Genomic DNA, 56,198 nt, shown 5'->3' on the forward strand with positions numbered 1-56,198 from the left:
CTACACTGCTCTCTAACAGATCATTTCCCATGGGGAAAAAGGCTTTAAATGATGGTTGAACAAGCACAATCCCTAAGCAGCTCTAGGGTTGTGTTCGAGCTCTAAATAGCACCTCTGGGGCTCTTTTCCTTATTCTTTCCATCGAGGTAAGAAGATGCTGGCTAAGTTGCTTGTACAATAACACAAATGCCAAAATATATTCTTTCCACTCGTACAAATGGAACCTGAAGTGGTCCTATGGGCACTTTAAAATCAGTGCATATAAAGCAATGCACAATAAAAGAATGGTCCACAGACAGATGTGTGGCTGTAGGGTGGGAGGAACTGAAAAGCAGCTCCTGCAAGAGTTACCTACCAGAGGTATTTCTGCCACGACACGTTGGTTCCTCACTTGATTTCGTAGCCACAGCCTGGCACGTTTCTAAAAGCACCTACACTGATGCTAATAATAGCTCACCTCCCATCTGGATCCAGTCCTCAGGAAAGCACAATGTTCCCTCTGTATCAACGACCGCTTCGTCTTCTGACCAGCAGGGCTGCCAGGTTGTGAGGAACACGCGCTCCCTTGCCTGGGTGAGTCATTGCTGTCCACTAAAGCAGGTGATGTTCTGGGTGCTAATGTGGAGATGAGTGAAATCTGGAGAAGGGAAAGTGATGATTTTAAGAGCATAACGATCCATAATTATTCATAGGGATGTCTCTCTGTCTGCACTGTTAACTGAAAAAACAAATTGTTCAGAATTATTTTGAGCTGATTTGTTCTTGCTGAAGTTCCCAGCACAATTGTTTAGCCCGAGCTGGAGGGAGGGAGGAAGGGAAGGAGGAGGTGCTCTAAGCCAGAATCTGATCTCAAGCACCAGTTTATGAAGCTCATTCTAACTCTTTCCATGCCAAGCATGATTTGTACATCCTAACCTCAGCTCCAAACCCAGCGTGGATATGCAGGAGCACTGTGAAAACAGTAAAAGTCACAAGACTAACACTGGGATCGGAATCTGATACAACTCATGAGTAGCTCTGCAAAAAGAAAATAGAAGGATTTATACAGATTAAATAGATACCAACACATGCCTTTTGGCCAGGGCTTGTCACGATACAAAACTTTCCACATCTAAGCAGCTGCTCAAATCTATAGATCACCTAGTCTGTGCTGGTACAATCTAGTGATGGTCAGCAAATAAATGTCTTAATGACATCCCAAGGACTGGAGAATCTGTTACTAGCACTGTATTCACATTTTAAAAGGGAAAATAAGCCTGCTTTGGATTTGCCAGCAAGGGTGCTTCCTGAAATATTGATCCAAAGCTGAACCCTGAGCACAGGGTCAACATTTCCAAGCCCCAAGTGTCCAAGCAGCACACTGGCAAGGGGCAGGTCAGAATAAAGTATTTGCTTTAAAGGAGAGTTTCTGCACAGATGTTTTACACTCCCAGTAAGCAGCCTTGACAGGGTGTCTCCTAGAAAACACTGATTCTCTGTCATCTCTACCTACTACCTTCACTGAATGCTAAAGAGCCTCAGTATTTCTGCAATAGCATTCACACTAACCTGAATTAGCCCAGTGGGAGCTGTGGTTGCCCCATAGTGGCTAGGGCATGGCATATCCCATTAGCTGCAAATTAACAGGGTTAGACCTTTAATTGAAGTGTTGATCCAGGTGTCACTGAGCTCAAACCCTGCTCCAGACCTAAGCCCGAGCAATAAGACAACAAGAAAGCCAGCAAGGGAGTCGTGCAGGGCCAGCAGTCCTGACCCCAGGAGGCTGAGCTCTGCTAGAGGATGGCAATGGCAGCAGGACGCTGCCAGCATACGCTGCTTCCAAACACAGGGAACCAACTTGTGCTGAGACCAGGCAAGATAATTCAATATTTACACAGGATTTCAACAGTAAAAGAATGTTGTTATGCCTTAAAAGCTTTTAGAGGATGAGATCCAAGATGGCACAGCAGGGCTGTGGAACAGCTCCAATTTTTATTTCTTTGTGGTGAATTTGTAAAAATGAGGTGTTAACTCTGTAAATCACTCAGCAAGCAGACATTGCCCCATTCACAATGCCAAAGCTCCTGGTAGCCCTCCAACCCCAGGCTGCTGAACATGCCTTTGACCTTGTGGTTCAGTGATGCTCCAGGAGATGAGGTTAAGGACCAGGGTTGGGCTGAGGAGTCAGCCCTAAATGCTGCAGCAGCCACTTGACCTGGGATCTGCAGGCCAGCGCTGGGCTGGGATCACCAGATGGACTCATCTCAGAATCCCAGAATTGCCTCGATTGGGAAAGACTTTTAAGATCATCAACTCCAATCATTAACCTAATCTCCTGGTTCTGCCACAGGTTTCCTGCATAGCCTGGGATGACTCACTTCATCTCTCTGGACCTCTGTTCTCCAGCTCTAAAATGGAGAGTGTCACAGACAATAACACATCTCCTTTATTTCCCATATCAATGCTCACATGGACATACTTGCCTCAGACAATGCAGAGACCAAATTTTGGCTGCCTGCTCCTCTGCTACCACTGTGTCACAGTCACAATAGCAGGAATTTATAATAACCAAGTTGTGGTTCTTTTCCTACACAGACTGCAAGAGCCCCTTTCTTTATTCCAGTTTTTGAAGCCAGAGGCAGTTACACAAAATCTGCGTTAGAAGATGATGTATGATGGACCTTTGAAATCTGCCATGAAGCTGCTATTGTTCCTGCAAATGTGTTTACAGACTTAAAGAGACAAAAACCACCAAAGGGTTTTAATCAGCAGCCAAAACCATGGGGAGCAAAGCATCAGCCAGGAAAGCCCCTCTCTTTACCTGGCTCTGCAGGGGAGAGGGTTGGTGACATCTGGGGCAAAACACTCTGCCTTGTGCTTGTCATTCCTACGAGTGCTCCAAGTGCAAGTTCATCATGGCAGAGACTCTTCATCTGGACTTTGTGCTGGGCAAATGAGACAGTGGCTCTCATCCTAAATTGCAGCCATCAGAGTAACTAAGCCCAGCACCCTCTGTCTCTCTCTGAGAAGATGAACAGGTATGTTGCAGCCTCCCTCTTCTCCACCCTGCTTGGCTCATCAGCTGTGTTTGTCCCCTGGCTTTTCTTTCTCCATCCCTCTCCACTTGAATGTTAATCAGAAGCAGCAGCTGAACAGAAGGTGCTATTTCCATAGCTACGGAAGAGGCATCGACAGCGAGAGGTGATGGAGAGGCTTTACCCAGATGCAGTCATCATTAACATTCACCAGAATAACCTCGCCTGCAAGCACAGCCCTACTATGGCAATGAGACGCCTGGGCTGTAAATCCTTGGCCAGGCTCGTCTTTCATCACAGAGAACAATACCTTTTGGGGCCACATTTCTAATCTGCTAATTAATCATTTTTATACGTGGCATTGTTTACATGTAAGCAGAGGCCACTTTAAACCACATAGGACTACAGTAGTGGCTACCTTGGCTTGGGCACAGGTGGCCAATGATTGCCCTTTCTGAGGTATCAGGCATACAGACAGACGGACACAGCATCTACCATCTGTGTCTTGCTCCTCCCATTGGGCTGGTTTATGCCTCTTGAAATAAAACTGTTTAACAAAGACAGGCTCTCTGTATTTCTGGCTGTCCCACTGAGTTATTTTGGGATGCTGGGTAGGACTTTGCCACTCCATTGTCACTGTTTAACTTGAGTTTTGCATGTCTGAAACCTTCTGTCTGTCTTCCTCAAAAGGTTAAAGCAGAAATATTCCCTCTCTCCAGGATTTTCACAAACCAAATACATTGTTCAGGGGGAAAAAACCCCTTGTCATGCCATGGGTTTTCTCCTTGAAGTATGACTCAGGCCCATTATGGTTTGTATTTCATTTCAGGTACAAAACCTTGTCAGTGGGTGACCCGAGAGGCTGTGTAGGGTGTGTGGCATCTTTGGGGGACATAGCACAAGGGGACTGACCCTGACATTAGGTTGGGAGTCTCTCTGCAGCACTGGTTTGTGCCTGTTACAGTGGAAATCTCCCCTGCAGAGCTCCAGCCTTGTCCATTTAGAGATATCTACCAAAGCTTCCCACACAGCAGCACAGGGTGAGGAACCAGATGAATAAATTGAATTTGAACATGAGGGAAGGAATACTGGTGGGAGAAAATAACCCTTTGAGTAATTTATGAGGCACGTTCATAGCTGTTATTTATAGATCTCTATAGGGGATTCACATTGTTCTCGGCCATCTGACACTATTTGGCAGTTTAGTGGTGCCTGCAAAAGAAAAATAAATAAAAAATACCCCAAACTCAAAAAACCCCTCCTCCAATACCACTTTTTTGATTAATTATCTTGAAAGCTCAGGGTGTCAGCAAGTCCTCAGGAAGACTGTCCCTGTTCTCCTCTAATAACTTATGGCTTAAAGGTACAAGGGCTTGATTAAAACTTTCATCATTGTAAATCAATGGTAGCTCAGGGAAAAGGGGTCCTTTCCCTCCGTCTTTGCAGATAAAGTTGACTGGCTTGTGCTGTTCTGGCATTTGCTTTTCCCTGCGTGCAAACCCACTGAATCAATGCCACCAGTACAGCCCTGGCTGGGGGTGCTCAGTTCTATCCATGGCAAGCTGAAAGCTGACATGCTTTTTTGATGCATGTGCCTTCAATGTTATTTTGGGAGAGATTAATGAATTCAGGTGCAGTAAAAATAGTCTACTGCAAACAAACACATTCCTCCTTAGCATACTGGAGGGATAAAGAATGTCACCTCAGTCATACCCATGAATGGGGCAAAGCCATCCTGCCAGTGCTGGGGCTGTTTGGGGCAGTGGATGTCTTGAATGACCTTACCTGTTAGGAGCTGTTAATCCCAGTAGTTGCCTCAGCTGAGGCAGGAGAAACATCTGGAGATGAGCAGAAGAAGCCTTCCAGCCTCAGTTACGTCTCTACGTGGGCACAATATCTGGAATTATATGAGTGAGGTTTTCAGGAGGCTGGAGAATTAATGCTGATTCCAGGTTGGATGAGGTTTTGAGCAACCTGGTCTAGTGGAAGGTGTCCCTGCTGATGGCAGGGGGGTTGGAACTGGATGATCTTCAAGGTCCCTTCCAACCCAAACCATTCCATGATTCTATGATTCCTCGAGCCTCCATGCTAGCAGAGTCAGGAAGGGCTCAGTTCCATGTCTACTGTGATATCCTATGAGAAGGAGAGTTTTTTCACTGTGTTTCTTAAAACATAAAATCTCAGAAGACTTCAAACTGTCTGCTAAGCCCTGGTCATAGTGGAGTCTCCTTAGTCTCCTAGTAAGGTCAGTGCAGTGGCTGCAAGTTTGTTAGAGGAAAGGACAAAATACAAGAGGGTTAAAGCAAAGATGTGGGGTGGTAGTTCACTACAGAATTGGCCCAGAGCCCAGGAAAGCTTGGTCCTATCACTAGACAAACTTTAGAGAGGGCAGGAGAGCAAAGGGGAGCAAACTACAGGGTTTTCTGTAGAGCTTTGGACAATCCACAGATCTATTTGGATCTCAGCCTTGAAATGTCCTGCTGGGCTGAGTCCTCTGGGACTTCACGTTTCTCCCTGACCAAGGGGTAATATGAAAGGGCCTAGAAAGGAAGGCCACGTTAAACCTCACGATGTGCCTGCTCTTTAAAGCATCACACAAAGCAAGCCATCCCTGGGAATTGTTTAGCATTTGGAGCCAAAAGCCTGTGTGTAGCTGGTGAGCTGTGGCATTTGAATGTCACCTTGCTTGGCTTGGCAATGGACTTCACTTCCCTGTCCCAGAAATACGATGCTCCACCAAGGTGACATCCTCCTCCAAACCTCTCTGCCTCTCCAGTGCTAAGGGTGTCTCTGTCCTATAGGAGCAAAAAGCCACAAAGATGCTTAAATAAAACAGGACATTTCCCTGCTTAGTCGATGTCATTAAGGGAGAGTGATGCAGTGATTTTCATCATGCTTTGTCTGTCCTCTACCAAAAATCTTGTAAGAATCTGTAAAAAAATCCCAAGGGGTGACTCTGATGGGAGTCTCAGAAAATCACTAGTACAACTAGAGCTTTTCTGAAGAATTTTGTGTATGAATTAAAAAATGCAATGAAAAACAGATGAAAAAAACAATGAAAAATATCCAGGTTCATAATCTAAGGACAAAGTAAAATAAGGTAGGTTTTGGTGTTGAAAAAGTATACAAATGCCAAGGCCTGTGTACTTTGTATTTAAGCATATCCATTGTGGAGGAAGTAATCTGATTAGGAGGGAGAAATAGCTTCATGAAAGTCATAGAAATGCAGCTTCAACACGTGGATCTGGTGCCCTCCCGTGGAAACGCTCCACTTACAGGGGAGGTTTTAATGAGCAGAAAAGTCTCTGAATTGGGATTTTTCTTTTTGGACTTAGAATAAGACTAAAAATGATAGAAACTAGAGCTTAGTATTTTTAAAAAATACTACTGTGTGATTTTTCTGGGTTAACAACTGAGATAGTTTTACATATTATTGGAGTAGCTGTAATAATCACACCCCACTCCTGTATCACCTAACTGTTAGTAAGCAACAGGTTGTATTGAAATGCTGCACTCCGCTTCCTCATATTTGAGGGACTGGTGAAGGACAAGATGTGGCTGTTGCAATTGGAAGAAAATTTTGGCCTTATTTGCAACTTTTTTTTTTTTTTAAAAAATGACTGTTGAAAAAGGAGGCTTTTCATTTTCTATATGCACTTATATATACCAGCAACAGGCTGAGAGACTTGGGGCTGTTCAGCCTGGAGAAGAGAAGGCTCCGGGAGACCTTCTAGCAGCCTCCCAGTACCTGAAGGGGCTACAAGAAAGCTGGAGAGGGACTTTTTACAAAGGCAGAGAGTGACAGAATGAGAGGAAATGGCTTTAAACTCGCAGAGGGGAGGTTTAGATTAGATATTAGGAAGAAATTCTTTGGTGTGAGGGTGGTGAGACACTGGCCCAGGTTGCCCAGAGAAGCTGTGGCTGCTCCTCCCTGGAAGTGTTCAAGGCCAGGTTGGATGAGGCTTTGAGCAACCTGGTCTAGTGGAAGGTGTCCCTGCTGCTGGCAGGAGGGTTGGAACTGGATGAGCTTTAAGGTCCCTTCCCACCCAGAGCATTTTATGATTCTATGAATCCACATCCATACCAAAACCTGAAGAAGACAGGCTTGTCAGGTCAGATCTTCCTCAGTTCTAGATGGTGTTAGGAGTCCTCTACAGTAAGTCAGTTTTTCATCAGTTCGGGGTAGCTGGACTGTAACTCAGATGAATAAAAAAGGGTCAGTGAGAGGAAGGCACCACAACCTTCATCAGCACACATCAGCTGATAAATATTGAGTGTGATGTTGGTTGCAGATCTATGACTCTCATCAGTCCATGGGACACATCTCATCTCTGCAGCTGGACATGGGGTGGGAGACAGCCAGAGCCACACATTGAGCTCGGCAGCTGAGCCACCCAGCTCCTAACAGTGCTACCACCCCAGGGAATAGTCCCACACAAGTCTTGGAGGGATCTTTCTTCTGCTGTGGGAAGGAATAACAAGAATTACTGTTGAGAAATGAAAGGCAACCCAATTCAGATCAGAAACAGGGGAAAAAAATTAACCATGAAGATGATTAATCCATGGAATAAATAACCATGGGATTTTCTGCCATTTGAGGCTTCGCAAGTCAGCACTGAAAGGCTCCCCATAAGGCATCTGCCAAGTTTTATTGGTTAATGGCTGAAAAAAAAATGCTTGTGGAAAGAACACCACACTCAAGCCCACAGTGGTGAATCCACAGTGAGAGTGCCAAGGCAGCAAGTCAATCCCAAATTACTGGAGATCACAGAGGGCAACTTCTCTGGCCTGTGATATATGGGAGGAAAAAATAGATGATCTCCTCTAATTGTAGAGCAGACAGCTGGGAAAGTTTGTAGTTTTACAAGAAGAAAGAGGAATAGGAGGAGCAATAGCAAAGAAGGAAATTATTCTCTTGCAGATATCAGCCAGCAGTGAGCTCTTGGAAAGAGGTGGTGGCACAGCTTAGTGCTGAACAGAATGACTTTTGATTATTTTCAGAACAGAAAATTTTTTTTATTTCTCTGAGTGATTTTTTTTTTCTTTTAGTTTAGTTTGGGGTTTTTTTAAGGGCAAACATTTCCTGCTACTGATAGAAACAACACAGAGAAAAAATCTGCATATTTTCCAGGTTAGAGAGAAAAAAAGAATTGGGGGGGTTGGGGGGGTTGTACTTTTTTTTTTTACTATTTTCTCAATGAGAAATGAGTGAAACAACTAATCTGATACACTAAACAATGTTTCACTGTTTCCCCTCCACCACTAGTTTCTTACACAGGGAACAGCTACACAAAGCCAAAAACCAAAAAAATTTGTTAACCACAGAAAAGAGGCAGGAAAAGGCAGGGAAGAAGCAGAAGTGGTTCAGAGGAAGGGAAACCTAGACCATTTCTTCACATCTACCTTACCTCTGGTTTTGGACATCAGCTTTTGTGAAGAAAAGCCAAAATCTGATTTAAAAAAACAAAAAAAAAAAAGAATGTTTGGGTTTGGTTTTGTTTGGGTTTTTTTTTTTCCATAACTAAATTGATAGATAAATTTATGGCTTGCTCTGTATTTTATTATAGGAGGGTGTCTTGTTAGGCTTAAACTATAACAGAATACACTCGGGTGATTCATATCTTTTTAACATTGAAATACTATCTTGTACATTAATATAATGGAGAGGATATATGTGTATGTCATCTCTCTGTCACAGTAATCATAAGCCCTCTGCACGTTCTACATTTATTACACCCCACAGCATGCTGAGGATGATCCATGTGCCTCAAGGGAATGTGACATTTTCATTTTCGCATGTCCTGCTGCCATCTAATGGCATCGAGCTCAACCTTCACCTTCTCTGCTAAAAAAAAAGGGAAGAAAACCGGTTCTGAAGTTCGAACCTTAATCTGCATAAAGCAAACAGCTAAAAGTATTAAATGCTTTAATTTTTAGAGTCATAAAAACCTCGGGAAATTTAAGTTAATTAAACGTTGTACTAATTAATAGGCTTTTTGTCCTGCATAAGCTATCTAGAGTCACACATAGCACCTCAGTTAGGGGTGTGATACCATGTTCCCAGCCTGAAGGTGCCAGTCATGGTAACCCACACTAAGGGTTACCCAAGAGTGGGTTTTTTTAAAGTGCAAAGCAGCTAGGTCCATATTGCCAAGGAGCCTTGGGGGCTTATACACCCAGACACCCTCAAATTACTGTGGTGGAAGGTATTAAATTGCACAAACACTGGTTTTAGCTTGTAGGAAAAGAGTGTAAATTAACCTTGTCTGCTGCAAAACCAGTTGGGTTGGACAGAGGCACATACTTATGCCTGTATATATATATAAAAATATAGATATAGCTATAATATGAATGAGCTCCACGCTGGAGAAGCCTTTAGCTTTGAAAATCCTGTGCTAGGTCTTGGCACCCACTGAAGCAGGACAGCTGAAGATACAAGGACTATGGACAATTATTGCTCCTGACACTTTTCCACTAAGCAATAAATCAATCCACATTGTCCTCAGCTCTGACAACCCACCTCAGCTTGTGAGCTGACAGGTACAGTTCCAGGTCACTGAGTCAAATTCATCCTCTAATTTCTTTCTTCCCTTACCCACTAATTCTGTATCAATGTTAAGATCAGATTAGGTCTATATTGGGTCTTACATGCGTGGCCAGAGACTTGTCAGTGGGAGGTCTGCAGGGAACCAAATGAACACACACCAAACAAGCCATGAGCTGGGCCTCATTGCTGCCAGCGTAAGGAATAACCTGGATCGACTCACTGACAAAACATGGCTATTCCTGCTCCTCTGTAGCAGCAACCAGCATTGCCCCACTGACCTCAATATCTTCCCAACATCTCTCAGTGGCTTGGTTCCTCAGCACACATTAGCTTTAGATCTGCCTGTTGATGACTTCTTCCTGACCTCAAAAGCTTCTCTATGCTTCAGTTGATATTTTTTGGGCCTGTTCCCACATGGACCAGGTTCATGGAGTCCCTGGAATTGATTTCTTGGGGAAGAGGTTTCTTTCTTTCCAATTTAGGCACTGGAGAAAGAAATAATATTAAAATAAAAACAAATGGAAGTCCTGTAGATGTGTGTTGACTAAACATCAGTGTTTTAGGAGGAAGGTATCTTTCACTGGGATATTATTGTTGGGACAAGCTAATAAACCTGATACACAGCAACTCACTAGCTACAAGATTTGATTGCATATATGCTAATATCTAATATAAGCTGCCAGCAGTCAAATAACTGCATGTCACTGGTGACAGAGCCCCACATTAACCAGAAGTCTTTTTATTAGTGGATGACCATTGTCCCTTCTGAAGAGATAGAAAGGAAACTCTCTTAAAACTTCCCACTGGGTAGGGGTGTTGGGTTTAAAGCTGCGTGGAGAAAGCGAATTACATTTCATAGAGTGCTTAAACATTTGGTTTTGTTCAGATGAGGACCAAGAGCTGAACATCACTGCAAAGTCAGCTGCAAACTCCAGCTGGGCTGGGATTTGGGGGAAGACCACCAAGTGGGATGATCTTGCGGACATAGGGATGCAGCAACCAACGGTCTGAGCAGCCGACAGTGATGCTTGGTCCTTCCAAGCCCTTCCCACCATCCACTGTGATCTCTGCAACACAGTAAAACCCAACCACCACCACCACCAAGGTTTCACTGGAGTTTTCCAGCCAGCTCCAACACTCCCCACTCAGTTATCCGTGTGTGGCTCCTGTTTACAGCTGTATTTTCTCTCCCCTCTTCCATCACTGTTACAAGGGTCCAAGCAGAACCACACTGGGGGGCTGAGGGCTATGCCAACAGTTTTAACCTCTGCTCACATTTCATCAGAGATCTCTGCAAGGCAGAGTTTTCTGGTAAATGTCTCTGCTTTACCAAATACTGCCTTAAACAGACAACTGCTTTAAGAAGAGGCTTGCTCTGCTCTATGGCAGTGACACTGTGGACCATTGATTCTTCTTTACCATCACCATCTTCCAAGGAACATCTCACTCTTACACAGGACTACCACCAGCCCACATCAGCACCAACTTCAGAGCTCAGTCAGTTTTTAGCTGCTGAAGGCACCAGCCAAGGTAGGCAGTTACACAGGACACGTATCGCCTTGAGACACAGATGCACCTAGTGAAACAACAACATTTTGTCTTTATTAGGAGTTCCCATGGTAATATAACACAGAGTTCTTCAGGGAGAAAACACAAGACTTGGGGTTGGGGTGGGTTTTTTTTGCCATTGAGACAATGGTCAAATATCAGTACTTCTTTTTGTCTACACACGATCAGCTTTAGCACTTACAGCTCCTCCACTCATGGTTCACAATCACAAATCCAAGGGTTAAATCCAGCTAGTATTAAATCCTACTTTTTTTTTTATTATTATTTTTAGAGCTTCAAGTCACTGCGGTTAATTAATTAAGTCATCGTCTTTTTTTTCTTTAAGCATTTACATATGACATTCATTAAACAGACACAAAGCAGACGAGCTCTCACAGGAAAAAACATGCTTACATAGCCTGCAAAAATCTTTTTTTGTGATTTTTTTTTTTTTCCTTTTTTCCTTTCGAAGAACAAATTAAAACTAAAAAGTCATCATGAGTCAGTGAAGGAAAAAAAAAAAAGGAAGACTTAAGTGAATACTGAAGAGCCGCAAGTGTTTCGCAGAGTTGAAACTGATCTGCAATTCTTTTTTTCAAATTGATTTTAACATACAGGTGAAAAAAAAAAATGAAAATAGCTGCAATATATATTAAGTTCACGGATTACTTAACAAACAAAGTGCAAACTTTTTAATGCAAAACTAAAAGACCCAAGAGTTACAACTAAATGCAAAACACGTGGATGAATATGGCAATGTTGTTTTTCTTAACTTTTGTGTTCAAAGGGGTCTAAAGGAATGAGGTGCTGAAGCTGGGAGGGTTTTGGGTACCTACGTAACTTCCAGATCCTCTGCAAATCCCAGCGTTGACACTTCATAACAGATTTGGTAATTGTTTCTTAAAAGCCTTCATAGATATAGTTTTTCCCCTAAAAGATCCTGTAAACAGCATTTAAGAAAATACTCACAAATAGGGAAACAAGGTCAATGTACGTGGCAAAGCACGAGGAGAAGAGAAAGCAGAAGATGCAGCCAAGTGCCAGGGCACCCAGACAGCGGAGGGAACGCTGTGTTAACTGCAGGTGGAAAAGCTCTGTGCTAAGAGACAGGCCACGTCCTTGGGACCACCGAGCCCTCCAGCTAAATTTAAGTGAGAATCTAATGGTGCAGATTTATTCTCCATATCCTGAAAATAATGAGCTTCCAATCCTAGGGCTAAAGGACCTTCAATCCCAAAAGACACTGAAATGCTCAGATCCTGCTGACTGCCACAGAAGCTGGGGCTCCTAAATTCATTCAAGGACCACTCCTGGCCTCTGGTTTCTCAAATCTGAGGCATCTGAGGAAGGGTGGGGAACCACCAGGCTCTCTCATGAATACTTGCACCAAAGCAGACTCCTGAAGGAATGAGGGACTGTGCAATTCGCACCGTGTGTGAGAGATTCTCAGCTGCTGTTGACCCCATCGAGCTGCTCTGAGACTCCCAGTTACAACAGCTGGGCATCTGGACTCAAAACTGGAATGGCCACAGATGCTCAGGCAGACGCTCAACTGACCGGCCTTTTGGTGAAAGCTAAAGATACGTTCTCATAAAGTTTTAAATAACCACTGATCGATGGCCAGGAAGGGCGAACGCGGCTGCTACAGCAACACGATGCTCTATGCCCATGGCTCCCTGCTTATCCATTCCCAACTCCAGGATCAGAAGACAAACTAACTGCTAAAAAAAACTTCTCAAGAGGCATTGTCCCAGCTCCTCAGCTGGTACCCAGCCCCTTTGTTTGCACCAGCTCAAGACCTAGTACACTGAAGTGAAGATCATAGCTTATATGAACCTGCTCCGTGACCTCCTATTGCAGCTAAGTGGCAAGCGTTGGCTGGAATGATGCAACCTAGGAACACCTGAAGTACCAGGGTGGCAGTGGCAGTGACACCGGTGGGAGTCTGTAACTTGAATGTGGTTCAGGGAAGGACTGGGAAGAACTAGGAGATCCTCAGTTCTCAGATAAGGCTTCGTAAACACAATGATACAAACATATTAAAAACACACACATAAACAAACAAAAAAAATAAAGTTTCCTCAAGGACCTAATTTGCAGCAAAATCCAGGAAGGAAAAAGAAAAAAAATAATATAATGAGAAAACAAACCAACAGAACCAAAGTCCCCAACGATTCTAGCTCACCCGACGACTGGGTGCGATGCGCTTTGTCAATTCCTAGTGCTGGGTCCTGTTTCTCTCTCTTGGCAGCAGACATCTATTCAGTGACCTCAAAGGCAGTGCTGGGGAATGGTTACAGACAGGCTGGGATTCGTGTCCCTCTCTGCTTGTCTAGCTATCCTGCTGGAACACAGAACCTTATAGAATATCCAGTTTAAAACCCTTGAACTACTCTTCTGCTTGACATTTAAAAAAAAAAAAAAAAAAAAGAGCTATTTTTTACATTTATTGTTTATTTTTATTCCTTTTTTGTGTGTGTCTTAAAGGCAGCTCCCGGGAAATTCACTTTGTCCTTCCTTTATTAAAAGAAAGATGCTGAATGGGACAGAGGCCACATATCTCAAACATCCTCTTTACACTTACTTTTGCATGTCAGAGGTGTCAAAAACAGGGTTTATTTCCTTAAATGTGTAGGGACTGAGGGGGGGAAAGTGAGAAGGGTTGGTGAAGATGAGGAGGGAATCTGAGGGGACTGAAAGAGGCGCCTTACTTCAGCCCCCCCCTCACTGGTTGCCCGCAGTAACTGTCACAGGCTCTAAAAGAATCAAAAAGGGTCTCCAGGTGCCACCGTCCCCCGGTCCGCTGAGCGGGCACAGAAGGGCTCGGTCCTTAGCCCAAGCTGGTGATGTTGGCACGTCCGCCGGGCGGGGCCACGATGCGCTGAGTCGTGCGGCGTGGGATGTTGTCATCGATCTGTGCCCCTGTGGGAGAGAGAAGCAATGTCAGGTCCCCCGGGTCACAGAATCCCAGGCTGGTTTGGATTGGAAGGGACCTTAAAGCTCATCCAGTCCCAACCCCCCTGCCAGCAGCAGGGACACCTTCCACTAGACCACGTTGCTCAAAGCCTCATCCAGCCTGGCCTCCAACACTTCCAGGGAGGAGCAGCCACAGCTTCTCTGGCCAACCTGGGACACTGTCTCACCACCCTCACAGTGAAGAATTTCTTCCTAATATCTCATCTAAACCTCCCCTCTTCCACTTTAAAGCCATCACCCCTTGTTCTATCATTACCTGCCCTTGTCAAAAGGGGTAGTGATAGAAACTCTCAGTGAGAGTTTGAGATGAGCGAGTTGCAGGACAAGGGAGTCAGGAGAGTACAGCAGAGCCCTAGGCCAGGCTCCAATGGTGTGCACCAAAACACATCATTGTTGGAGGAAAAACCCCACCGGCCTCCTGTGCCTTAATTCCACTGAAACCTTTTCTGCATGAATATCTCCAAACCAAACACCTGAGCCACCCAGCCCTGCACAGATAAGAGCTGGTTAAATGGTTCTCCCTTAGCGAGCCTTTTTATCCCTTTTTCTCTTTTTCCCTTATTGCACTGAAACAGCACGCTGAGAAATCAAATCTGCCACATACCAGATCCACAGCTGCTCTCAGCTGGCAAAACTCCACTGAAGTTGGTGCCATCTGCCCTCTTCAGACACCCGGCTGAGGACCGAGCCCAGAACACAACGGGGTGCTCAGCATTCATGCCACGGAATGAAAATAAGCTTTATGATAGCTCCTATACTGCTGCTCTTCCTTTCTAAAGCAATAACCTCCAAGCTAAAAGTCTCCCTCATTGCCTTCCAATTTAACCACAATTAATTCAGAGTATAGGAGTATAAACAAGCTGTGATTTCACAGCAATAAATAATTTAGCCCCATAAAAGTACGTACCAGACAAGCTGAATCCAGACTGGTGCAGGTTCCTCACGGGTGGGGCCTGCTGTTTGGCAGGAGATGTCTTAGCTGAAGACGCTGGTGTGACGGTCTTCGGTGTCACGGACACTTCGCAGACGGGTCCGTCATAGAGGCCTCGAGGCACACCCCGCAGCTCAGCCAGCTGCAAGACACAGCAACAGCCAGCCTTCAGGGTCAACACAGCCTTCAAAACACAACTACACAGCTGGGCAGATGTTGCTAAGCCAAAGACACACGTTTCAAGATTTGGTTTTAGTAAGAGGATTTGAAACTGTACATCATCCCCTCTGTGCTGATCCTCGGGTGGCTGCTGCTCTCTGAAGCAACACGGATAAAAGGAAATGTGCTCTGGGCTGCTGGGGCTCCAGCAAGATGCCAGCTGGTGTGAGCAGCCTGGAGATGACAGCCAGCCTGGCCCTTGCACCCCAAGTTCTGTCCTTGATCTCAACCTACCTGTCGTCAACTCTTGACAACTCTCAAATAAAACTTGTTACTTATCCCCAAAAAGCAAAAGAACCCTGAGAGAGAGGTAGGGCTACATCAAGAAGAGTCGGGCTCCCTTCACATCACCAGCTCAGGAGCTTCAGACTGGGTTAAATGCAATTATTCCAGCTGAGTTGCTGCCCAATTGGATTTATAGGTCAGCGACATATTTCTGTGGGAGATCAGAACACAAGAGAAACCACAGATCTGTTCTCCGTGGTGCTAAATTATTTGAGGTTGTAATTTTGTTAACTTGCAATTTCTTCAAAAGAACAACTTCAGGGAAGATCATTTGCAAGGAATGTGAAGATGACCTACAGTCAGCAGAACTACTGGGTCTGGTTTTGTCCAGGAGAGGGCAACACTTCAAACATCAAAATACTTTTCTCCTCAGAAATCTGACTTCACCTAGAAATAAACTTCATAAATTCTCAGCAACTAAGCTGCAGCTGAGTTTAGTGTCGTCTTCTCTGTCAGATTTTACCAATTAAAGGCAAATCAAAAGGCAGTTTCTGTTCTGAATGGGTGTATTTTACAAAAACACTTTTCCAACCATTTCAGCCTCTTAAAAATAGAAAATCCTCACTTTTAAGCAGTCAGTAGGCTGTGCTTGTGACTCACCAGTCACCAGACAAGAGCATCTGATCGTATCTGACAGAAGGGAAAGTAGCATAATGTATCTATAAAAACAAATTAGAAATCTAAATTCTTACTGAAAGGTTCAAGATATAAATGCTACCTATAACTTCTCATAGTACTTCTGTGACAGGAGAAACCTGCCAGGTTATTTGCAGATTGACTCATGCCTGAAGTGGACAGTTCTTGGACACACGCTCTGTCTAGGCGTCCCAAGACAGAGAAGAACTAAAGAGCAGAGAAATAAAATTTGCAGCAAATCCAAGCTGAAGCCAAAGAATACTCCTGTAATGACTCGAGTGAATAGCAAAAATGAAAGAGGAATGAGATAAAGATGGCTCCTATCCAGGGAACATTTTCTGTTGCAGAAGTGTGTCTCTGCGAGCCAGGGGGATGGCATCTGTTTTCCACCCACTTGAACTCAGGAGTTGCAGTGAGAGAACAAATGTGCATCCAACCGTTTCTACTCACCCTGCTCCTTGCTTTGATGCGCTTGTAAACGAAGTCAGGGAAGGGTTTCCTGGGGATATACCGTCCAGATCCCTCGGTGACATGGAGATTCCCATCCTCCAGCACGATCTTCCCCTGGCTGATAACCACCAGGGGAGACCCACGGCACTCCATGCCTTCAAAGATATTGTACTCCAGAGACTAGAACAAACAAAAAGACACCATGAGGCAAACATACTTATCCAGCAAAGTCTGTGGTGCTTTAATTAGCAACCACCAGTCAGGCTAATTGCCAACATTTTAAGGACAGATAGACGCAAATCCAGCAGCATTTACCTGAGTCATATATCCTTCGTTTTAACAGAAAGTATGGTCTTTATTATCAATCTAAATTTGGTGACAAGTTACTCGTGCAAAATTTCCATTGCAACGAGATTCATAAAGAGGAAATGGCTGAGAGAGTTGGGGTTGTTCAGCCTGGAGAAGAGAAGGCTCCGGGGGGACCTTCTAGCAGCCTCCCAGTACCTGAAGGGGCTTCAGGAAGGCTGGGGAGGAACTCTGGCCAAGGGCAGGGAGTGACAGAACAAGGGGTGATGGCTTTAAACTGAAAGAGGTGGGATGGAGATGAGATGTGAGGAAAAAATTCTTCATTATGAGGGTGGTGAGACACTGGAACAGGTTGGCCAGAGAAGCTGTGGCTGCTCCTCCCTGGAAGTGTTGAAGGCCAGGCTGGATGAGGCTTTGAGCAACCTGGTCTAGTGGAAGGTGTCCCTGCTGATGGCAGGGGGGTTGGGACTGGATGAGCTTTAAGGTCCCTTCCAACCCAAACCAGCCTGGGATTCTATGAAATAGTTTCAAACAAAAACACCTCAAAGCCAGCGTGTTTAAATGCATTTTGGCACCTTTCTCTTCTGAATTGCAGGGGATTTAAGAGCCAAATAAAGTTTTAACTGAGTTTCATACTAAAAATAATGATAATTTTGAAAAGCTGTATTTCAAACCAGTGTTTTGGTTGATGGGTGAGAGACCAGGACAATCTTGTTTTACTCTAATGGGATTGCTCATCCTCAATTAACAAGATTGGAAACATCACACCAGGGAAAAAAGAAAAGGTTTAATGGAATCACTGGTAAATGTCCCACCCATAACGTATCCTGGAATGAGATGCACTACAACCATGTTATTTGGGGACTGTTACTCTAGTGATCATCTCTGAGAACAAATCCAGGTCTTTTTTACTGAGTTAATAGTGGAGTTTGTTCTTGAAGTGTGTTATAAGTACGGGTAGGCTTTACTGCAGGCTTACAATTAGCTAGAATGGCGGTTAAACCGACACTGAACTGGGTCCAGTCTGAAAAACAGTTGTGGTGGCAAAGGAGGAGGCTTGGTTAGAAGCTTATGAATTAGGTTGGTTCCAAGAACAACACCATGTCCCTCTCTAGCTCCTAAAGTTTCCTTGCCAGACAGTGGCAAGAGCAGTGTGAATTCTTGGAAAATGTCCGTATGTTGCTCTAGCATTTAAAAATGTAACAATCATCTGATGCCACATAATCACCACGTCTCCTTGTGTCACAGCAACCACTCCTGCCTGATTTTCAAAGGGGCTTTTGTTTTATACTTGACCAAATCAGGGTGCCTTGCTTCTGAAGGCGTCACTCATATCAATTTCTCCTCTAGCACAAAGCAGACATGCAGCGAGAGACACAAACACCCCAAAAGGTCTAATGCCAGGTGTAACAGGGGATGTAATGAGAGAGGGGAAGAGATTAGAGCTGGACACATAAGGAAAAATGCTCCCATTTCTTAGATAGCCCTTCAAGTTCTAAACAAACCACTTGAAAATGAGAAGCCTTCATCCTCCATCGTCTTGGCACACTGTTGGAACTTAAAGATGCAGCCTTTGGCAAGAGCTGATCAAGTGCCAAGGCCTCTTACACGGTGCAAGAGTTCCAGGGGGATGTGTAGTCCTTAGCTCATAAAGCATTGCTGAATGGTCACTCCATTCAACCAACTAGGCTGGTTCTCCTTCAGCCTAGCCCTTATCCAGGGCAAAATCATGGAGTCAATCCTGACCATACTGAAGCGTATCCACAAAAGATAAAGTCTTGTATTAGGAAACTTAAAGAGTTCAATTAATTTCCTAAAGAAAACAGCCATTAAATGGCAATGACTTTCAAATATTTCATCCAGCAAACTACTTCCAGCTCTCTGAGCTATCATAAGCACAAACCTGGGTTCAGGCCACTAAATTTGGCACCTAATAGAGGTATGACCCTGAGCTCCTTTCATTAAGTCATTCCTCTCCAGACTGGAGATATGATGAGTCTGGAAGCACCTTTAAAGTGACTGAAGTGACCAGACTTCTGTGTCTGGATGTCTCTGTGAGAAGTCTAAGTACAGGCAGGATGAATCCAGGCCATCTGTGACCAATTCTGTCACAGAGTTAAGTCACAGGGAAGTGAACCAAACCTTTAAAAATAAAGTTTCTTTGTGCATGTGCCCAAGGATCCAAGTGTGGAAGAAAATTTTGCTCCTTCAAGCCCAGAGTGAATGAAAGCATTCACGGAAAAAAGAACAAGGAGTTTTTTCCAGGGAAACATTCCATAGGTTCATCGCCAGCAGTGAAACAAGTCGTCAACAAATGCAAACAGTGGTTGCTTTCTCTGAGACAGTGCTCGAGTGTCAGAGGGACACTCCAACCAGCCCTGTGCTCTGGGACCATTCTGCAGTTTCCCACAGGGTAGGACAGCTCTTTCACTGTAGGAGCCAGGTACATGACATGGGAGACAGCTGTGGGTCACCAGCAAAGTGCCTCTAACAGTGCCAGTACAAAGCATAAAGCCACAAAAGAAACAGGGAGGAAAGGTCTGGTTAATGTGGGTGCTGCCTTTTGCCTCCCTGTGCCAACTAACATTGGGATGATCACCAGTAAAATCACGTCTAAGTACGACTCCACACACACGTGCCATATCGGCACGTGGTGTAAATCCACTCGGACTAATTGATCTGGATCAGATCTCCAGCTAAGGTGTCCACGAGCTGACAAGCTTCACTGACCCCAACTAGAAAAGGGGCAGTGCACATTGCCACTGCTAGCGAGCCAGAAGGTCATAAATGACACATTGTGGTAAGAGGCCTTTTGATATTTCAGAAGATTTAAAGAGCTTTCTGTGTGCTAAGATCCAAGCATCCAACACTCAGAAAGAGCAGGCAACCTCTTTGCTCTGAGGGGAATCTCTGGGTACTCATGTGATTTCAGATTTGGACTCATTCATCTTCCCTTCTGCTCACACAAGTGAGCAGTACTGGATATAAGACCAGGGAGGGCTTGAGGCATGGAGAAAACAAAGCCCTGAGTTGTCATGAGCTCTAGTTCTTGGCAGCACAGTCTGGGATTGAAGGAAGAGAGAAGGAAATGAGCAGCAGAGCTCATATTGTAGAAAATATCCTTACTATGTTATGAGTCTTGGCAGAGATTGTCTTGACACTGTCAGGATCCCAGATAACCAGATCAGCATCTGAGCCCACCGCAATACGGCCCTTCCGCGGGTACAGGTTAAAGATTTTGGCTGCATTTGTGCTGGTCACAGCAACAAACTGGTTCTCATCCATCTTGCCAGTCACCTGGGGAAAGACAAAAGGAGTCACTGCATTAGCCAGGTGGGGATCACTCCAAAAAGCAAAGAGCTGACAGCACAGCAGATTCCCAGTGCTCTCTACAGGGGCAAAAAACTCAAGCAAAGAACCATAACAAGCATCTGGGGGGAGATAATAACACACTGCTGCAGCTCTTTCAGCTCTGAATGTCTAGTTAGAGCCTACACCTAAGACACGTGTGACATACCACAGCTTTATCCCAGATGATGGACATCCTCTCTTCAGTCCCATTGGTTCCTTCAGGGATCAGGGTGAAGTTGTCCTTCCCAACAGCTTTCTGAGCAGTGTTGAAGGTGCAGTGGGCGCTGCCAGTAACTTGGAGGTCTCCACTGGAAAAGACAATGATAGGTATTTAAGGTATTTTATTATCACAGGTTTACTCCTAAAGGTAAAACAGCCTTTTGCTTGTTGGCAACAACAGCTGTTATTTTAATCACCCACTTATCTCATGACAAAGCACGTGCTGTATGAACACAGAGAGCTCTACTCACCAGGACAGTAGTGAGTTGAGAAAATCAGGAGTGGTTGGGTCAGGACTCAGTGGTGGGGAAGTAACAAAAGCTGCTGCCTTAGCCCAATTCTTGCTCCAATAATGAGATCCATCGGTACCCAAGCTGGCTGTGATGGGCTCTCCATACACCACAGTGCCTACAGGAGAGGAACAGAGGCAAATGCACTGTCAGAACCAAGCAACATCCAGCTCCAGCCTGGATTCCAGGCATAGAGCATCCTTCTGGAAAAGGACAGGTTGGGTAAGTCGTGCCAGCATCGCTCACTGCAGGGTTTCTTGGTACTTCCCCTTAAGTATGTGATGCCAGAGACACAACATTGGATTGAATTCACTGGCCTGCATAACCAGATGATCAGACATCATTAAACTCCTGTCCTGTTCAATTCAATGCTCCTCTGATACTCTGTTATGTCACTAAGGACGTGTTTTCACAGGCAAGCTCTTAATTTTATATGCCCATCTTGAGATCTCTAAAGAAACACTGAGCGTTTTCCAAAGATCAGTCCCTCACAATAAGTATCCAAACATCTAAATACCTGAGTTAATAATAAAGACACTTATACTGACAAGAGCATGGAGCAGCAAAACATGCACAATGCCTTGACACAATGGCTAAGGTCAGTGCTGATTAATTGTGCTTGCAAGGGTTACTGTAAAGAGTCATTGTATGGTATCCTGGGCCAAGAACCTGATGGAAGAGGCTGAGGGGAACTGTAAGTGTGAGGAGATTCAGTCTGATCCAAAAGAATAAGAATCAAGAAAAAAGCACCTACAATATTTAATATTTCTATAAATGTGTATGTATTAAAGATCTAACAATCTTTAATCGGAGATTTATTGGAGTAGGCTCTGTGCCTAGATCAGGTAAGAGAAAACTCCTATCAGGGAAGTTCACTGGCTACAGAGAAAGCCCATCACAAAGGAATTATTGGTGGTTTTGCTTCACAAATACAGCTCAGGGAAACTGAGTGATTCCCCCAAGGGTACACGGTAAATCTTTGGCAGAACTAGGAAACTACATTGACTTCTGACTCTCTGTCCAGTACACTAACCACCAGTGCACTAACCACCAGTGCATCCTTCCTCTTCATTAACATTTTTGGAACCACATGAAGGAACAGTGGATCCTTAAGGCCACGATACTTTGCAAGCTGGAAAGCACCAGTGGCATCTGCACATCGAGCCGATGCAAGATGCTGCAACTTCAAAAGCTGGTAGCTCCACAGATCTGCTCAGCAAATGAAACCTTCCTGAAATCTCTATAAAGTGCCTTTCCATCTGGGCTCCTGAGCCCAGACACTTCATGTATTTGTATCTGTCTGCAAAAGAGGTGGGTAATTAAAACACTAACCTGAAATACTTCAATCAGAAAAGACTGGCAAAGGAAACCCCAGAATTGGTCAGCAGGGTCTTATCCACCTCACCAGGCAGAGTATAAAAATATGGTTTTTCACATATAGTTTGAGCTACTGTTATGTCTACAGGCTCCCAAGCTAGCTGGGAAAAAGTGTGTTAGCAGAGGCAGAACGATGCATTAACTGGCTTCATGCTGCTTCCAGGACCACACTGAGACAGGAGGTGCAGGACCAGCCTTTGTCAGAGGGGATCCACCAGCAGAGGAAGAGGCTGTCTGATGTCACTTGCCACAAACAGGGTTCTGAAATCAGAACAAGGCAAAACACACGCTGGATATTAATGGGAGGCCTGTTGTGGGCCAATACATTGGGAGGATTGTTCTGCAGGGAGCAAGGTTTTGAGCTTCCAGATCTGCCAACGGACAGAGTCTGCAGGGAATCTCCTCCATACAAATGCCACTGGGAACATCTGGCTCTCAACAACATGCGTTCTTTTCCATTTAGCAAATCAATTCTGGTTTGTTTTCGCCTTGGATAGTCTTCAGTTATGTTTCCTCTGTTGCTTGGGAGGGCAAGACTAGTGTGTGTGGCCCTTCTGGGTTACCCAGTTGGGTAACTGCGCACCATTTAAATTGAATTATTTAAATAAAGGAACAGAAAATGGCATGCCATTTATACCCCAAATTCTCCTTATAAGGAGAAAATGCAATCTGAATAAAAACTTCATATGTTAGTTCACTGTGCCGGCTAAGTAAAGTGAGTTCTGTGGATCATTTATCTGGGACAATCCCAGCACCTTTCAGAGGCAGGGTAACATCCAGCCACGTCAGGTTGTGTTTTATGGCTTCTGAGATGTAACTCTATGGTCCCTCATCCCAATGCTCCTACCTGCTTGCCAGCTAGTGGTTACAGGGGACAGTGAGCACAGTGAGAGGGTGTTTTTGTTGATGCTGCATCTCTGTGGTGTGTATGTCTCCAGTACTTTACCTAGAAAAAGGAAGGGAGGCTTCCCAGGCTTATAAAATGGAGTTGTGCAGCCACATCAAGCTGTTTTCTGGGGTAATGCAACACGCAGCCACTTTTGCATGTCGACACATCCTCTCATTCCAGCATGATCTCCACTAATCGGAGAGGAAGGTTCATCCCCAACAGCTTGAGCTGCTTCCATGACATGAAGAAAAAGAGACGCCTTGGAAATCAGTCCTCCTCCTCACCAATTCTGAACTCATTTAACAGGAATCATGGGACCAAAATCCTTCTGAGCCAATACACAAACACAAATCAGTTTGCTGCGGTAAGAAATCAGCTCTTCTCGCACCAAACACCCAGATGGAAAGTGATGTCATTTGTATATCCATTCAGGCTTATTTAGACTGCATAAAATTAAATCCAACCCTTCTGAGGAAAGAAGGGAGAAAATCATCCCTCCTGCTTACTCACCCACCCAGAGCTGCTTTAAATAGAAATGAAGGGTTTAGTCACAGAATAAAGCAAGGAGACAGACACTCACTGTGCTTTGTAACCCTTGCTCCTTGGGGGCAAGACAGCAGGGTCCAGACTTGGGAGAAGCTACTGCATCACTTGGAGCAGCTCAGCTCCCTCACAGACTTTGGTCAGAGAGAGAGGAGACTCAAGGCAGCAGCATCCACAGCAGCTTCAAGTCTTGCTTCTCTCAGCATCCTCAGGCAGAGTTATCAGAGGCGATTGTAATGCCCAGTTTAAACCAGATTACTGATCCCAGTTCCTGTTTGGATCCCAGGCTGTGAGTTACAGCACATGAGGAGTATCTGCTTCCCAAGTAAGGAGCACAGTGGATAGCTGGAATCAGTAACCTCTTTGGCTACTCCAACTAAATCCAACAGGGCTTGTGAGTCAAGACCTCTGTCAGGACTCTTGGACTCATTTCTGACCCCAGGAAGCAGCTCCACAGAAAGCACCAAGGAAAGACCAGAGCAGCTGGAAGAAGGGCACAGCTTGCCATCTCCAGAGGGATTAATTAAACGGAGACAGCATGGAATTACTCTGTGATAACATGAAGGCTCATGGCTCGATGTGGTAGGATGAGTGTGGAGAGAGAGGCTCTAAGCTGAAGAGAAGAAACAGATCCTGGCACTGATATGATGCCTGAACGCCTGTCTATTGGAGATGAGACAAAAGCAGTTGTTGGGACCTTTTTAAAAAGAGCCTGGACAGTAACACTGGAAAAAGAAACCTTTCCTGTTGGGATGAAGCTTATGTTGGCAAGGAGTTGAACTGCATGAGCTAATGGGGTGCTTGCATCCAAGGGAAATAACTTACCCTTTTTCCTGGCCTGAGCAATGACTTCAGCTGCACTTTTGCTCATCACCTTGGTGATATAAAGGGGGCAGTTGGTTTGGTTGGCAATGGTTATCGCCCGGTTCACAGCCTCCGCCTCCACCTGAGAAACAAAGTCAGCAGCAGGTTAGTAGTGTCCCCACATGTCAGCACATCCCATTCACCTTTGGAGGGTCACAGCCTCTGCTTTCATGGGAAAACAGGGTGTACAGGGCCAAGATGAGACTTCTCACCTCTCCAATTCTGAGCCAGTAAAATGTACAGTGTAATCAGGATAACTAAAATGACATCCAGCTGTAGTACCCCCTCATTACCACCTTTTCTCCAAGGCTACTTCAAAGTTTCTCTGCAAGCAGAACAAGTCCTACAATAACACTCCAGGTGCTTAAGGTCAGAATGATTAAGCCCTTTCTTTAACCTAGACAAAAATAAGCAACTAAATGTCGACACAACCAAACTATTCATGTTCCAGCCCACGCGGAAGAGAGATGCTGCAGCCACATACTCTGGTTAGCCACGTTTGCAAACAAGCCTCCTAAATTGTACCCTCTGCTACAGTATCTGGCTTGGGATCTGACAGAGTGTGAACCACCCCATAAATCAACTACTTCTTCTTGCATGTGTAGAGAGATAACCTCAGCAAGACTGAGGGTCACTTTTTAACTACAGCCTTACAATGAACATCATCACGCTGCAGAATTTTACGGATCACACATCCTCATCAAAGCAGCCCAGATGACAGATTTAACAGCAGGATAATGCTCATAGTGCCTAATGCCATGGAGAACTGAGCCTGCAATACCACGGACGTTTTACAAGCAAACAATAGAGGAAACTGAAACCCAGAGCAATGAGACACCTGATTCTCAAATGTAAGAGGCTACCAGCATCTCCCATGGACTCCAGTGGGATTGGCACACACTCAGCACTTTTGAACATCTGCTCTACAGTGACTTCTCGCTGGCTAAGCCCCGTAAACCATCATCAGTCCCAGAACCAGAATGCATTGGCTGCTGGCTCCACCAAAATACCTGAGATTAGGGACCCATCAGCTTAGGAAAGTGTGTATTGACCAGACTGATGTCCCAGTGCCCAGAACAGCTCTGCTCACACTGACAAAGCCACTGCTCTGTTTGCAGCTGGACTGCTCCAAGAAAACCAACAGGACAACAACTGAGGGTTATTAAAAGGAACCCAGCCTCCCTAGACTCAGCAGGTTGGTCTTTAGTGCCAAAAGGGTTAAAGCTCCAGCCTGTCACCACGCCAGGGCTTGTGACTAATCCTCCCCAAGCAGGGTGATGTACAGAAGGGGACATTTTCTGGCCCAGCTGCCCCATGCAAATGGAAAAGGCTGCGAGGAAGGGTGTTTATTCCAGGACATTTGACTCGAGTATGTCACAGCCAGCAGCACTCGCAGGGAAGATGGAGACTGAAAAGAAGAGCCAAGAAAAGCAGATCTATCCCTCCTGAGAGATGGGGAGAGAACTCAGACAGGCCAATGCTTCCAAGGGCTGAAGCACCTCTCCTACAATGATCCAAGGGCTGGAGCACCTCTCCTACAAGGACAGGCTGAGAAAGTTGGGGCTGTTCAGCCTGGAGAAGAGAAGGCTCCAGGGAGACCTTCTAGTGGCCTCCCAGTACCTGAAGGGGCAACAGGAAGGCTGCAGAGGGAATTTTTATGAAGGCAGGGAGTGATAGAACAAGGGGTGATGGCTTTAAACTGGAAGAGGGGAAGTTTAGATGAGATATTAGGAAGAAATTCTTCACTGTGAGGGTGGTCAGACGCTGGCCCAGGTTGGCCAGAGAACCTGTGGCTGTTCCTCCCTGGAAGTGTTGAAGGCCAGGTTGGATGAGGCTTTGAGCAACCTGGTCTAGTGGAAGGTGTCCCTGCTGATGGCAGGGGGGGTGGAACTTTAAGGTACATTCCCACCCAGTGCATTCTATGATTCCAGGCAATGGCATCAGTTTGCAAACTGCCCATGTAAAGCAGGGCTGCACACAGCTCTGTCACTGCAGCACTTGGAAGTCACATTTCCATGCTCTGCCTTCGTTTCCCCACTTGCAAAGCAGGGACAACACACCAGGCATCTCTGGACTTCTGACCAAAAGGTGTTTGAGCAACTGCTAAACTGGAGAGCAGTTTAACAGGAGGAGAATTATTTTCTGCATGGAAGAAAACAAGGCTGCTGAATTTACACCTTATGCCCAGACACTATGGTGACAGGGACACAACAATAACCCAACGACTGGTCCAAAGGGGAATGTTTGCAATTACCAGTATGCACTAGAAGCCCTAGCACAGCAGTTCTCTTGGAAAAAAAAAAAAGACAGACATTTCCTGGAGCACTTGGACTGCTTGTGCTTCCAGCGTTTTTGTGGCTAAAATAAAAACAAAAACTGACGGATCGCTCTGAAAAGTCATCACAGAATGATCTGAGCTATGAGGGGGAGACTTTTCCAGAAAGTAATGGGTGATGGTGACTTGGGATGGTGGTGTCTTAATTAAGGCTCCCTTTGCTGGCTGGAACAACGTGCTGAGTACTGTCACCTTAGCTCAACTCAGGTTACTGAGGTGATCAAGCTAAACTCATGAGTCAGCAGTGAAACTTAAGCCTTAATTCAATGCCTTCTGCTCAACCTGGGAATTCAGAGCTCCAAATACGACACAAACACACGTGGCCAGACCCTGGATGCTTCACTCAGACCTAAGTCTCACTGAATTGAGTGGGAGTTTTGATGGAATAAACATTTTAGACTCGTCCAACAATTCCTGATGGTTCACTGTAGATGGAGGTCTGAATTAAGCAGCTCTTCAGTAAAATGACAACCATCATAAAGTTCTTAGGACAGGCATTACACACTGTAAGTGTGAAAAGCCAGTTCTAGTGTTAACAGCACCCCAGGGGGGTACCAAGAAACATTCACTGCTACTGACAGCAACAGGAATTACGGATCTGCTGTCACCCTCAGAATCTGGCCTTTATCATCAACCAGCTGAAAGGGAGCTGTATGTTTTTAAAAACACAAAGTTATTCCCGCGTTGGAGACAAGGAGGGAGGGAACCAGATGACATCGTTTCCTGCTCTGTTTCCTATGACTTTCAAAGAGGAGAATTTTGGACCAAATGCTTCCACTCTGGGTAGACAGCACAGCTGAGTTCAGCTGCACAGAGGCTGCCCAGTGACACTGGGAAGAAGCTTTACGGATCCTCATTTGAGGCAGCCACATGTCCTCAGGCAGCCTCCCATGCTATCCTGAGAAACAACACATTTCTGCACAGATGTAACAAACCAACCCAGTCAGAGAACCACACAGTTCACACTTTAAAGCTCCTGCTCTGCTAAGGATGAGCTTGGAAGTAGCCAGACAAGACTTGGCTAGTTTGATGGTCAGATCCTTTAAGGTAAGGAGCAGCCTTCCTTTGAAGTCAACAATAAGTTTAGGGGTGCTCCATAGATAAGCCCTAAGTGTCACGTCAGCATCTGTTCCCGCTCTCCTGATGCAAGTCAAAAAATATGTAAGAAAAAAAAAATGCAGGGGTGGGTGGAAAGCTCAGTGCAAGTGTTTGTTCCCAATTTTCAGGAAGTAAAAAATCCCAGCTCCCAGAGCCAAACACAAATTCTGTGAGGATTCACATACTGCCCAAGTCAAGGTTTGGTTTTTTTTTTCCCCTTTTTTGCATGAAGCAGCTGAATGATTTATACTCCTACTGAAATGTCTCTGGATGCTGCTTGTCTGAACTAAAGGGAGAAAACAGAGAGGGAGCATGAGGGGCACGTGTGGATGATCTCACACACCCAGCTCCCAGCCGCCACATCTGGCAGTCAGCAAAGCCCCAATATCTTGGAGGAACAAAAAGAACTGCTTGTACATAACAGATGGACTTCTCAAACCCACAATGTCCTGGTGAGATGTCCAGCATAGAGACAGCGAAAAAAACAAAGAATGCAATAGGAACCAACCTGAAAAGCAAAGTTTTAAGGTTCTTTCTTACTCTTGAGATTTATTTTAAAGACTTAGAGGGAATGAGAGGGATTGGAGTGCTTGACCCTAGAGAAATCAATGGGGAACTATGGAGGTTAACTATTTTAAAGTGCTGGGCTAAGATCTGAGAATTAGCTCTTCAGTACAAACTTTCTGTGCCCCGAGTAAAAAATCCACCATCAGTAAAATGTTCATCAAATGATCAAATATTATGGTAACGGAAGCTATGCAAGTGCCCAAGACAGAATGCAGGATTTGGGCATATATTAAAAACTTCTGCTGATTCAGAGGAAGTCTTGATAAAATAAGGACCAAGAGAAAAGCCCAAGAGATGGGATCTAGCAAAGTCAGTGGCAGAATCCTGCCTACAGAAACCCAAATTCTGAAGTCTTTATTCATGCAAAACTCAACTGAAAGTGATGGGAAACTACAAGAACTTCAGGGTCTAGCTCCATAAAGACCAACAACATCAATGAGAACATGTAATTCTTCAGGGACTCCATCTTAACATGTTCCTGTGCAGCAGCTGACTCAAAGAATTGGTGATTCAGGTAGACTGTGCTCTTACCTGTGCTTCAGGTTCAACATCTTCCACATCTCCTAATGCAGCATTCCAGTTTGGGATATCAAAGGACTGAACTGAAGATGTGCTAAGTACCAACAGAGTTCTCTGTCTTGAGTGCTTATCATGGGTTCTGTGGTTCAAACACATCTCACCTCACTTCAGATATCTGATGTGTGAGCAGGGCCTTTATAGACCATCTCCAATAATTAACAGAAAGAGATGAGGTCTTCCAGAGGGTGAATCAAATCTTAGGCTGGATGAATTACTCCCTGGAGATGTCCCCTTCTCCAGTAGAGAAGCTGAGGGGGCTCCTGCATTCCTCCTAAGTACCCAGAGCAGTTAGTCTCTAGAAGTGACTAGTTACTAGTTAGTCCCTAGAAGTGTCTCAGCCTCTTTCCTTACCCCATGCAGCAATAATGTTTATAGTCAGGATGAAATCGTGGTTCTGGCCACATTCATCCCAACACAAAGTACTTGATGGCAATGCAGAAATGTTATAAACTGGGGGAAAAAATGCCAAGGCAGTAAAGTCCTCACCTCCTCAGGTCTGCTCAACACGTGCCCTTCAGGACCTGTGATCCCCAGCTCGAGGATCCTTTGCTGCTCCTAAGGCAGAGAAAAAAGAACAGGAAAAAGATTTAAAGCAACATGCATTTTTTCTTGCAGCAAATGCAGCTGTTTGAAAGAAGCACAAGTTTGATCCTAGGCATCTGTGTTAGCTAATAATCACACAGGGCTTTACATGAGGGTCTTACAACCAGAGTCCTGTCCAACCTCCCCTGTTGAGAATAACCAAAGCTTGTTGATTTGTTCACAGGAGGTCAGGGAAACCTTTTATTTTGATTTGCTTCACATTGTGTTCATAGTCCCTCAACTTTCACTGCTCATTTGCATCTATAAAATAATCTCTAAGATGTGTCAAAATGGTATCTCATGAAAAAAACATCCTGCAACTGCAAGCAACTGGGCTCAACGACTCGGGTGGGCTCTTTCCCAGCCAGACAATGCAGAAATCCTCTGCAACACCCAGTTTTGCATGCTTAAGATAGAACGTATAAAATGAGCTGGAGATCAGATTAAATCCAAATATGTTATTAACATTTCTTCTTTATTGCTGTTTAAAGGATGAACAGAACCCAAACATCACCATCCCAGGTCCTGTATGAAGCTATCTCCTTTTCTACTCCCCCTGGTCTTAGTTACCACAGAACATTTTATTGTACACAGTGAGAGTCACAACCAGACACAGTCTTCCACTTTTGGGGAGAAAGGCAGAGATGGCTGATATCCACCCCAAAATGAAAGTTGCCACAAAAACCTGCTTTATCAGTGGGCTAAGATTTGATGCACAGCTCTGCCTGCATCTTTGATACAGCTATGTCACACTTTTAAAAGTCTTGGTGATTTTCTGTTTGCAAAGAAGGAATTAAAGAGTTTAAACCCCTCCCAGTATTTTGAAGTTAATAATCCACAGAATAAACACAACATACCTCAGCAATGATGTCACCGTTCTCAGCATGCACTTGAGCTGTCGCGCCAATATCCCGGATTACACTCAGGACCTCGTATATCTGGAAGACAGAAAACACACATTACAATATACCCCGAGTGTGCACTCAGGGACACACCTATGATAAAGTATACACTCCAGACTCCTTCAGCATACAGAATTTTGCAGAATGGAAAAGAGAAAGAGAAGTATTAAGAAAGATAAGATGTGGTTTGCTGGATAGATATGATCCATTTTCCTGCCTATAACTGCATTTCCCAATCTGTACAGTCAGATGCTACTGATATAGCAAAGCAGCACTATACAAAAGCCAGGTTTGGTATATTGACCACACTGGAGGAAGAAACAGCAGCTGCACAGGTCTGCATCTGGAGTGATTTTAAGGAGCTAACAGAATTGTACGTGTTTCAATTCTTCATTTACCGGTGCCTGGCATGAAAAAAACCCTTACATTTGATTTTCACAGAGAACCTGCACCCACCCCTCTCACTGCCTGGGACAGGAGCAGCGTGATTTCCCACTCCAGCAACCAGTTTGAGAGGGCTCAGGTTGAATAACCCACAAGTGACGCCGGCTCTGTCAATGGTCACTTATTAAAATGCTTCCCAGAGTCATTAGAGATAACTGTCACACGCCACTGCCTCCTACGCCGTTCCAAACCACTCCCAGGCATTCCTCTCTGCCCACCACATTTAGAAATATAAACTGCCCATCTCAACAATTACATGTACCCAAACGTATCCACCAGAAGAGCAAATGGGACGGCAATTCCTTTTTAAGGTTCCCAGTGATTCTAACGCTAAAGCCAGAAACCCACTTCTGGACCAGGATCAGTTTCAGCTTATAAACACATCAAATATTATGCCAGAGATCTGAGTGTTCTGCTCTGTGCTCAGGCATAAAGCAGTAATTTATAAAACTGCCACTGCTTCCACACCAAAGGAGCTGGAATAAAACCTTAGAGCTGGAATAAAACCTTAGAGCTCTCAAAATGAGGGTTTTACCATTGCTTTCCCCAGGGTTTGTTGTTGGGTTTTTTTTAATTAAAAAAAAAAAAAGTCTTCAAACCAGAGCCCTGGGTACTGTTGCAAATCGTAGGTACTGTTATGCATACAAAGATTGAAACCAAAAGAGAATGTCAGATCTAAGTGTACTGAAATTAAACCCTTATGAGACCAATGCACAGCTGGCAGTGACAGAAGCATGTGAACATTAAATTAAGCCTTCCTACCTGAGAATCAGTTAGCTGAAAGCGATCTTTGAAAGCCATGTAAACCAAGAAGGAGTTCACACCTGGGAGAAAGAAAGAAATAAATAAAGGAATTATCTTTGACATACAAATTACAGGTATGAAACACACCGTTCCTCATAGAGAGAGGATGTCCCCCTCAATCAGCCCCACAGCAAGCAGTAAGGATGGGCAGACAAATAAATAACTTTAAGCTGCTGTGAAATGTGTCTGCACACGTGGATGCACACAGACACACACTCCCTCAACAGATCAGAGCGTAAAGCCAGGATCTCCTCAGCCATGTGGCATTTATTAACCCAACTGATGAGAACGGAGGAGCCTGCACTCCAGCCGTGGGGACAGCTAAACCCCCAGGCTTCCACTTCACATTGAAAGAAGAATAATTCTGTGGATTCAGCACTGTAGGAGGTTGAGTAAAAAAATAAGCAAAATGCAAAACACACAAAAGCAGAGACTGGGTCTGGCTGCCTGATCCCCCACTCCCTCCAGTGAGAGCGATGGGAAAGCTGTGTCTGTAAGCGTGTCCTCCCCCACTGTCCTCGTACTGACCAAGACACAGGGAATGCTCCTAAGTCAGCTTTCCCTCTCCTGCCTTCTGAACCAGTAAAAGCACCAGCACGTGTGGGAAAGCACTCATTAGGATGCAAAAGGCTGGGGTTTTTTTTTAAACTACAAACAGGATGGAAAATTACTTTAGCCTAAGGATGAAACGTCAAGGAAATTAAAGAGGGGAAAAACCTATGAGGTCATTTTATTCAGCTCTTCTCCACTTTTAGCAAGCAGTGCTGGATTGTTCCTTCTGGATCCAATTCTTCTCTTGTTTACAACAGTTTAATGGCCAAATCTATCACCTACCTGCACTAAGGAAAATCAAAGGACCTCCACTAACAAAGGTGCTCCTCTGCATGGCAGCAGCAAGAGGTTCACCTCTGCAAAATCACTGCTCACCCACCTAACACAGTGTGACACCAGCGTGTACCATCTCCCTGAGCCCTCCACAACACCAAACCTCCACAAGAACCCAGGATGGGCCAAGTTAATATCAGGGCTCAGAATAGGCTTATTGAGATGTAAGAGTAAAATATTTCACACAAGCCAGTCCTAAGAAATAGGGGAGACAGTCCTGAAAAATAAAGCAGGGGAAAGGCTTCCCTGAGCTTTCAGTAAGTGAACTTACCATGATCTTTAACCAGAGCTTCCATCTCCTCCTGGACACCTTTATGCCACTCGGTGATATCCACGTGCAGAGAGTAGTCACAGCAGGATTTGCTGTCTGCCCATTCTCGCCACTGGTCAAACGCAGTCAGCAAACTGGTCCCTGGCTCAGGAACCACGTGATCAACTGGGAAAGACAACCAAAGCACTGGTAAAGGGCTGGTGCAGTAGCTTTCCTGGATGTCCAAGATAGAAAGCATGCTTTGCAGAGCATGCTGCAAAAACAAGACAACCCTTTCCCCTTAAAATATTAGAGTTTGAAAGACCTGGTTTCTAAAGCCCCACATCTGACTGAGAACGCAGCCAGGAACCTGATTACGGAGCCAAAGCTGAAGGAAATAGTTCAATTACTCCAGCCTGTTTATTGCAATTGGTTGTGAATGGAGAAAATGAAGCTCCCAGGGCAGCAAACACAAACCACTGCAGAGAGCTCTGTAAAGACTGCTCCCCAGTTTGGGGACAAACAAACAATGACACAGGCAAGATCCCCTGTGAGCAGCTTTCAGCACTCAGCACCTCATGTTCCAGCAGTGCCTTTGTGCCTCTGCAGATGCTAGAAAAGGCCTCCAAAGAGTGGAAAGAGATGTACCACTGCTGGCACGAGTGCAGTGACAACTCCACGCACGGATGGTAGCTGCTTTGGGCTACACAACCCAACTGAGAGCACCTTCCAGAGACAGCATCCCAGTGAGGACTGGAAAAAGCAGGACCAACACTCAGTCACAGCTGGAGAAACACGACTGGTGCTCAACAAGATGGTCCTGCTTGCTTCTGGCATCTCATCAGTCTGCTCCTCCTTCTAGCTTAACACGAGGTCCAGCAGTAACTGGGTTCACAGACAGCTACAGGAGCCTCCACCAGTGCTGCAGATGCAGAAGAACCTCAGAGAGTAACAAAAGAGACTTGGATCTGAAGGTTTAGTGTTCCTCCTGGTAATCTGAATAGCATTCAAATTTTTATTTGAACGCACATGATCTCTAAAATCTTCACTAGACACATTGACACAGCCAGCATCTCAGAAACTGAACTGCAGCTGAGAGAGTAGGAAAAGCCTGTGGGACTTCAGGGGTCACAAACTGGGCAGGCACCATTGGGGAGGAGGAGAGAGCCCTGGCTTGATTTTACATTAGATCACACCAAAAAAAAATTAAAAGTTGCTTCAATTATCAGCAGAGAAATTCAAGCAGGTTATTTTTAACTTTACTGGCGAATATCTGGTCTGCCATCAGCTCAGCAGTTAGCTCTAAATCACAACTGGGATCAGAGACAAAGTCCTTGGGCCCTACTTGCTCTCAGTGAAGTACAAAGCTTTGCTTCAGCCCCACGCAGCCACGTTAGCCTAGATTTACTGGTTTTACACTGCCTTAAGAACTGGATTTACACCGGGAGCTCTCGACCCGCTGCAAAAAGCGGCGCAGCTCTCCTGAACAACCCATGAGCTTCAGCCACCTAATGATGTCTGCAAGGTTTGAGATGTGAAAGCTGAGAGGATGACCCAAAACAACCATCCTTCCAGCAAAGCTCTGCCCACCCTCTCTCCCTTTTGCAAAGGTGACTATGTGACAGATCACAAAACAGCGGTTAAAATATTTGGGCTTCTCCAGAAGGCTTGTGTTTGTCCCTTGAAGTATCAGGCCAGCCTGCAAAGGGAGGGATGTGATGCACGGTTCTTCGCTGGTACCTCAGTAGTACAGCTGCAGCTTTGGTCAGCAGTGGCTTAGGGGTTCAGGAGCTGCTGGTGGCCTTTGCCCACTCAGATAGCAGCGTCCTGCCCATCAGAGAAACACACACTATGAGTGAAAGCTCTGAAATTTGTCTGGTGACTGGCATTAGACAAAGGATCACCATCCTCGGGAAAAGGAACACAAATTTAACCAGACAATAAACTGTCCTGTTTTTAAAAGAAATCATCCAATTTCTGTTCCATGATCTCCTCCTCTCCAGTGCTCAGAAACCTTCCACTAACTTCCAGACTGAATTGTTTCTTGGCCAGTACGTAGTCCCTTGTCACTCTGCCAAAGTTAATCTTTAGCTTAAGTAGTATGAACAACAAGGAGAAAAATAATATCCTCTCTGCATTACCAATGGGATACAGAGAAAAACCCCAGGTTTTCACAAACGGCCGGTGCCTTAACACAAGAGCTGTCACCCTCAGCCCATTGACTAATTAAAAAGCAAAACCAGTCTATTTAATCTCTAACACATCACAGCAATAAATCCATCTCTACTTAAGACGAAAGGTGCCCTAAGAGCTCTATCAACCCTACCATGATACATGATTTATGGGTATTAGGAAATTCAGCCTGGAGGCATCGAGGGGTTAACAGAGTGGAGTCTTCACAGCCCAGCATGGAGCCCCTAGGAATGACTCTGGTGTCTAGGATCAGAGCTTTATCACCATCTTATTTCATGCGCTGCCCAAGTATGACTAATGGGAGTTTGTGGAAGGAGTGGGAGAGGGGGTAAGGGAGCTCTATCAAATCTTTGACAAAGTCAAACCACAGCTGGTTACAATAAGGATAAGGGATGGAGGTAGTGGTGCATATGTGCATGAAAGTCAGCTCTGGGGATTAGGAATACCTCACATGGAAGCTGCGCTGCTGACACATCTCATAGCAGCTCCCTTGAGCTCACCAATAGCCAAATGACCCATCATCCCCATCAAAACAGAACGTAGTTTGTTTCCATAGCAGCTCTCTGCCAGGCAAATATTACTGATCAACCACTTTGTTATATTCACATGGAAGAAGTCAGCAAGAAGGTGGCCTGAATGTGCAAGGTAAGCCAACAGCCTTCCAAAGCCTGTGACTGAACCAGTCCAAAGAGACTTGGCGAAGGAGTAACATGGTAGAACATACCATGGCATCCTGGAGCAGGAAGGAAGCTGTGCTGCCATATGTGAGGCTGCAGAAGCAGTAGATGCTGCACATAAGACATGAGCAAGGTGGATGTAACCCTAAGTGCTAGTCTAGAGGTAATTCAGACACAACTGCAAACATCTCCTCAATTTTACCATCCCTTGTTACAATGGAAGGGGCCAACTACATTGCATGATCATGGCCTACATCCCTACATGAGAGGGTTGGGGTTTTTGGATGATTTTTGTTGTTACTGGGGTTTGTTTTTTTTTTGAAGTAAAAACATAATAGCTAGATCCCAAATAAACAAGAATGAGCTAGATCCTTTAAAGGAGATGATACGAGATGGATTCTTCACCTGCTGTTAAAAGAACCGAGTATTGCAACTACTTCTGCCTATTGGTATGGATGTGAATCACCCACATGCAGCTCAGAGGAAGTTCTCCTTCCAGTCCTCATGCACAGCTCAAGAGCTCACAGTAAAACAAAAAGCTTTTTCTTTAAAGTCCCTGTGCTTCAGAGCAGCACAAAGCAGCTGATGAAAGCTCCGTCCGCTGCGTTCCCACAGCCCTGGGTTCCTAAGATGACCCTTGGGTACGATCCGCCACAGGACCATGGACACAAGGTCTTCTGACCCACCAGGGCATGCAGCAAAGCCAGCCGTGGAGATGACCCTGGAGGCTTCCCATGCGAAAAGCAGCGTGCTGTCCTGACCTCACTGAACCACTTCTCTCTAGGGAAGCCGACAGCTTACTGCCCCGTCGTTCATTCCTTCATCTCGGAAAGCGGGAATGTTCAATTCCTGCAGCCGCTGGAGCGGCCTCATGTCTGCAGGACACGCTCAAGACAAACTGTTGCAACACAGACTGTTGTCACCCCTTTATTCTCTAGACCACTACAGCCTTGATCTCTTCTTGCTTCCAAGCCCAGATGTTTTCTTCCTGTTGTTGATTATTACTGTACAAATGATGTCAGCTGCTGAGGTCTGAAAAGGAAGTTGCCAGCTCAATCTAAGCTCAAAGCTTGCTCCAAAAACAGAAACAAAAGGAAGAAAAAAAGAGAAAAGGAAAAGATCATTTAAGTATCACTTCATCAGTACTGAAGCCTTCAAAGGAGGCATTAAATAGCTTGTGGTCCTTGTAGTGGCTCCCTGCATCACAGTGAATTTCAGGCCTAATCCTAATGTTTCTCTTTATTTAAAATACCCTCTCAGCAAGTTACATGGCAAAGCCAAGGTCAGGATTACAGTGGCTTCTCAGCTATGAACAGAAAACATTCTGTAGATTTATCTTTTGACCTTCTGAGACGCAGAGTCCAAAATGCCACAGCCTATGGCTTACAAGGAAGCAAGCTAGTTTATATCAGCAAAGTAACTGCTTTAAAAAAACAAAACAAAACAAAATAGAAAAAAAGGATTTAATATTTTACAAATCATCTGCTTTTTTTCCCTGGGTAAGATACTGACAAGATTTCAAAATTACTGGATAGTCTGTTTATCGTTTTCCCAGGCAAACCGAGTGTTCACCTCATTTTGGAAGGCAGTGGGATTTGAGCACCTGCATACCCAACACACCATGATTGTTCCAGCCACGATCACTAGGACTGAATTACCTCTCCGACGTGCCTGGCTTTGCTCTCCCATCATTCCATACAGTTTCAAGTTGCTTACAAGATGCATCTGCTCCTGCTTCCAAGAATTTACCAAGTAGCCACCCATCACTCCTGGCTGGTTTTCTGCTCATGATCCTTCACTCCTCCTTGGACAAATTAATCAGCTCAAGATTAAAGGCAGACAATAAGCTGAAGTGAGACAACACCACCTAACCACTGTTAGCTTCTCTGTGTGGCTTTGATACACCCGAGCTGGCCTTCAGACACACCGAAATGTTACACATCCCATGAGCCGAAATGGTTGAATGCTGCAGGAGAGAGATAACAACCACCAGTGCACCAGGCACTCGATGTGAAGGGAAAAGCAAAAACTCAGAGGAATTGATTTAAAGAGAATTTTCCAAGTATGAGGGAAGATAAAGCAGTATTGTTTTAACACAAGCAAGAAAAATCCAAGTAGGGTAGGAGAAGCGACAGCACTAGCGTTTATTAAGCACATCACTGAGGAGGGCATGTATTAAGGTTGTTATTTAAGCAAACCTTTGTTCTTCCTTCAGCTGCTCTATCTGCTCACTTACTTTCAAACCATCCTGACCCCCTATCTGCAGAGCACGCTGAAAATGGTACCCAATCTGCTCTGCTTTATTTCTGTACATCCCAATAACCTTTGCTTTAAAAAAGGATAGTGAGAAGAAGAAAAGTAAAAACCTACCAGTTATGTACCTTGCTTGAGTGCTCTTTGGGGGGATCTCTTGGGGGATTGGACTAGATGATCTTTCAAGGTCCCTTCCAATCCCTAACATTCTGTGATTCTGTGATCTCAGCTTTAAACAGTTGCATCACACAGAATGGTATGAGTTGGAAAGGACCTTAAAGATCATCTTGGCTTCCTCTTACAAACTCGGATACAGCTCTGGCTTTCTGGTCCTTAAGAGCTTTTCTGAAGCAGAGGGATTTCTGTGGCTGTCACAGTGCCCAGTTTGAGAACCGAGGTAGGTATCCTGCATGGGCATGAGGGATCACACAGAAGACTGGGGAATTTAACCAACAGCCTGCAGGATGCTTTGAGACTGAAGCCATAAAAAATCCCATATAATCTCTCACTGGCACTTTGAAGCTCTTAAAAAAAAATGCCCTTTAAGACCCATGCCTTTATATTTTTGACCCCTCACTAAACTCAAGAGAAATTATTACTTCAGTGGGACAGCTGAATTCAGCTATTAGCTTTGCCTTGAAAACACAACTTGATTTTTTTGGATGGATGTCCTCATGGGTGGGGATTAATGAGGTTTATAGCTTCCTGGTATTGTGGTATGTTCAATTTTTTTCTTTTTTTGCATCCTGCCTCATTTCAGCAGGCCTTGGCTTGCTATCAACCTCTTCCTGGAGTTTCTATTAATAACTCCTGGTTCCAGCTTTCCTCTATAAAGGTTCTTTTTTCCAACTGGTTTAATTATGTGTCATCTAAAGCATGCATGAAACTTTTCTTGGTCTTCAGCTAATGCACTCCATTACTAGGAAAAAGAAAAACTATTTGATAGGGACAATATAAACGTGAATTAGGGTCAGATGTTACAAAAACTGTGTATGTAATAAAACCATATATGCAGGGTTGCTATTATAAACTGCAGTTTTACACATTATTTCCTGCTCCTACTAGCATTAACTGTACCTATTGTTTAAGAGGAGTTTATAAGGTGAAAATCCTTAACATTTAAGTTTAACTGTTAGCAGGCAGATTTCCCCTACCCAAAACCTTAAAAAGCAGCTTGATCACTATAAACACATCTGCCTGTTTAATATTACTTAATCTGCATGTGATGAAATCTGGTGAATTTATTGAGTTGTACATTCTGTCAAAAGCCATTTTATTGAGAGCTTGTAATTAAATTCAGCCCTGGTAATTGTACAGCTCCCTACTTAGAAGTCTGGAGTTATTGCTAGTCTATGGCTGCAGTTGTATTCTCCTGGCACTGGTGTGAACTGGGAGTAATGCTATGAAAGGGAGTAGAATAAAATTCATACATGTGAACTGAAAGTCAGGCCCTTGACTGACCCAAGAAGCTTCACAGAAGATTATCCCATAATCACAGACCTTATTTCATCCAGGGACTTCAAACTCTCAGCTAGTAAAATATCACAATCCCTTCTACTGTTAGTTATATATCATGACCCTTTTACGTGTTAAGAAATTGAGCTACTAAAAGCTGCCTTGTCCAGTAACAAAGTTGTTCAAAAGCCAAGCCTGCCAACAGCAAGAATTCTACTTGAATTATTGAGACACAACTGCCAGCTCACCAGCTCTGCATCAATTTAGGCTAGAAAGAGACCTCAGCATTTCTTCAGAGCTCAAAAATCCCTAATCAAGTAACCTAAAAGAGCCTCCCACCTCCTATGCTCTGATTTCATACCCAGTTCTTCCTCTAAACCACACTCTGGGTCATGGTTTTGATCTAGGACAAGAAAGGATAGCAACAAGATCGCTTTTAAGGTTACCACTTCATGGATCTGATGTACCTAAGCTGATACACGTGAAGGCAATGAGAAGTCAAATGAAGAATTTTCTTAACATCCTGGATCTAGCAATCAAATTCCAGCTTTGCATCTTTGTGGGGATTTATTCCCACATTGTTTTATTTCGTTTGGTTTTCTCCTCCCCAAGAAAAGATACTGAAATGAAGAGATGACCCTGAAGCACAGCAACACTCTGCACAGAACAGCATTTACCATGTATGAGCACGGTCCTACACAAGGTATGTGTCTGCCAAACTCCAAGAAGAAGAGGCAGGTTCAATGACATCTCATGTTGTTTTCTGTCAGTTCAGATCCAGTTTATGACACTCCATGCAGAGAATCAGAAGCTGGACCAGGCTCAGAAGAATTAGACATATCCGTGCTACACTGATTACATTTTCAGACAGCAATGTTCTGTTATTCCCTCACTGATGTCATAAAGATATTTCACTTGTCTTTTTAGCTGATTAGATCCAAAATATGATTAATAATTTAATGCCAGCTGGACACAAATGTAAAGAATAAAGGTCTGTATGTCCAAACAGTAATTAATAACCCTCTTCAACAGCTGGAACGACTATATATTTAGATCAGATTAAAAAAGGCTCCACTTCTTCACAGCACAGGTTTATTGTACATTCAAGCTATGCTTGTATCTCAGAAGGTCACCACCATAGAGGTGGCGGGGAGCCAGGTTCAAGAGAGATATTTAAGTGATTCCAAGATTTATTCTTTCTTTTAGGTATACTCCACACTTGAAGCCCACAAAAAAAAAAAGTACAGAGGACTTCAAAGACTTCCATATAAATTGGCCTGTAAACCTTGAGGGAATGGGATTGAGAAAACCTCTGTAGCCATGGATTTCAAGACAAGGCAAAACACAACTACAACAACACATCCAAGAGGGAAAAGTTTGATCAGAAACAAGAGGACAAAAGATGGAGTGCCGTAAGCCAGTTCTGTCCCTCTCAGGTCACTGGAGATATACCCTGCCTGTCAGGCTTTTTCCACTAGCCGGGAAGCTGGAACAATTTTGGATTTGCATCATTGTCGCCAAGACCAGATTTTGGCTTCTCGGCTTCATTTCAGTGCCCATGGTTGTCTCAGGCGGGCGATGGAGATGAAGAGGAACACAACTGCAGGACCTGGGTTTGTACAATGGAAATTTGTGGTGGTTGTGAGAGGGCTTTATGTTTTCAGGATTAGAAAGATGAATTTTCTGTCCAACAAAATAAACTAAATGCTAAGAGTTCTGATCAACAGAATAACTTCTTTCCCCCCCACCCCCCCTATTTCTCTCACAAGCTGTTTAAAAAAAAAAGATCTGCTTGGTGAACCTGTCCTTTCTCTATATATTTGCCATCTCCCCTCGCTGGACAAGGACCAGACACTTCCTCTTCTCGTGGCTGTGATGAAGTGACATCACATTTGGAGGAAGAGGTTTTCATCAATTACCATCATACCACTTCCACTTCTGGTAAGAAACTAAAGAGTCCTCATTCTGTTTTCAGTTAAACCACTGACTTTGATGACTGTTAAACAGAATTATAGACAAGGAAGTGAGGACTGAATCAGACCCAAATGTCCATGTGTCTACAGAGAAAACTGTGGTGGGACCTGATGTGGAGGTGCAGCAGAACCTGTTTTCTAACAAACCTGTTGTAGGACAGAGAGGAAGCAGCACATTCACACTGCACACATCAATTTCCTGACTACACCTGGCCAGCTGCTAGTTTTCTACCAACTTTGTAATGCAAACATTGCCTGCAAAAATAGCTATTGTGGTAATAATAACCTGGAGGAGGCCCTGACTAGATCATCCTTAGTTTCAACAGGAATTCTGTGACACAGTTCCCAACTGCTGAATTGCTTTCCTCCAGGTCTGAAATAGCCCTGTCTGGCCTCTGAAGCAATCTGGTATCTTCCCAGACCCCGGAAACCTCCCATTGGGAGCACAAAGCACCACGTTTGAGGTAGAAAAGGATGGATTCCTGAGCACCACCTCATCTGGCCAACCCAAAGATGGACCCTAAACCTGTGTCTCTTCAATCCAGGACCCCTCCAGCAAACTGGACATACAAGATGCTGCCTTTTATTTTTTCCATGCACTAAGTAAGCATTTAAAGTCCACTCTTATATTCAAGACCTCAGCTTAATCTCCTGTCTCAAACACAAAGCCAGACTGATCAATAACCTGAACTGCTGCTGGATCCACGCCGTGGGACAGCTCGGTGAGAGTCATTTCTATAGAGCTGCCGTTTTCCCCTTTCACAGAGTGTTTGCACAGCAAAATTACAGTTCCACAAAGCAACAGAAGCAAACTCTGGGCTTTGTACCACAGACTAATTCTACTTCACATCAGCACATCCTGCACATCTACATTTTTCTCCAGCTACCGTTGTGCTACAAAGACTTGACAAAACTTTTTCAGTTCAGAGTGGATAAAGGACCTCTCTGCCCATCAGGCTGAAAAGCACTTTGTACTCCATCAGTAGCTGAACTCATCTCTTTGGACACTGATACAAATCTTGAGAAATCTTCATCTGAAATAAAGGGAAGTCTGTTGAGAAGTATCATTAACTGACACGCAGTTCTGGAATGAGATTTCTGAAGCAATACTGGGTTATGCTATCTCTTGCCATGCTATGCTTTGGGAACTTACCCCCTTCTCCTCCTTTGCTGTGTAAGAACATGGGATCATTCTCCAGGAACTCCTTTACCAGCTCATGTTGCCTGTAGGCTGTGCCAGGGAATTTCATTCATATGTAAAACACCACAGAGTCCCCCAGATTCCAAAAATACACACACTACACATATGTAACTGCTTTCAGGAACAAAGCAAGCTGATGAAAATACGCCCTAGAAGCAGTCAGGAGGGGAACTTCCAAAAGCACAGTCCTTTTTGATGGGCTTTGAAAACTCACCGAGAGATTTTGCAGTTAACATTTGCACACTGAAGTCTAACGGTTCCTCCTAGTACTTAAAATTGGCTTTCAGGATCCAGGAAGCCAAAAACCCACTTTCCACACACAGGGCTCACCTTGTCTCTCCCTCACACAAGGTTTTTTTTCCTTTTATTCCCATTCTGACAGTAACCAGATCTGAGCATCACGAGCTGCAGGGACTGAGTGTCTGCATCTGCACAGATCCCAGCTGGGAGGGACAGGGACTATCTCATGGCCAGGTGGCATCCAGTGTTTCACACATTGGGCTCTCAGGCAGCTCTACATAAAAATAACCACTTTGTACTTACAGTAGGAAGGTCCAGGTGAACCTAAATAATTTTAATTATTTATTATTAATATATTATTAAACCTTACAACCCCTTGGCAACGAAGCCATCTCCCATTATGGCCAGCTAGCAACTAGCACGGAGAAATTAAATGACATCCCCATTGCCACAGAGATAGTCCTAATTATTTAACTGTAGTGTACCAAGGGAAGAAAAGAGTTTTCCCAGAAGCCATAACTCCTAAGTGCCCATCGCTGCATTCCTTTTAAATGCCCATGGCTTCCATGGGAGTTAGGGTTGTGGAAAGATGCAGGCACAGCCCCAGGCTAGTAACAACTGGTAATTTATAAGCATGATTAAAGTATGCTAGACAGGAAGAGCTCATTTGTATTCCTTAAAACATTTCTCCCTCTCACCAGAAAGATTTAAAAAATAAATAAAAAATAAAATCCAGTTTCTAAGAAACAGATGGGATCTATGAACTGAAGGCATAGTGGTTGAAGGAAAGAGGGGAAAAAAGACTCCGCTGACCCAAGATGTCAAATTCCACTCTACAGACAGCACTCACCCCAATCCACCCCAGTGAGAAATACCACGTTTTATTTTATCCATCACTTCTTTCAGGCATCACTTGTTTCCTTACCCTGACACGCAAAGCTAATTCCCAATGTGGAAATTTAAAGGTTCCTGTCTGACAAGGATGGTTTCTGCTGAGTCAAGCTCATGAGAAGGTAAAAGAAGCCAAGAGATTGAACACTGGTAGGAAGGGAAAAATCTGTGCCCAGAAAAACAAGCCAAGAATAGAGCTGGAGGCACCATTTCCTGCTGTTTCTTTTAAGACCTTGTCTCAACTTGAAGGTGATTAAGACAGGTTATCTAGCAAGATTTAACACACATGCCCTGAAAACGTATCACAGACAGCTAATGATGTTACATTAACTGAAGTGGATAATTGTATTTATTTATTTTTTAAGATTGCTTCTCCATCTACAGTAGACAGGCTGTAGATGGAGAGCCCAACTTTGACACCTGCACTTTTCAAAGTATCACATGCATTTTCCATTGATGTTAAGGAGCTATGTAAGACAAAACACTGGTGATATTTGTTAGCTCTTCTCCTGCGTATCATCCATAAGGCGTGGGACTTGGGGATGAGAGCACTGGACACGTGAAAGCAAGGAAAGCATTTAAAAGCAGTTCTCCAAAGAACTGAGACAGGCTGGAAGAGTTGGGGCTGTTCAGCCTGGAGAAGAGAAGGCTCCAGGGAGATCTTATAGCGGCCTCCCAGTACCTGAAGGGGCTACAAGAAAGCTGGGGAGGGACTTTTCATAAGGGCAATTAATGACAAAACAAGGGGAAATGGGTTTAAACTGAAAGAGGGGAGGATTACATTAGACATGAGGAAGAAGTTTTTCACTGTGAGGGTGGTGAGACACTGGCCCATGTTGCCCAGAGAAGCTGTGGCTGCTCCTCCCTGGAAGTGTTCAAGGCCAGGTTGGATGAGGTTTTGAGCAACCTGGTCTAGTGGAAGGTGTCCCTGCTGATGGCAGGGGGGTTGGGACTGGATGAGCTTTAAGGTCCCTTCCAAACCAAACCAGTCTGGGATTCTATGATTCTGTAATTCTATGAACTCTTCTCCATGCAGTGGGAAAGCAGCACTACTGATCCCAATCATTATATGGAGTAAGAGGTATTAAGTGCTATTGCATAAACAGACAACATTGGTTATTTCTCCTGAGTGAGTGCCAAATCCCTCTTTTCGGATGCACGGAAAAATCTAGGTCAGTCACATCTGCAGGAAGATGGCTGTGCTGTCGGTGGTGTTGCCATTCCAACAGTTGTTCCCAACTAAATCAGAGTCTCCAGGCGCCAGCACATGTGGGACATCCTCCATCCACTGCTGCCTCCACAGTGACAGGGGTGGAGTGGATCCAAGAGCAGAATGGGGAAAAATAGAAATGGAGCAAGAGCTCTGCTCACCTGCTCTTTAAAAAAATAAAATTAAAAGAATCAGTGTTGCCAAAGAGGAAAATGGGAGAGGAGCGAGGGCCAGGATCCAGAGCAGCTCTGGGGAAGGCAGAAGATGGGAAAATAGGGAAAAATCTACTGATTGACTTACAAACAAGCCATGCTGGACTGCAGTGGTTTCTCAGGACTCCAGCCCAAAAGCAGACGCTGCTGCTTTCACCTCTCAGCACGAAGAAGGAAAGATGGCCCAGCTGGTAGGCAGAGTCATTAGCCAGAATATCTGACAGCCAGGGTTAAAGACACCATCACACCACACGCCTCCTGAATAACCTCAGGCAAAGCTACGCAGCTCCCCAAGTCCTCATCTGTTCCTCGTGGGAGCCTATTCTCTCAGCAGCAAAGAGATGACAAACAATAGTTGCAGCCCAAAGGGGGAAAAAAAACCTAAAAAAATAAAAAAAAAATCAAATGCACACAATACCACACGACGTACGCTGAGGACTGAACAGCTGTTTCCTTCTGCACGAACTGGCAAGAGACATCAAGGGCTTGGCAGCCTCGATTCGTTCACTTCCAACAAGACCCCTCTGGAAACGGCGTCAGAACAATAGCGGCGATCCCATCCCGCAGAAAGTCAGCGTCGCAGGGATGGCTGGAAGCAGATCCAAGCCCAGCAAGGCAGGCTGTTGTCCAGACAGTGGCTGCACACACTACTGCAGGCAGAGATGCCTAATGGACTTAGAGGGGTTTAAAAGCTTGAGAAGAGTAGCTCACAACGGGGGAGTGCCCGTCTCTGTTTACGGACCGACTTTCTCATTAATGATTTTAAGCTTGCTCTGAATGAAAGCAACAAAAGGAAGCTGGGAGTTAGTGAAGCGAGTAAGATTTAGTGTGAATCAGTGCAGGGGCTGAAGAGTGTGGGGGTATAAAAGGCACCAAGGGGAGCTGGGGAGAGGAGAGAAAGGGTTGGAGGGACTCCGCACTCCTGTGTGGTAACGTCGTTATCTTAACAACAGAGTTCAAGGAAACCTCCACCCATATAAATCACAAATAATCTTTTCTACAAGCAAATGGACATTTTCATTACATTTCAAGAGAATTAAACATTTCTTTGCTGCAGAAGAACCACTGCCAGCTGCTAGAAAGTGAAACAAGCCATACACCCCAACGCAGCCTGTCTGAAGTGCTGGTCCCCAGCTGCACAGTTCCTCTTTTATCTCTGCAAAAAGAAACAAAATTCAGGCTGGTGTCTGCAGAACAATGCAGCGCTGTGTACACACAGCCACAGAGACTTGGTGAGACACTGCAGCTCTGTGGTCACTGCCCTCGGACTCAAAACCCTTGGTTTTATACTTCCAGCTCAGCCACAAGTTACTGCACAACCGCTGCTGTGCCACCTCCTTCTGTCTCTTGCCATCCTCCTCCTCCTTTGTCCACTGTTTAGACTCTTGCTCTCTTCCAGGAAAGGGCTATCTCTGATAATATAAAATAGCAGCACCCAATATAATCTAGTCTTCACTAGTGGGTCTAAACACCACTCCATGCCAAGCTGTCTTGGCCCCAGAACACAGCCTAGCCTTTTTCTAAACCCAACTCCAAGTTCACATTGTGGTTTAAGCTCTGATCTCTTTTGAGGTGGCTCCATTCTCTCAAGTCATGCTCAGTTCAAAAACTGAGAGGTGAGGAAGCATAATAAACTGGAAACATTCCCTTCTAGCAAGGTGGTGATCTTCAGGATGACCTAGGAGACCTGGTGTCAACTCATCACAAGTCTGATCGGAGCTTAAGCAGCCCAGACACTCCTGAAAATCCCTGCCACCCTGCACACCAGCTCTTTCTTTAATAGCAGGGTCCAGCATTAGGCAGCAGACTGCAGCCCATGCAAAGTTCCCCTTCATTTTCCAAACCTCCCAAGATACAAAGGCTCATATCCCTAGTGTACATTCTCCATGTTATTAGGATAACTGCTAGTCAAGTTCAAAAGGCAGTTGGTTTCCAAGTCACCAAGCCAGAAAGAGCTATAATTTCTCTCACTGTAATTTCTCTCTATGATTATAACAGTGGTTGACTGAGTCAACACAGGCAATGTCAGCAAACGATTTCACTCAAGGAGAGCAGATACCCAGGAAGCAGCAGAGTCTTTGGGGAGGGGGGGCTGAAATGTGTGTGGGAGCTGGTCTGGATAGATGTAGCTCTCATTAGGACATTAAACAGGCTAGAGGATCAGAGAGCCAGTAAATACACACAGCTTAGCTTCATCCTTTCTGAAGGGTTAGGAGCAGAGAAAGGAGTCCTGCTTCTACTGAAATCAGGGGGAGTTTTTGATTTTTATGGGGATTTCACCCATCACAGTTAATAAGCAACCAAACCATCACAAGTCTTGGAGAGGCCACCCTGTTCTTAGCAGCGATAGATTTCTTCTCTAGTAGCTCCAGGGACAGTTTTTCCTGGGGCATCAGCCTATCTCAATTTGGAACAACAGAGGCTCAAAAAAATGCCACCTTTAGCTCAACAAAACTGTGGCTCCATAGGCTCCATGGATGAGAAAGAGCTTCTTGGGCAACTTCAGATGGAGTTCATTTCCAAAACCCCAGAAGGATGGTTCTCTTTCTGTAGAATACAGGAGAGCTTAGGTAAGCTACCCATAATGAGCTGGAGTCTAACACTCCTCTCTTCTCCAAACTCTTCAGCAGATCATCCTGGAATCCTCCCTTCAACTTAATGCCTCAACACTGCATTATGACATTTTAAAAGGGCGATAATTCAAGTTTTTTCCAGAGTAATTGTTATCCTAAAACATAGGCTGTGCTGTTCACCCTCAGCTGCCATACCCACACCAATATTGTTTTAAGGTAGGGACAGAGCAAGGATCATGCAAGTTGCCATTTCAGAAAAAAACAATCATATCACGATACGTCATTTCACCTCTCAGCAGCTCTGCACAACAAAACCAACTACATTTTTTCATATGTGAGCAAAGTCAGCTGGAGTCTTGCCTTTGGCACTGAAGAGGGTAGAGACAGAAGGATCATAGCTGGAATTCCTGTTCAGATGGCTCCCATGGAATGAGTAGCTAGAAAAAGAAAACAGCCCTAACTCCCGAGTGAAGCATCCTAGAGGAGGGCTACGGAAAGCAAAGACTGGAGAGTCCTGGGGGACCACGTAGAGCAGAAAAGGGCTAATTCAGATCATCAGCACCAGCCACTCTCCCTCATTCCAGCTGACCAGGGGATGAGCTGGGAAGCACTGGATTGGAGCCAGATCTGCTTCCTGCCAGGAGAAATCTCCACTGGTCCCACACAGAAAATGGGGCTGTTCCACTTGATACCAGCTGAGAGTGGGATTCTTCTACCTCTGATGCTGTAGTAATTAATTTACTTTAAAGGGGAAAAGAAGTAAATGAGAACAGGGCTTGGAAACAATAGGTTACATTCTTGAACTCCTGTGTGCTTCCCTTGGATGTGTTTGCCATGAGAATTAAAGGAACAACATTGAATTTGATCTGAGCTGAAAATGAAGTTCACTGAAAGCAAACCAGGCATACAGGGTGAATTCCTGGCACTGATGAGGTCAGTGATAAAACTCACCATTACCTCACCGAAGCCAGGATTTCACCCACAGTTTTTGTTAAATCAACAATCAATAGAAACCTATTCCAAGATTCTTGTTTTAATTTCACCAAAAAATGTACATAAAACAAATATTTCCCTGCAATGATTATAAAGTAAACAGCTTTAAAGTGCCCTCCTGCGTGAAAATGTGAAACAAATTGAAGCATGAAGACAACTAACTTGTTGTCTTGCCTAAAATGAGGGATATGTGTAACAGAGAAAAACATATGGAGTAAAGGTATTTGTAAATAAATAATAGAAAATTTGCTTAAAGCACAAATAAAGAAACATGGGTGTTTTTTTCCACAAAGCTCACATCCATGAGGCTTAGCTTTTCCAAAAAAGCTCAAAGAACAGAGGCACACAGCTAGATATATTTCCATGAGAGGAGCATATTCTCTTTTGAGAAGTCCCAGGCACCGTATTTAAAATATACAATGACATAAACGCTAGCGTGTCATTTTCAGTCTGCAATTTGTTTGTGTCATTATGAATCTAGTTCACTAAACTGTTGTCTTATTTATCATAAAAGAAAAAAATGCTGCAATCAACCAGGACTCCCACCTGCTTTGGGAAAAACCAAAGGCCACCCACCAAGAGCATGTTCACCAGGGCAGTTCTGCATGTTTCCCTGTAGAAAAACATTTTTGTAAATGGTCTAATTTTGCTAAGAAGAGAACAGCTGAGCTGACACAGAGCAGACTCTCCAAAGCTTTGAAGTCCAGTTGGATTATTTATCCTGCTTTCCACTGTTCAGCTCCAGTTGCTGATACCCGCCCATCAGAAACGTCTCTCCATCATCCTAAGCAATCCAATTCCTGTCCTGGCTGCTACACATTAGGAAGATATTTTTTTGTTCAGAGATGATTGTGTATTTTGCTATCCTAATCCAAGATGATCAGGAAGGCAGAAAGGCCAAGTTTAGCCACCAGCCTCCTCTACATGGTTTGTTCACGGTCACATTGTGCTCATTTTTCACAGCTGTAAAAGGAGAAGTTATAAAATGGAGGAGTCTTCTCCAATCTTCCATCCTCAGAGATGTGTTATGAACACCATTAGTGAGCTATTCAGACACCAGAGTCATAAAGACAACACACATCAACACATATACAGAAAGGTCCAACTATTTCCACAGTATGAGGCTCTGCACAGGTAAAACTGAGTAACCAAAGTAAAAGGAGACTTTAGAAAACTTTGCTTAAGCAATTTCTGCTTAAAATATTTTTAAAAGTGCCACTGGGGGAAATAATGCCAATAAAAGCTCAGATGCAGGTAACAGAGAATGTTATTTTGCTCTAAATCAGCTTAATGAGGAAGAAAGAAATGATAATTCAAGTGTGAAGCAGGTATACTAATAACAAAGGAACAATCAATGAAACAAAGTCAAAGAACTGAAGCTGAAAAGAAAATAACATTTCCGTGGTAATTTAAATTGACAGCAAAGATTTGAAGAAAAACTTGATACTAATCTGGACGAGATCATCCACAGCTACACTCACATACTACCTTCTCTGTACGTGTGAGGTTATCTTCATTCACAAGCTTCATACTCTAAAGTGGTAACGTGATGAAAAATTATTTCCCAGGTTATTTTAAGGTTATTTATTTGAAGCATTAGACCAGGTCCATAGGCCAGACACAACCTCTTTGCAAGGTCCAGACCCAGAAGAAGATTTGTTTCTGAAACACAGACAATCTAATTGTGTTTGGACCACTGGCTCCTTCTCCCAACCTCCATGTCAAACAGTCCCAGTGCTCCCACCAGGCCAGGGATCAAAGATCACTCATGACCATCCTCTAAGATATGAGGATGTTCTAGTCCATACGGAGCTAGGTTAGAACTGAGGAGGGTCAGGCTGACTCCTGGCTGTGCCTAAGATCTCTTTATATCCATGGATCAGACAATAGGCACTAGTACCTGTTCTGAACCACACTCTTTTATTTCTCTGTACCTTAACTCCCCTCCTGTGAAATGGCAGCACCTCACAGTATATGAAAGAACACAAGATGCTCAGACATTGTGTCACTTTACACCTTTATCCTTAATTCCCGTATACAGCAACAGAGTCCAGGACACCATGTTACAGTTTGCACGTGATCTGCTGCACTGCAACAAGAGAGGTTTATTTTTTTCTCTAGCTCCAACAAGGTTAACAACAATGACTCACTTATGGAGTTTTAAAATCCTGTCTCTGACAAGCCAAGCATCTGTAGCCAACGCAAGCAGGGACAGATAGCCTGGAAGTCATTCATGAGCCATTTTAGAGCCAGAGGGGAACACTCTGAGTGTCTAATCCTGATGTCTGCAGAACAGTCAGTCTGTCTGTCTTTTTATTTTGAGATATTTTCATTTCCTGATTTCTCTCTTCCTCTAAAGGAGGGTATGAGCACAAAAGGAACAATGCTAACAAAAAATCCTGGTGCTGAAACTGTGTACGTAAGTGGGCACGTGCAAATCCTTCAATAAGTGGCCCAATTTTCAAAGACACATAGTATGCTGGCATCAAGCTTCTGGGTGTGAACCATATGATGGACATCTATCCATAGACATCATGGAGAAAGGAACTGAGGCACAGGAATGTGGAGAATCTGCTACTCATACTGGAGCCAGAGGTCAAAGTGACGCTGGATTCAGTAGGAGCAGACCCAAGAATCTGGCAAAGTCACACAAGTAGCGAGGTAAACCCTGCCCACAGGGCAGACCAGAGTGAAGTGACTGACAACTGCAAGATGTGGAAATCCTGGGGTCTTGTTTCTCTGCCCCTTTTCCTGCCCCTAACACAAGCTTTTCTCAGCAATCTGGACAGACATCAGACAGGTCCCCCAACTGCTGTTACCTGGTCCAAAATATCACAAGACTTACAGAGCCCACAGTTTCTGTATTTATCCGAGAAAGAGAAAAGTGAAGCTTTCCTGGAAGAGAAAAAAAAGCCAGCTTACTGATCATGGTGGTGCCCCCAGCTAGTGCTGCCTTGGTCCCTTGGAAGAAGTCATCAGCAGATGTCATCCCTTGTTCTGGCATCTGGAAGCGGGTATGAACGTCCATCCCTCCAGGAATCACCATCCTGCCATGGGCTTCAATAGTTTTCACTCCCCCTGGCACGATCAGATTCTCTCCTATTTGCCTGGGTAAACAGGTTTCAAACAGCAAGTCAGACCCAGACAAGGCAAGCTGCCTGTAAACATACACCCTTGTGCTACTTAACCTGGCTAGTGTTTTCTTTTTCCATATAAAGCAGCATACAGGATCAGCATACATAGCTGATAATATTTTATTCTTCCCCTCGAAGCAGTTGCATAATTGAGAACAAAGCATGCAATTACTTCAGGACCTCAGGGCAATATTAGACTTAAGAGGAAGGAAAAGAAGGAGCCACAGTGGCAGGCAGCTGGAGAAGGCACCACGCAGATCATCAGATGATGGCTGCATCAAACACAGCAAGAGCCCCGGGAGCAGCTTTACTGGGACTGGACTGGGGTTGCCAAGTGGCAGTTCAACACTTGATTCCAGCTAGCTAACAGCCATTTAGGTGTTAGAATTGTTTTGGGAGCACTGGAAGAATTTTTGCCTCTCTATTTTCTACTTTCCTTTCATGCATAAATATTACATAGTCCCTGCACAAATATTATGTAGTCCCTGCACAAATATAAATCCATGCAGATACGGGTTACCAAATTCCTGATGAGACCCTCAAAGGTCTCTCCAGTCTAGCTCTTCACAGACTTATTTTTAAAAGTGAAGTAGTAGATGACACATTGCAACTAATTAGCTGTCTTTGGCTGGCTCCTTTAACTTTTAACCTTGATTAACAAAGCACATGTGCTGATCGTGTAGCCAGAAAAGGAAAAATCTTTGTTTGTAACCTCTGGCTTGTCCATTTTTTCCCAAGAGTAATTTTCCTAAAAAATCTGTAATATATTTAACGTGCCAGAAATGGATGTTTCAGGCCTGAAAACCCAGAAGTGTGCTGTAAAGAGGTCTGAACCTCAATCCTTAAACTACAGGATCATTCTTAACTTTAAGGAGGTTTGGATTGATCCTTGTATCACAGAACCATAGCAGACAGCACTGCAAGAGACCTCAAGAGGTCACCTAAGTCCAGCCTCTTACTCTAAAACAGAATTAACTGTATTAGGATGCTGAACTCTGGATTTAAAATATCTGAAGTCATAACTCAGTAAAATGTTACAAGCCAGCTAACTTCAAACATATGTGTCATCTCAGCATGGGGCTATTCACGTGGCTAAAATTAAGCACGTGTAAGTTTGTCCTTTGACCCACATTTTAATAACAACAGGGGTTTGGCCCATTTGTTTATTTAATTTAACACCTTGTTTTTAAAGTTCCTCCAAACAACACCAGGATATAAGTGAAATATTAATTTTTTCATCGCAATTTAATACAGCTCACTGAGGCCAAGTTATTCCTTGCTAATCCACAGTGTATTCCTGTACATTTCCAATCGTGAGATATCAGGCTTCACTTACTTTATCAACCCATCTTCCATGTAGATGTCTGCATAGAAAGACTGGTCATCGTTAACTATTTTACCACCTTTGATCAAAAGACGATCGCTCTGCAATGAAGAAGCACAGAACAATATGTAAGTATTTCTGTGAAAAAGCTGACAGTCTGCAGTGTCACTTCAGAGATCAAAGAGCAGAGATGGGAACAACCTCTGCATTATTCAAAAGCACACGTCAAAACGCGAGTCACTCGCCGCACTTTCAACTGGAAAGATAAAATATTTTAGTTCATCTGCAAGTCCTTTCATCACACTAATGATCCAAAAAAAACAATAATAATAAAAAAATAAAAAATCAGAATGGAAAAGGAGTTTGGTTCCAGTAGGCTTGTCTACTTGGCAGCTTCACTCATACCTGCAGCCTGCCACCATCACCTACAGCAAAAGCATTAAATAATAATTGGAGAGATGTGTAATAGCCACAGCTCTATTTTTTCTGCCTCGGTCGTATGCAGAATTTCCTATATGCACCCACTCACTGGAGTCACTCCTCGGCTAAGTGTGAGTCAACTGCTGTCAGGGACATGGACCAAAAAGCTGTTGCCACAGGTTACACAACACAAACAAACTCGTTTTGTCCAACTTCGTGATGTTTCGATGCAGTAGATACTTTTTTACTGCCTTTCCAGAGCACTACTGCATAATCAGATGGAAATAAGCACATATTAGCAAATTAAATTTAAGAGAAGGATTTTAAAAAGGGTTATTAAAATTCCCTCCAATCAGAAGAGAGTTTGGCAGGAACAGAAAGGTAATTAGAACAAGGCAGCTATCAAGCGATGTGCTTTTATCGCAGCCCAGGTTCCATCTCGCTTTTGCCAGATTTTAGGTCAAAAACAAATTTATCTTTTTTTTTTTTTTTTTGCAGTAGTCAGAAGCAAGAATGAAACAGAGTCTGCAGAGCTTGGGGTGGGGAGGAAAGTTAAAAGTGATTGCTATCTTCCTCTGGTTCCTTCAATCCCTACATCACAGATGCAGATATTTAAAGCAAAGCCCAAACACTTTATGTAGCTTTTGGTTTAAACTACACCTTGGCCCTTATATCTGCATTGATATTTATTCTGATTCTCTTTCCCCCTCTCAAAAACACCTTTGTAAGAGAACAAAGCCAAAGACTGGTGAAACCAAAAGCTGACTTTCAGAAGGGGTAGAAAGCAGGACTTTAACTTATAGAAAATACATATAAGACATTGACAATGGGGTTCAGAGCCCTTATTTTGAGCTGGAACTCCATCAGTCCACTAGAAGAAAAGAATCAGGCAATTTCCCAAAGAGCTTGTAATAAAACCGAACAGTTGGAGCACCAGATTCTCAACTGACACAAGCTGACATGGCTCTTTTAACACCAAAAGGGCCACATGAATTGCATCAGCTACTGATTTAGATCATTATATCCATCTTTTATATAACTGCTAAACATCTATGAGATGCTGTCTCTCCTTCCCCCTCCTTTTATTCCCTTCTCCTTCCTCCTACTGCTGCAATGGAGTTTCCCTGAATAACGCCACCAATTAAAAAACAAAACAAAGAAAGAAAACCCCAAGATTTAAAATTAGGATGTGCTGTGAATGCCGATAATCCTGAATGAATTAACTTGGGGCGTGAAAAACCCACTTGTCTTTCAATGCCAGCTTCTACAGCAAACTGTCCTACATGTTTACCTTTTCCAGAAACACTGCAGGATTTATGCCCACCTCTCGTGCAGGCTCCTTGTGCTATTAAAAAGGTCGGCTACTAGTGAAATCAGCCTAGTTTGGCCAATGATGTCACTGACAACCCAAGTCCTCATGTACTGGGCATCAATGAGGAAAGAAGGATAAAATAAATATAGATAGTGACCAAGAAAAATGCAGCCTGGCCCGTTTTAACGATGCTCTGACTGCTTCTCCGAGTCAAGCAGGTCTCCTGCTGCGGCTGAACGCTGGGCTCTGAAATCAGTGCGAATCCTTCTGCTCGTTTCAACCACCTTGGAGACAAAAGCGCAGGCAGTTTGCAGCCGTGGGAGGGCCTGCCACTAAATCGGGATGTATTTACCCTACTGATGCTGTCAAAACAGGACAGCTAGACATTGATTACGCTTCTTCTTCAAGCATTAGCCTCCATAAATCAATTCCAGGTTTATATAACAGCAATTAAGACCAGAATCTTGATTTATTTATTTTTTTTCCCCCCCATCCCTTATCTTCACAAGGGAATTGCACGGGGTGCACGCAACATAAATCAGAGCACTCAGTCATAAGAAAAATGCGTCATACTACTTTTGGCCCGTGACAGCGATCCAGCAGTCACCTTCATCGTTATTTAAACACCAGAATCTTTTAAAACTCTCTACCATTTGAGTCTTGGAGGGAAATTATTCCCCCTTCCCCCCCCAAAAAGGATGCTCCATTTGTCATGTAACAATTCTGTGCATCCCCTGCATTTCCTAAGCATCATTTAAAAGGTAACTGTACAGCCGAGCGGCTCTGCAGAAATGTCACACTTCAAAGCTCCATTTCAGAGCTCACTTTTCTGCCTCGGAGGCTGCGGAAGGAGGATGAGGATGGGTGTGTCCGTGGGGTTGGGAGAAGGAGCTGCTGCCAGTAATGAAAAAAAAAAACTGTGTCAAAAAAAATTAATAATAAATAAATGGCTGTAACAGTCCGTTAGATGGAAACATCTCGCCTTACGTAATGAAAAGTTAGTACCCTGAGGTCTGCAGTACCTGCCCTAAATCGGCTCCCGCAATAGGGAAATCAAGGGAGGGGTTTCCATAACGGCTCCTTCCCTTTTCCCCCAGGATTGCACCGAGGAGGGGACTGAAACGTGCGCTTTGCCAGAAGCTTCTTGGGGAAAAAATAAGGGAAATCCAGCTCCATCCTCAGCGCCGGGGCAGGGGGCTCCGGCCAACCCCCCCCTCCCCTTCGCCGGGCTGGAGCAGGAGGGTGA

General features: G+C 44.3%; 1 protein-coding gene across 1 annotated transcript; it reads right to left on the reverse strand.

Annotated features, from left to right (window-relative positions):
* Positions 1-13,580: 13,580 nt before the first annotated feature.
* Positions 13,581-53,321, reverse strand: LOC104518439 (dihydropyrimidinase-related protein 2). Its single transcript, XM_010166101.2, has 13 exons — positions 53,233-53,321; positions 51,685-51,869; positions 32,913-33,077; positions 31,715-31,776; positions 30,464-30,544; positions 29,511-29,579; positions 24,407-24,527; positions 20,734-20,890; positions 20,430-20,571; positions 20,039-20,209; positions 16,607-16,786; positions 14,993-15,158; positions 13,581-14,031 (listed from the first exon to the last, which is right to left on the reverse strand). The coding sequence occupies exons 1-13, from the start codon at positions 53,250-53,252 to the stop codon at positions 13,940-13,942; spliced, it is 1,611 nt and encodes a 536-aa protein (XP_010164403.1). The 5' UTR covers positions 53,253-53,321; the 3' UTR covers positions 13,581-13,939.
* Positions 53,322-56,198: the final 2,877 nt, after the last annotated feature.

The sequence above is a fragment of the Antrostomus carolinensis genome, unplaced genomic scaffold, assembly GCF_000700745.2.
Source record: "Antrostomus carolinensis isolate BGI_N321 unplaced genomic scaffold, ASM70074v2 scaffold37124, whole genome shotgun sequence".
NCBI classification, from domain to species: domain Eukaryota; kingdom Metazoa; phylum Chordata; class Aves; order Caprimulgiformes; family Caprimulgidae; genus Antrostomus; species Antrostomus carolinensis.

What these genes read in the sequence shown, in the direction of transcription:
- LOC104518439 (XM_010166101.2), bottom strand. Translation starts at nt 53,252, where the DNA reads ATGGAAGATGGGTTGATAAA. An exon ending in TGGGGGCACCACCATGATCA is followed by an intron (nt 33,078 to 51,684) that starts GTAAGCTGGCTT and finishes TGTCTTTCCCAG; the next exon opens with TTGATCACGTGGTTCCTGAG. An exon ending in ACGGTGACATCATTGCTGAG is followed by an intron (nt 29,580 to 30,463) that starts GTATGTTGTGTT and finishes TCTCTGCCTTAG; the next exon opens with GAGCAGCAAAGGATCCTCGA.